Below are 72,089 nucleotides of genomic sequence, written 5' to 3' on the forward strand. Positions count from 1 at the left end.
TTCAGTGCTAAGGACAGTGGATTAGCTATTCTTAGCTGAGCAAAAAGACTGCTTGCATATAACATTGCAGTGCTTTTTTGTGGTGGAAGAGTAATTAAATGATAATAGAGTACAACTGCTATGGGCAAATTTCCTTACATATTAGTTTCTGAAATGCAAATTATGGTTGTAATTGAAAACAGCATAACCAGTCAAATACTGCAACTGTTGTCCTTCTTACATTGATTCAGCTTACACCTCCCCTCACCCCAAAAAACAGATTTTGCTTCTTCCCTTGTTACTTATGCTGCATGAATTCCTGGCACTAAGAGTAATGACTGGCTTGTAATGCCAGTTAGAGATGAGAGGCTACAAAGTCAAGTGGAGTCCTGTGAACATGAATCTCATGACACCCTGACAGCACTTAGAAGTCCTGTCTCTCCTGAATCCTGACAGGAAGATTAATGATTAAAAGTTCAGTCATGGCATTCATCTGTTTCAAAGACCTTCTGCATGCACACAAACACGCACATTTAACTTGAACCCAGAAATGTCAAATTGTGTTTTTCTGTTTCAGCTTTCCAATTTGTTTCCTAGCAAAGTTCTGTAAACAGCACAATTTTTTACTCATTATGTATTAAGACAAATTGTGGGAAATAGAAATTTTATTCACAGTCTTTTTCCCTTTAACTTCAGTTTCTGTTTTACGTAGCTTTTTTTTATGTCTAATAGTGAAACAATTTTGGTAACGGACAAAATTTTTGGTATATTCACATGTATATGAAATGCTTTAAAAAAAACCCATGAAGAGACCACATTAAAAACTGTCGAATTTCTTACCTTTGGAATTCATTTAGTATGTCATATAAACATTAATAAAGTATTAATGGATTTAAATAAAAACAGTAGTTTTCTAAATCAGTAAGAGAAGAATAGAGAAGTGGGTTTTTTCTTGCTGATTTGCTTTTATCTCTGTATTTTTTCTACCTACTTTTCTTTTTCTGTTTTACCCCAAGATCACAATTACTGAATACTGGTAAAATAAAACCTTGGGATTAAAAAAGGATCCAGGATCCCACAGGTGAACAAATGATAATGAAAGCACATTGCTCTATCTGGAAGATAGTCTCTTAAAATCACATTGCTGGTTTTCTTGTAAAACCTCCCTCATACGAGAAAGACATACGTGATTCTGATTATCAGTTTTATACTCAAGTGATATGAATGATCTTACTTTTAGCCACTGTAGTCTTTGAGAATTCATTAAAACTAATTGAAGTAACCAGTAGTTTCTAAGCTGATATCAGGAAAGTACTTTGCATATGTAAAATGTACACACTTCATCTGTAATTAGGTCAGCACTCAGAGATCTGCCTCTTCCTCTATCAAGTATATTCTGGAAATGTTTTTTTAAGTAAACGACAAGTATTCACTTAAAAAAAAAAAAAAAAAAAAAAAAAAAAAGAAAAAAACCCAAACCAAACCAACAACAAAACATAAAACCAAGAGAATTGGTGAAGTGAAGGAAGAAATAAAGCATTTCAGTACTTTCGGAAGTAGTGTGGAATCGGAAGTCTGAACTTGAAAGTTTGATTTCTCTCTAGACTCTTGCAGAAATCTGAGGCATACTTCAAGGCCACTGAGAAATCCTCAGGAACTGAGGGAAATCTCAAGAGCCAAATTGATCTCAGCACCATCTTTACATCCTAAATTGCATGATTCCCACAGAAAACTGCTAATAGGGAACATCACTCAGCACAGTATGCATATTACCAGGAATATGCACCAGTATTAATGGTTTGTATTACATATGTATGCTACCCATAGCTGTAATTAATTTCATTGATTATTCTTTTTATATTAAGGTTTTTCTAGCCATCACCAGATGGTGTTCTGTGTCCCTGTGATTTTATCTACATATAGATGATATACAAATGATGATAAACAAAAGATTACTGCAACAATTCAGAAAAAAATAAATAACAAAGGAGTTCTGCCAAAGACCTTGCTCTTGTTCAAAAAATTACTAATAAAGAATGATTGTTTTCTTTTCTTCTCTGAATACTTTTCTTACCCAAAAGTGCTCTGAGGGTAGGAGAAAACCCCAGATGCTTGAACCTGTCTTGATTTTAGCTGGAAGAGAGTTGATTTTCTTCCTAGTAGCTAGTACAGTTTTGGCTTTGGTCTGAGAATGATGCTGATAGCAAACTGATGTTTTACTTGCTGATAGGTAGTGCTTACCCTAAGTCAAGGACTTCTCAGATTCCCACACTCTGCCAGTGAGGAGGGGCACAAGAAGCTGGGAGGGAGAACAGCAAGGACAGCTGACCTTGTTAGCCAAAGGAATATTCCATACTATAGAGTGTCATGCTCAGTATGCAAACTGAGGGGAGTTGGCAGGAAGGGTCCAGTTGCTGCTTGGAGACAGGCTGGGCACTGGTTAGTGGGTGGGGAGTAGTTGTATTGTGCGGTGCTTGTGTTTCCTGAATTTTGTTTCTTCTCTTTTTTTTTTTTTTTTGTTCCTTATTATTGTTGTTGTTGCTGCTGCTGCTGCTGTTGTTATTACTATTATTATATTTTACTTCATTTCCATTACTAAACTGCTCTTATCTCAACCCACAGGTTTTACCTATTGCTGATTCTCCTCTCCATCCAATTAGGGTGTGTAAGTGAGTAAGTGGCTGCATGGTATTTAATTGCCAGCTGGGGCTAAACCATGACAAAAACTTACTTCTTAAAAAAAAACAAACCAAACAACAACAGAGATACTTATGCAGATGTCTGGTTTTTGTCTCTCTCCTCTCCCTCTACCCTTCACCCCCAGCCTTATCTTGTCTTTTCTTTAAAGATTTCAGGCATTTGACTATTACTTTGTTAGCAGTTTTTCAAGTTTGTCTTTTGTCAGTATGCCAATGAATTAAACAATATGCTTTACAGAAATCCTACTTTATACATTTTTCTCTGCCTATCAGCAAAGGGAAGGAAACTATCCTTTCCGACAGTCATAGATTTAGGTCTTCTTATGGCTTCAGCTAGTAGCTCTGTGTCTTTCATCCTGAAAAGACAGTCAATAATTCTAAGTATGTATGAAGAGATACTGGAGTAGAAATCAATTGCCAATATAGTCTTACATATATCTTTTTGAAGTTCTTCCAGGACTGTAGTGGACAGCTAGTATTTTACTTCTTCCTCTCAACAGGCAGAAGTAGAATCAGCCCTGCAAGTTCTAGTAAGTTTGCTAGGGAGATGTATACCCAGCATTTGTTATGCCTTACTGTTATCCTAAGTGCATAACTAACAGGGTTTGCCCTCTGTTTCTAGTCACTTTTCTACACTGTAAACACCTCCTAGGTAGGGAACCATGAGAAGCAAAATGCTTAGCACACAGGGATCTCTTTGTAATTATTAGCTCAGCCTGCAACCTTGAATACATGAGAAAAAATTGGTCTTCACTGTGAGCTGTTGTCTAAGGAAGTCATATTCTGAGTACTATGTTATTATTCATTAACAGAAAAATCTTATATGCATACCGTTTAATGAACTATATGATCCTTTTTGCTCTCTGATTTTGTCCATGGTCTCACTGTTAGCCCAAAATACGACACCATCCAGACTTTCTGAGATTTTTAGCCTCTGGTGGGTTGCCCACCAAGCCACTTTTACTGCCAATTAACAAAATAGTAGGTTAATGAGGGATAAAAACAAAACTAAAAATACCTTCTTCCCACCTTCTTCCCATGCTCAACTTAATTCTTGATTTTTACTTCCCCCCTGCCAAGTGGAACAGGGGCACAGGGAATGGAGGTTACGTTCATTTCATTACACTTGATCCTTGCTGCTCCTTTCTCAAAACCATCCCCTAATGGGATCCCTCCCACAGGATAAAGTCCTTTTAAAACTGCTCAAATGTGGGTTCTTCCCACAGGATGAAGTTCCCCAAAACCTGCTCCATTGTAGGTCCTTTCCATGGGGAACCATCATTCAGGAACTGACTGCTCCATCATGGGTGCCACACAGGACATGATTCCTATCAGAAAACTTGCTTCTGCATGGGCTCCTCTCCATAGGCTGCAGCTCCTGCCAAGAAACCTGCTCTGTCATGGAATCTCTATGGGCTGCAGCTTCCTTCATAGCATATCTACCTGCTCTAGTGTGGGGTCCCCCACGAGGTGCAGTGTGAATGTCTATTCTGATGTGGTCCTCTGTGGGTTTCAAGGGGACAGACTGTATCACCATGGCCTTCTCCAAAGGCTGCAAATGAATCTCTGTTATGGCACCTTTAACACCTCTTCTTCCTTCTACTACACTGACCTGGGTTTCTGCAAGGCTGTTTCTTTCATTTTCCTCACTTCTCTTTCCCACTTGTTCTGCAGCATTTTTTACCTTTTCTTAAATATGTCATCACAGAGATACCACAATATTTGCTGATGACCAAAGCAACGTCAGCTTTGGTCAGCAGTAGGTCTGTCTGGGGAAACTGACTCTATCTGACATAGTGACAACTCCTGGTCTCTCTTCACAGAAAAAAACCCTGCAGCCCCACCACTAACAAAACCGTGTTACATAAACCTAATACAGTCCCATGTCCAACAGGGGTTTGGTACTGCTGTTTTGCAATACTAGAGCTACATAACAATACTTTTAATCCTTTTAAGAATGATCTATTTTAATCATCTATCAGTAAGTTAAATAATAATAAAAAAAACCCAGCAACACCTTAGCCTGAAGTCAATAAACTTTGGTGGTGGTGGTGATTTGGGGGTTTTGAATTTTAGTTGGGTTTGGGGTTTTTTTGTAATATCTACTTAAGTTCCAAGTTGAGAACATGTTTTGACATTAGCAAGTCATAGAGTTCATAGTGATTTTCTGGTCTTCTCTCTTTCCTGCAGCCTTGACTAAATGAACTAAAATATCACTTTCCACCTTGGTCTCTTGGTTGCAAGTTTTCAGCTATTCTGTACTAGAAATACTTCACATCTGGATCTTCATTATCTTTGTTAAAGATCATTTTTACCTCGCATTCTTGGCTGTTCAGGCATCTTTAGCCATGTACAAACAGAGTCTACTAGCAGAATACACACAGAATACAGTATAATTCTATCTGACCTGAAAGATATATAGACCTCGGCAAGCTGTGAAGCTAAGCATCAAGATGCCCCATCTTGACAAGGCACCTTAGACACCTGCTGGTGAAGCAGCATCAGTCCATGCAGTAGATTCAGCCACTGCTACCCCTAGGATCTACCCTTTCATCACGTTACAGAGCTGTCAGCTACCCACCACCTGCTCCATTGTCATGGACACTGGTAAACTGAACAAACAGTGCCTGAATGAAATATTTTGGTTTGCTTGTTATTTTGTTTGTTTGTTTCTGCTAAAGATTTTATATCTTTCCATGCTAGTGATTTTTCCCCTTGAATCCCCAATCTACTAATGATCCTCGGTGTCTCCCTGCAGTTTTACCTTTTTTAATATTTCTGTATATCTTCCGATGCCTATTTCTCATAAATGCAATTTTCTAAGCTGTCTAAGCCAAGGTTACACAGTTGTGTGTTTCAAATCTCAGCCTTGGGCCCTTAGTAAGCAGGGAAGGCAGCAGAAAGGTTTTGAGCATGTACTAGCACATCTTATTCTGCTAGCATCCAAGACTCCTTAGCATGTCCTTGCGGAGCTACACAACCCAACCACCCCTGGTACTGGTAAAAGGTTAACCCATGCATCTCCAATTTGTAGCAGGCAAGTAGAGAAATTGAAACACAACAGAATGGAAAAATATTAAAAAAAACTCTGGGTTTTTTTTACAATTAAAAAAAACCCTGGATTTTTTAGATAACATAAAGAAATATTTATTTTTAGTATGTAAAGCAATTTATTAAGCAATTTACTCTGTGATTAGAAGTACACATCTCTATGGTAACTAATTGCTACCCCCTACTTGATTGATAAGTGGTTTACTATCATAGATATTTTTTAGTTTTACTTTTAACCAATATTCTGAAACATAATTATTGCATACAGACCTCTAATCACTTATTATGAATTTGTAGAGATACAATTTGAAAACAAGCCCTTAAGAGTTTTTCCTTATTAAAATAATTTATTTTATTTTATTAAAATGCAGTTAATATAACAAATCTGAAAAAACATTTTTTCTGGATTTGTACTGTTGATTTCAGTAATAATAAAACTAATTGCCTGCAATTCAGTAAAGTATAATTACACCCAGCTTGATTTAAAAAAAGATATGGATATTTCAGAATTAGATAGCAAGAAGAATTGTATGATTAATTCAGAAGAAATTATGATTAATAAGACCATTTTGTAAACTTAGTTTGAACAAATATTCTGAGTTAAGGTCACATTGTGTGGGATTCATCTTATCTCACTTTAGCTGCCTAAAAAATAGTAATTTAACATGATATTTATGAGTATCTGCATCCTGATGAAGAGAACCACCAGCACAATAGACAACGGAAAGTACTGCTTGGATCTCTTCTTCAGCCAGAACTGGACAGTAATTCTGACAGTATTGTCCTGTTGCCATTTGAAAACACTTAGGCTATAAAAGTATTCTGTCAATACCTGACAGCAGATATTAAATTTTCTTAAAGAACTGAAAAAGAATCACTTGGCTGATCTATACTGAGATCTATATTTATATTCATCAGTTCTGTATTTGATAAGTTCATACTATCACAATTACAATTCGGTTTAAGAATCATCAGTTAGAACCTAAATTTGAATCTCATAACTGATATTGTTGATAATAATCTAGACTTGAAAGAAGCAGTTATTTTAAAAGGAGCCATTGCTTTGATGTAAATCTGCTCTAGATGGGATATACAGTATAATTTGCCATATAAATTGTAAAACTCAATTGTTTAAGCACATTTTAATACACTTATTTTTGCTATTGATTTAAAGAAATAATGAGTTTAATTCTTTTCAAATTCTAAAGGAAAACAGTTGAAAAATGCAACTGAAAAAGGCGGTTTTAATTTTATTTTCTTAATGAAGTAGAATGCCACTAGAATTGTTTTAAAGACAATTAATTTTAAAATATGAAATCCATAGATTTTTCACTGAATTATTTTCTAAGGATGTTAAAAAGATGGCAGAGGATATGTAAATATGCTAAGACAATGGAAGCATAAGAAATGTAATATTAGGGGCAGGTAAAGTAGAAACAACATACAGAAAAAATGGGCCAGCTGCAGTATTTTGTCTGGACGTTTTTACTTTAGACATATATCATAGAATGATAGAAAGGTTAGGGTTGATCATCTTGTTCCAACCTCCTTGCCATGGACAGGGACACCTTCCACTACAACAGGCTTCTCAAAAGCCCATCTGACCTGGCACTGAACACTTCCAGAGATAAGGCATCCACAGATTCTCTGGGCCACCTGAGCCACTGCCTCACCACCCTCATAGTAAAGAACTTCTTCCTTATATCTAATCTCAATCTCCCCTCTATGAGTTTAAAGCCATTACCCCTTGTCCTATCAATGCATGATCTTGTATAAAAGCCCCTCTCCAGATTTCTTGTAGGCCCCCTTTAGGTACTGGAAGGCTGCTATAAAGTCTTCCCAGAGCCTTCTCTTCTCCAGGCTGAACAACCCCAGCTCTCAGCTTATCTTCATAGGAGAGGTGCTCCAGTCCTCTCATCATCTTTGTGGGCCTCCTCTGGACCTATTCCAATAGGTTCATATCCTTGTTATGCTGGGGGCCTAGAGATGGATGTGGTAATCCAGATGGGGTCTCCTGAAAGTGGGGTAGATGGTGAATAACCTCTCTTGACCTATTACTCATGCTTCTTTTGATACAGCCCAAGATGTGATTGGCTCACTACTAAGTCACGTTGAGCTTCTTGTCAACCAACACCTCGAAGACTTTCTCCACAGGGCTGCTATCAATACCTTCTCCATCTGACCTGTAGTGCTTGGGATTGCCCTGACACATGTGCAGGATCTTGCACTTGGCCTTGTTGAATTTCATGAGGTTTGCATGGGCCTACCTCTTGAGACTGTCAAGGTCCCTGTGGATGGCATCCTTCTCTCCAGTGTGTCGTTGGCACCATACAGTTTGGTGTCATCAGCTTGCTGATGGTGAACTCAATCCCACTGTTCACGTCACTGACAAAGGTTTTAAACAGTGCTGGTCCCAATACTGACCCCTGAGAGATGCCACTTGTCACTGGTTTCCACCCAGACATTGATCCATTGACTGCAACTCCTTGAGTGTGACCATCCAGACAATACCTTATTCACGAAGTGGTCCATCCATCAAACCCTTGTCTCTCCAGTTTGAAGACAAGGATGTCATGTGGGACAGCGTTGAACACTTCACACAAGTTCAGGTAGATATATGTCTTTATTTTTTCTTAACTATCAGGATCTATAAAGATGTAAGACTTAAATTGCCCACTCATGCCCACAATACATTTCAAATTCAGTTAATCTAGTTTTGAATATTTTTTTATGCTTTGAGTCATTAAAAAAAAATTGCAGTTGAAAGAAAAACATATTTTGTTTCAAATGTTGATAAGAACATCTGGAATGGTGATTTGCTCTTCTTGTAGGAAAAATATAATTCTCTGGTTTTGTAGTTACATATACCTGATCGTAAATTCATTCTGTCTGAAATTTTCCTAGTTTTCTTTGCCTAGATGTTCAGCTGTTTAGAAAGTCTAAGCAAAAGTAGGTCTTTAAATTTTGAATGCAGGGACAATGAAGAAAATAGGTTATTACCATTACAGAGAAGGAGGGGGAGGAAAGAAGCCTGTAACCTTTTTATGAACAGCCCTAGAGCTGAAGTGGATGAGAACTGCAAGCTGAAATTTGGCATGGAAATAGCTCTCATTTAAAAGAAGTACCTTCGCTTTCAGAGAAAATTGGTTTTGACTTTACCAAGCTATGAACTTTTAAGTACAGAATACAAATACTGTCTAAAGTAATGAGGCTTTAAACATTCTCTCTTCTTTTGTTTTCCTCAGTTCTTAAAATTTTCCTTCCACATGAACTTTAAAGGTATACAATATCTTTAAAGTAAATAGTGAAGTATCATGTATTGCTGCAGGTTGGTAGTGTCTTCTGTTTATTTCATAATTATGAAACTGTTGAAACCACTTTTGACCTTTTTGGTTGTTTTGTTGGTTGTTTTGTTATAGCTCTTATAAATTACACTCTTTTCACTGTCTTCACCCTCATTGAGGAATCACTGTTCTTTATTTGAAACGTTTTTTTAGTTCAAAAACTTGTCAGTTCTATATCATATATATCTAATTTACAGGAGTGTCAACATTCACAAAATTGAAACTTGTATCAGTATCTCATACTCCTGACTGCAAGCCATCTTTCCACAAGAGGCTTTTATTTCTCTCACATAATCTTAGATTGGATTCCAATTATCCTTCTAAATCAATATACCCATTGCAGCAAACTCTAGCAGCCTTGGTTAACTCTAGTCATTAAGAATAAAGCACTCCTGTTAAGTGATTTCATAACTGATAATAGTCTTGCCATGTTAGAGTGAGATAGTCTGGATTCAAATTGCAGTTTCAGATGGTTGAAAAAATGAACTTTCCTGTTCATTATTTGTTCTATCAATCAGGACTCCTTTATCTGAATCAGGTAGGAGAAGATAGCGCTTACTTTAAGGTTCCCATGCATGAGAAACTTCATATTTAAAGTGTCAATGCCATTCCACCTTGAGAATCCAACATTGTTTCATATTGACTGGACCTATCATTTTACTCCTAAATAGATTTATCACTTCTCAAGAACTTTGAGAAATTTTCTCTCCATTGATTATTTCATTTGAAAGCTTTCAGCATAGTTTTTTGTGAATACATTATTTTAGTTGCTGCATCCACTAAGTTATCCATATTTTACAGATTTCATAAAGTATTTGCTCCTTTTCTTATAATGTGTATTTTCATTGAGTAAACACATACTTTAACTGATTTTAATTGTTCAGGATAATATGCAGGAATATTCAAGTGAAGACATTCAAACAAATAGAAACTAAATTAGGCGGATTATATCACAGTCCAGAAGTTAGAATCATAATTTCTGTCAGTACATGAGATTTTCTTAATTAAATCTTTAATATTAAGTTAAAATGTCACTTTCATTTTTATCTTAAAAAACCTTTAAAAATTTAAATCCACTTCCATGGCAAAATGTAGGTGTCAGGATATTTTTGCAAAGGATCAAATGCCAGTACAGTCTGAGGCTGAACTTCAAGAGTCTTTCAGATAAGCAGATAACTTTGGACCATTTAAATTTTCTCCCAGTTTCCTTGCTAAGGTGCTTGTTCAAGATGTGTTTATTCAACTGCAAGACAATTAGTGTAGCTAATAACTGGTTAGAGAGCTTTTCTCTTAAAGGTATATGTACAGATAGTCAAAAATAAATGGTAGTTAGACATCCGTTCTGTCACCTGTTTAGACCAGTAGGATGTAAATTTGGTTTTCCTCAATTCAGTATATAATACTGAGGCACAGAAAAGTCTGCAGTTCCACTCCTGCTTGCATCCTCACCTGATTAAAACAACAAACAGGTTATGTTTTTTTAAGGATGTGCAAGTCCTTACCAGTCCAACAGGAAAGCAATGAACAGCACAAGGAGACTAATAAATATTTGTTTTCCCTTGATATGAAGCATCAAGTTTCATACAAGTTTTGTAACAACATTGATTACTTTTTTAAACTAATGTTATTTGACATAAGAATCTGACAAATATCTTCTCAGCAAGGAGAATTGCCATTGCAACTTCACTGCCTGCTTCTCTCAACACATACTTTTTATTATTCTCTTCGACTGTACAAATATGTTAAGACCTATATCTGCAAAAGCATGTAGGTACTTAGTTCACTTTGCAGGGTAAGAGAGACACCTAAATACCTAATACCTTAAGGATCTGATCCAATGTTTGTTTCTTTTCCCTTACTCCTACACTGCATTTCATGCTGTGATTCTTATCTACACGGTAAAATGCAGACACAACTGGTACAAAAATTAAGTTAGATTTTTACATTCTAAATTTATATAATAGCTTCTATTCTGACATAAATAAATGTAGTTTAGTGATTTAAGGAAGTTGGTTATAAAACACAATACCTTTTATAACACTATCATAGTTAGAAACAAATTTACTGTATTAGAGAAATTAACTAACATATTTTGGCTCTAAAAAATAAACTTGTTAAGTTATAATATTGCTGTGCACTCTCATTATTCATTACTTTCATATAATTTAAATACCTAAATATTTAAATACACATCTAGTAGTATATACACTCTAGTACTTACTCATTTTAGGAGAAGTGAATTAAAGGTTGTTGTCACTACATTTAATAGATAAGAGGGACAGAGTGTTTTTATTTCTATCTGTGGTATATGAGGAGTTAAAACATACTCCCCCATGATAAAACGTTGTGATTTTTCTATTCTATAAGAAACACCATCCTTAAAAAAAAAAAAGTTTGCCAGGCATAAATACTTTCAATCTCTGTTGCTGATGTATTTCATGCTACATTAAAGCACTCACTGACATAAAAACCGAATTAAAAAGAAAAATGAGAAGAATCAAATGTAATTATCCTAGACAGTAACATTTTTTTGCGAACAGCAAAATAAGTATGCTAGACAAAATGGAATAGCTCAGTCTTGTGGCATTCACAAATGTCCATATATCTTTATATATAGTTTAGAATACAATCATATAAGATGGTATTCAGGACAAGCAAATGTTTTGTATCTCTTGGGGACACCAGAGTATAGAGGGGTCTTTGGTCTCTCCCAGAGAAGTTACAAAATCTGCCTCTTCCTGTGGGTGGAATTCTTTTGTTCATTTATCCAAGTCCTCTGCTGTCTTGTGCAGTTATATCAGCTGAGCTTTTAGTACAAGCATCGTTAATATAAGAAGAGAGGCAAGGTATTCTGAAAGAAATACAAGAAAAAGAGGCATAGAAAGAAGAGAATGTATGATGTCTGAAAGACAGGAAAAAAAGGATGAGAGAGAGCTATCCTTTGAAGTATAAATTTGTGACATGATCAAAAACTCCCTGTAGGCAATGGAAAGATTCCTATTGACTTCACTGGCCTTTGAATTCACCATAGATGGAAGGAAAACAACAAACCTTCCTTCCTTTTCCATCAGCTCCTTCGTTATGTTCTTTTATGTTCCACATTAAAGAAAGAAGATGGAGAGTCAGGAATGAAGTTAGAAATCCTTGCTTTTATTTAAAAAAATGAATAAAAATTTAAAACTGTGAATTTAATGGGGTTAAATATTCCAGGTACTATTTCAGCTGTCTAAATATTAATAATTTACTAGATTTTTTTTCTGGAAAAAAGTAAATAACTTTTACACATATCTAAGTCTGTACAGCTTTTTATACCACAGCTTTTCAAAACAATAAAACACTTAAAGTTTTTTTACTCTGTATTGGCTCATTTTACCTTCTCTGGCAATTCTAGTAAGATAGAAGTACACTAATTGACTTTAATGTCCTAGTGAAACTAAATGTTTTAGCTTAATTTTAATGGCGAAGAGTGTAAGTCTCAGATAACCACCCTCACTTATTTCTCAGACCCCTTGTTCAAATAATTTGAGAAATTTTCCGAACGAGGCCTTTTAAAGATAACTAACAGCCATAATGTCATTGTATTCTTTTTAAATCTGTAGTGTCTCGTTATCTTTTAAAGTTTTAAAGACACTTTTAGTCCAAACAGCATTTCTGTAGAAATAACAAAGGTTTTGAAGACTGCAAAGTAACTTGGTGCCACAACTGAACCATCAGAAAATTTTGGTCATATTAGCTCAGATGCAGATAAGACTTATGGGCAGCGTATTCCCATTCCCTTCTACTCACAGTCTTAAAAGTCTATCTGAGCACTAAAATCATGACCACAATTGGGCTTCTGAAACATAAGACCTAAAGTCCAAGTATTAATGTTTGAAGAATTGATCTTGTAGTTGTTCTCTTCTTTATCTTTTCAATTCCTTTTTTTTTTTTTTTTTTTTTTCTTTTTCCTTAAACTTGCTTTGCTGGTTGGTTGGTTTGTTTTAGCAGACTTTAACAGTATGAAAGCTCTGTCCAGGCTAATACAATTTCATTACCACAAAACAACTATGGGTGGCAGTATTCGAAATTATCCAAATTAATCTCACCTGTGTATATCACATTATATCATTGACTAGATATGACAGCTGGTTAAAGGTTTGTCTGTGTGTTTCTCAAGGCATTTTGTAAAAAGTGCATGTATGTAGTTGCAGGGAGAAGTCAGAAACTGGTTCAACAGAATGAAAATCCTAGTCCTGAGCTTGTACCCTGGTGGGTACCAGGTAATTAACATGAAAAAAGAAGCTTTAAGTATCTCAGTCATGAGAAAAAAAGTTTCACTCAGATCTCTTTTTCGGTTTGTTTTTTTTTTTTTTTTTCCTAGAACAGGGAGTGCAAGGCAAAGTAAAACAAATGTAGAGTCAATCAGAAAACCAAAAACCAGCCTGTTAGTGTGACTGGTGGTTTACTCTTGCTGTGTCAAATTCATCACTTGTTTCTTTTTTCTGTGTGCCTCTTGATGGCAGTTGCACTTCTAGATGTGCAAGACCCCTATTTCCATCTTAGTTTTTCATTTTTTTCACCTTATTTTTGCAAACTTCATCCATAGTTTCTGATTCATGACTCTGCTCTTTGCCCTTACCCTAGTTCTCCTTGCTCCTTGCCCTGGTTGCTACATTCTTATTCCTTGTTCCGGGAATGGGAACAGTTATTCCAACAATATTGTCTTTTGCTTTAGTTCAGTAAGCTTTTAAAAACAGGATCTTGCAACTTTTCCCATACATTTTGCATAACTGCTGGCTTGACACAATCGTTGGTCACTATCTCACCTCATGTGTGACACTTGGCTTACACCCCGTCTCTTAATTCCAGTCTGGCTATAATAGCTTGGAAGAGTGGACTACTTTCTATCTATTTACAAGTTCAGGACTGTTGCATCCCAACTAGAAGGAAGTGCAGCAGGAGGGCCAGGAGACCTCCTTGGATGAATAAGGAGCTGCTCAGGAAAATTCAAAGGAAAAAAGAGGCTTATAGAAGGTGGAAGCAGGGACAGGCGGCCTGGGAAGAATACAGGGATGTTGTCCGGGAAGCTAGGGACCAGGTTAGGAAAGCTAAGGCCCAGTTAGAATTAAACTTGTCTATGGATGTTAAGGATTCTATATATATATATTATATATATATTATATATGTATATATATTCATATATATATATTATATATATAATATATATAATATATATATAATATATATAATATATATAATATATATAATATTATTATACTATATTATAATATATATTATAATATAATATATAATATTATATACAATATATAATATTATATTAATATTATAAATTAATTATTAATTTATTATTAATTAATCATTTTTATATTTAATATTTAATTATATATCATTAATTATTATTAATATTATTAATTATTTAATTAATTATTAATATAATATTATATTATTATATTATTATATTATATTATATATAATATATATATTATATATATAATATATATATTATATATATTCATATATATGGATGAAGGGATTCTATAGTTACATTGCGAATAAAAGACAGACTAGGGACAATGTAGGCCCCCTCCAGAAGATATCAGGAGAACTGACTACCCGGGATTTGGAGAAGGCTGAGATTCTTAATGACTTCTTTGCCTCAGTCTTCACTGGTAAAGGCTCCGACTGCACCACCCAAGACTTGGAAGGCAGACACAGGGACTGTAAGAATGAAGACCCTAGGCCCACTATAGGAGAGGATCTGGTTCGAGACCATCTTAAAAACCTAAACATACACAAGTCCATGGGACCTGATGAAATTCATCTGCAGGTCCTGAAGGAGCTGGCAAATGAAGTTGCTAAGCCACTGTCCATCATATTTGAAAAATATGACAGTCAGGTGAAGTTCCCAATGACTGGAAAAAGGGAAATATAACCCCCATTTTCAAGAAGGGGAAAATGGATGACCCAGGGAATTACAGACCAGTCAGTCTCACCTCTGTGCCTGGCAAACTCTTGGAGCAGATTCTCCTGGAAGGCATGCTAAAGCACATGAAAATCAAGGAGGTGGTTGGCGACAGCCAGCATGGCTTCACTAAGGGGAAATCCTGCCTGACCAATTTGGTGGCCTTCTATGATGGGGCTACGAAACTGATGGACAGGGGCAGAGCAGTTGACATCATCTACCTGGACTTGTGCAAAGCCTTCGACATCCATCAATTTGATGGGTGGACCACTCGGTGGATAAAGAACTGGCTGGATGGCGGCACGCAAAGAGTTGTGGTCAATGGCTCGATGTCCGGCTGGAGACAGGTAATGAGTGGTGTCCCTCAGGGATTGGTGTTGGGACCGGTCTTGTTCAACGTCTTTGTCAATGACATGGAGAGTGGGATTGAGTGCGCCCTCAGCAAGTTTGCCGATGACACCAAGCTGTGTGGTTCAGTTGATACAGTGGAGGGAAGGGATGCCATCCAGAGGGACTTTGACACACTTGTGAGATGGGCTGATGCCAACCTTACGAAGTGTCGTGGTTTAAGCCCAAGCTGTAAATCAGAACCACGCAGTCTACTGCCCCCCCCACACACACCTTTCTTCCCTCCGCTTCTGGAGGGACGGGGAGGAGGATCAAAAGAATGCAGCTCCCACGGGTTGAGATAAAGACAGTCCAGCAACTAAGGTATAACACAAATCACCACTGTCACCACCAACAATAACAACGACAAGAGAAATAACAAGGGAAGAGAATACGATACCGCCCGCCGGAAAAGATAGCCCGACCGAAAAGCGGACGTGCCATTCTGGGTAGCTTCCAGTTACATCCCCTGGCATGACGTGCTGTGGTATGGAATACCTCCTTGGCCAGTCTGGGTCAGGTGTCCTGTCCCTGCTTCCTCCCGGCCCCTCCTCCTCCCTGGCAGAGCATGAGACTCACAAAGTCCTTGGTCAGTCTAAACATCAGTGTTATCAGTTTTTTGTTCCCAGGCCAAAAGTCAAAAACACAGTGCTGCAACAGCTACTAAGAAGGAGAAAAAAATTGACTGCCACTGCTGAACCCAGGACAGTATCCACCTCTTGTTCCATACCATTCACGTCATGCTCAGATCCCACATTTTCCATATACCCTCACTCTCATCTCGGTGCACTGTTAGCTTAGTGCACGGACCAATTCCTATAAAGCTACTGAGTCCATTCGGTTCATGATGTTGGGCTCCATCTCTTGGAACAGTCTTTCAGGGCAGAAGAAGCTGTGTGCAGTGTTGGATCGTTGCCTGCTGATGCTGATCATTCCTTTACTGTAGAACTCGTCCGGTTCTATCAAAGTTCGTTCTCTGTTGGGATGATGGTCGGAGGGAAGTCAGGGCCAGTCGCTGGTGCCCTGCAGACTTCTAGTTGATGGGCTATAGCAGGCAACAGCATACAATTGAGTTCATTGTCTGTTTTCCCCTAAAATCAAATCCCCTTGAGGTACGCATTGGACTTCCCCATCTTCCCGCATTACCCAACAAGTATATCCAGGTCCCTGAGCAAAAGCAATCCCACGAGTGGGTTTGCCTTTACCTGAAGCAGGAATAACCCAGACTGTCTTCCCCAGCAAATTCTTCATGTGCACCACAGGAACTTTGTCCCCCTCTACAATATGTAAAATTCTGACTGTGCTGGGCCAGCCCTGTTGGCAGATCCTCTGGTGTTGACCAACCAGGTGGCCTTTGGTAAGTGTGTATCCCAATGCTTGAAAGTTCCCCCACCCATTGCTCTCAGTGTAGTTTTTAACAGCCCGTTGTACCGTTCGATTTTCCCAGAGGCTGGTGCATGGTAGGGGATGTGATATACCCACTCAATGCCATGCTCTTTGGCCCAAGTGTCTATAAGGTTATTCCGGAAATGAGTCCCATTGTCTGATTCAATTCTTTCTGGGGTGCCACGTCGCCACAAAATCTGGTTCTCAAGGCCCAGGATAGTGTTCCGGGCAGTGGCATGGGGCACAGCGTATGTTTCCAGCCATCCGGTGGTTGCTTCCACCATGGTAAGCACATGGCGCTTGCCGTGGCGGGTTGGTGGGAGTCAATTTGCCAGGCCTCCCCGTATTTATACTTCAGCCATCGTCCTCCATACCAAAGAGGCTTTAACCGTTCGGCTTGTTTAATTGCAGCACATGTTTCACACTTGTGAATAACCCGGGCAATAGTGTCCATTGTTTAGTCCACCCCTCGATCACGGGCCCATCTGTACGTTGCATCTCTGCCCTGATGACCTGAAGTGTCATGGGCCCACCGGGCCAAAAATAATTCACCTTTATGTTGCCAATCTAAGTCTATCTGAGCCCCTTCAATCTTAGCAGCTTTGTCCACTTGTTGGTTGTTCTGGTGTTCCTCAGTGGCCCGACTCTTGGGTACATGGGCGTCTACATGGCGTACCTTCACCACCAGGTTCTGCACCCGGGAAGCGATATCTTGCCACAGTGCAGCAGCCCAGATGGGTTTACCTCTGCGTTGCCAGTTGCTCTGCTTCCATTGCTGCAACCACCCCCACAGGGCATTTGCCACCATCCATGAGTCAGTATAGAGATAAAGTACTGGCCACTTTTCTCGTTCAGCAATGTCCAGGGCCAGCTGGATGGCTTTCACCTCGGCAAACTGACTCGATTCACCCTCTCCTTCAGCAGTTTCTGCAACTTGTCGTTGAGGATTCCATACAGCTGCCTTCCATCTCCGATGTTTTCCCACAATACGGCAGGACCCATCAGTAAACAAGGCATACTGCTTTTCACTTTCTGATAGTTTATTATATGGTGGGGCCTCTTCAGCACGCATCACCTCCTCCTCTGGTGACATTCCAAAATCTTTGCCCTCTGGCCAGTCCATGATGACTTCTAGAATGCCTGGACGACTGGGATTTCCTATTCGAGCTCGTTATGTAATTAGTGCAGCCCATTTACTCCATGTCGCATCGGTTGCATGATGTGTAGAGGAGACCCTGCCTTTGAACATCCAGCCCAGAACGGGCAACCTGGGTGCCAGGAGGAGCTGTGCTTCAGTGCCAATCACCTCCGAAGCAGCTCGAACCCCTTCATAGGCTGCCAGTATCTCGTTCTCAGCTGGGGTATAGCTGGCCTCAGATCCTTTGTATCCCCGACTCCAAAAGCCGAGGGGTCGACCTTGAGTCTCCCCTGGAGCTTTCTGCCAGAGGCTCCAGGTAGGACCATTCTCCCCAGCTGCGGTGTACAGTACATTTTTTACATCTGGCCCATTCTGGACTGGTCCAAGGGCTACTGCATGAACTATTTCACGTTTAATTTGCTCAAAGGCTTGTTGTTGCTCAGGGCCCCATTTAAAATCGTTCTTCTTCCGGGTTACATGATAGAGAGGGCTTACAATCGAACTGTAATTTGGGATGTGCATTCTCCAGAACCCCACAGCACCCAAGAAAGCTTGTGTTTCTTTCTTATTAGTTGGTGGAGACATTGCTATTATTTTGTTGATCACATCTGTAGGGATCTGGTGACGTCCATCTTGCCATTTTATTCCCAAAAATTGAATCTCCTGTGCAGGTCCCTTGACCTTACTCCGTTTTATGGCAAAACCAGCTTTCAGCAGGATTTGGATTATTTCCCTCCCTTTCTCAAAGACTTCTTCCGCTGTATCACCCCACACAATAATGTCATCAATGTACTGCAGGTGTTCTGGAGCTTGCCCCTGTTCCAGTGCATTCTGGATCAGTCCATGGCAGATGGTAGGGCTGTGTTTCCACCCCTGGGGCAGTCGGTTCCAAGTGTACTGGACGCCCCTCCAAGTAAAAGCAAACTGTGGCCTGCACTCTGCTGCCAAAGGAATTGAGAAGAATGCATTGGCAATATCAATCGTGGCATACCACTTGGCTGCCTTTGACTCCAGTTCATACTGAAGGTCTAGCATGTCCGGTACGGCAGCACTCAATGGTGGTGTGACTTCATTCAGGCCACAATAGTCTACTGTTAGTCTCCACTCTCCGTTAGACTTTCGCACTGGCCATATGGGGCTATTAAAGGGTGAGCGGGTCCTGCTGATCACTCCCTGACTCTCCAGACTACGGATCAGTTTATGGATGGGAATCAGGGAGTCTCAGTTGGTGCGATACTGCCGCCGGTGCACTGTTGTGGTTGCGATTGGCACTTGTTGTTCTTCGACCTTCAGCAACCCCACAACAGAGGGATCCTCTGAGAGACCAGGCAAGGTGGACAGCTGCTCATTTTCCTCAGTCTCCAAAGCAGCAATACCAAAAGCCCATCGGTACCCTTTTGGGTCTTTGAAGTACCCTCTCCTGAGGTAATCTATGCCGAGGATGCATGGAGCCTCTGGACCAGTCACAATGGGGTGCTTTTGCCATTTCCTTCCAGTCAGGCTGATCTCAGCCTCCAGTACAGTCAACTCTTGGGATCCTCCTGTCACTCCAGAGATATAGATGGGTTCCACCCCTTGACAGCTTGACGGCATCAGGGTACACTGTGCACCGGTATCTACGAGAGCTTTATACTTCTGCGGGACTGATGTGCCAGGCCATCTGACCCACACAGTCCAGTAAATCCGATTGTCCCCTACCTCCACCTGGCTGGAGGCAGGGTCCCTCTAACAGTCATCACAACGTTGGACACCTAAGTCGTGTTGAAAGGGATTATTCTTCGTTATCACAGGAGCTGGAGTAAAATCAGCTCTTCCGCTCCATCTGGGAACCTGCTCACCAGAGACTGAAGCCGCAGCTCTCATGGGATGATTAGTCTTGACCCTTGTTCCTATTTTCAATTCATGCACCCGTTCTCCAAAGCTGAAGTAGGTTTTCCATCCCACTTCGTCATGTCTTCTCCATGATCCCGCAGGTAAAACCATAGGGTGGCCCGTGGTGTTTGTCTTCTATATCTTCTGTCTCGAACAATAGGACGTCTTTTGTTAACAGCTGAGACGTATGTTGGTACACGTGAGGAGCTGGATAAATCAGATAGATCGTCCCTCAATTGTTTGACATCCTGGGACAGTTTTTCCACAGCTGAGATGATGGAAGGGGTGAGATTGTCTTCGAACTCTCGGAGTTTGTGAATCATTTCATCCACTGTTGGTGTTAGTATGTCACCCCAGGTTACCGTTGCCAATGAATGGGCATATGATGACGGTGCATTCCGTGTAAGTTTTCGCCACATGGGTCGTGTACATTCGACTTCATCTGGGTCTATGAGTATATCTCCGTTATTCGGTTTGGTGTGATAGATCATCTCTACGATGGCTGATTCCCTCAGAGACTGGATGCCTTTGTCTAAAGTAGTCCGCTTGGCCGAACGACTCGTAACATCATCCTTGTATGGAAACCTTTCTTTCACAGCTGCCAAGAGCCGCCTCCAAAGACTGAGGGACTTTTTCTCTCTTGCAATTGCTTTGTCAATTCCCCCTTCTCTAGCAAGTGATCCCAGCTGCTTGGCTTCCATACCTCCTAGTTCGTGACCATCGGCCCCATTGTCCCAGCATCAGAGCAACCAGGTGATGATGTGCTCCCCTGGTTGACGGGTAAAATCTTTTCGCATATTCCGTAGCTCGGTTGAGGTCCGAGGTCGAGAAGTCACCTCTTCTTCTTCGTCATGTGATGATGACTCCTGATCAGATGGTGGCCCGGGTGGTGAATACATTGTTTCTTCATCTTGCTTCACCCTTCTTGCCTCTTTTTTGCTTTTTCTCTTGCGTATGGGGGCAATCGATATTGGTACGAATTGGTCCTCTGGTTTAGCTGCAGTCATTATCACTGTGCTTTGAGTAGCAACTGTACTTGTCGCGGGGGGTGGTGTAGCTGCTGTGGTTGGAGCTGGGGTAGCTTCGCTGTCTGTTGCAGTTGAAGTTTGAGTAGTGGCTGTACTTGTCGCTGGGGGTGGTGTAGCTGCTGTGGTTGGGGCTGGGGTAGCTTCGCTGTCTGTTGCAGTTGAAGTTTGAGTAGTGGCTGTACTTGTCGCTGGGGTAGCTGCACTGTCTGTTGCAGTTGAAGTTTGAGTAGTGGCTGTACTTGTCGCTAGGGGTGGTGTAGCTGCTGTGCTCGGAGCTGGAGTAGCTGCGCTGTCTGTTGCTTCGCCCTCAGATCCAGGGACATTTCTTTCCTTTTGAAGGTGCTGGATAGTGTTGAACAAGGCCCGGTAAGCATAGGCCAAGCCCCAGCACGTTGACATGATTTGTCCCTCTCTGGTATGACCAGCACGACAGCACACCTCATTTAAGTGTTTTACTAATTCTTCTGGATTTTGCACTTGTTCGGTGGTGAAGTTCCAAAACACTGGAGGGGCCCACTGACCTAGATACTTGCCCATACTATCCCACACACCCTGCCACTCATGGCTGTCCAGCCTCGGGGAAAATCTCTCGGTCCCCCTATTTTGTCGTCTAACCCCAGACAAGGCCCAAACCCGACTCTGCTTAACTCTTGAGATCAGACGTAATGGTTGTGGACAAAACACACTCTGTATGCGTGCCAACATGGTGACCCCCATCACAATCAGCAAACAGGTCTCAACAATATTAAAAGGCCACTCAAAAATTTCAAAACTCTCAAACGATGCTGTAAACGGTCTGGAAGGAGCACTGGGAGGGTAAAAGAATGTCTCCTTCATAGGTTGACCACCCAGGAAGGAGAAAAAAGATGTATAGTTGCTAAGCATTTGTATTATATACCTCCCAAAGTATAAAGGTGGTGACCACACTGGGAACATAAGCCAGACCAGTTTCATGATCAATTTTTCTATTGTATTACAAGTCATTACCATAAAATACAATGAGACAATAACCTTAGCCCAAGCCTCACACTTGAAAAACACTAACACAGCAAATACCGGCTCTAAGTAACCTACGGCATATTGAGACTGTGAGATCAAAACCAACAACTTTGAGAGCCAATAAATCAGCATTGTGACAATGACTATCAATCCAAAACACTGAATGCTTATCACAAATACGATTAGACACACTCCGGTCAGATCTGTCGTTATCTCAACCCTTCGTGCCCCACGTTGGGCGTCAAAATAGAACTGTCGTGGTTTAAGCCCAAGCTGTAAATCAGAACCACGCAGTCTACTGCCCCCCCCACACACACCTTTCTTCCCTCCGCTTCTGGAGGGACGAGGAGGAGGATCAAAAGAATGCAGCTCCCACGGGTTGAGATAAAGACAGTCCAGCAACTAAGGTATAACACAAATCACCACTGTCGCCACCAACAATAACAACGACAAGAGAAATAACAAGGGAAGAGAATACGATACCGCCCGCCGGAAAAGACAGCCCAACCGAAAAGCGGACGTGCCCTTCCGGGTAGCTTCCAGTTACATCCCCTGGCATGACGTGCTGTGGTATGGAATACCTCCTTGGCCAGTCTGGGTCAGGTGTCCTGTCCCCGCTTCCTCCCGGCCCCTCCTCGTCCCTGGCAGAGCATGAGACTCACAAAGTCCTTGGTCAGTCTAAACATCAGTGTTATCAGTTTTTTGTTCCCAGGCCAAAAGTCAAAAACACAGTGCTGCAACAGCTACTAAGAAGGAGAAAAAAACTGACTGCCACTGCTGAACCCAGGACATGAAGTTTAACCATGCCAAGTGCAAGGTCCTACACCTGGGTCAGAGCAATCCCAGGCACAGCTACAGGTTGGGCGGAGAAGAGATTCAGAGCAGCCCTGTGGAGAAGGACTTGGGGCTGTTCGTAGATGAGAAAATGAACATGAGCCGGCAGTGTGCGCTTGCAGCCCAGAAAGCCAACTGTATCCTGAGCTGCATCAAGAGGAGTGTGACCAGCAGGTCAAAGGAGGTGACCCTGCCCCTCTACTCTGCTCTCGTGAGACCTCACTTGGAGTACTGTGTGCAGTTCTGGTGTTCTCAACATAAAAAGGAGATGGAACTGTTGGAACAAGTCCAGAGGAGGGCCACGAGGATGATGAGGGGACTGGAGCACCTCCTGTATGAAGACAGGCTGAGAAAGTTGGGGCTGTTCAGCCTGGAGAAGAGAAGGCTGCGTGGAGACCTCATAGCAGCCTTCCAGTATCTGAAGGGGGTCTATAAGGATGCTGGGGATGGACTCTTCATCAGGGACTGGAGTGACAGGACATGGGGTAATGGGTTAAAACTTAAACAGGAGAAGTTTAGATTGGATATAAGGAAGAAGTTCTTTACTGTGAGGATGGTGAGGCACTGGAATGGGTTGCCCAGGGAGGTTGTGAGTGCTCCATCCTTGGCGGTGTTCAAGGCCAGGTTGGATGAGGCCTTGGGTGACATGGTTTAGTGTGGGGTGTCCCTGCCCGTGACAGGGGGGTTGGAACTAGATGATCTTAAGGTCCTTTCCAACCCTAACTATTCTATGATTCTATGATTTCTGCTTAACAGAGGGCTTCTCTTTTTGCCAGAAGTAATGTTATTAGAAACCTGTAAGGGTAAGAAAAACAAGATGACAAGGAGATGAACTGTTGTAGCTTGGTACTAGAGGTATTTGAGTTATATATAGGCCATGTCCTGAGGAAATGACCTACTAATATAGAGGAGATAACATCATAAATGCTAACGACTGAATAAGTTGCTCACAGAATAATGTTTACATATATTTACTGATTTATTTTTGAGCTATTTACTGATTTAGTTGAGGATTTGAATAAGACAATATAAAATTAATATGTAATTACAAAGATAATAAACTTATATGGCACACAATTATAAAACCAGGCTTTGTAATTTCAAGTTAATATCATGGTGGTTTTTTCTCTTTTTTTCTCAGGATATTTATAATCTACTCTTGAGTGGTAAGAAACTGCCTCAGACACACACAGTTCGGTAAATTGCTGTGAGTGAAGAGTACCTTCTTAGGATATAGGATACTCTCTATATCAGTGTTCAAACTACATTAGAAAGTCAGTTTTATTCTTGATACTGACCCTTTTCTTATCATAAATCAAGAATGTCACAGATTAGAAAAAGTGTTTTATAAGGACCTTTTAGGGGGTTTTATTTTGGTTTTGTTTTTTTGGTTTGCCTTTTTTGTTGGATTTTTTTTGTTTGTTTAGTTTATTTACTTAAATGAGTACTCTGTACTATTTTTATATTAGAAAATTTATTTTTAATTTAATAATATAGTTGTTAAGCATAATTAATGATAATATGAACAGATCCTATAATTTGATAGCTCATTGCTATACTTCTCTTGTTTTATTTTGTTTTAGATTTTTTCACTTTGGGATTTATAGCTTTATTCAGACTGTATTGATACTGTATGCAATAAGAAGGAAAAAAAAACCCATGGAGAATTAGATATATGGTTACTTAATAGTAAGCAAAAATATTTTTCTATTAATTTAAATAATTAAGGGCATTTCTAATATATACATTGAGAATATGTTGATTAATTTTAATTGATTTAATTTATAATTTATATGTACACACTTATATATATACACATCTCCTCAAAGATGGAAAATTTTGCCCTCTGCAGTAGAACATGAAATTGTCTAATTCAGACAAGCTATGTTTATATGGTAATGAATCATGTTCAAGCAAAGACCAAGTACTTGCTTAACATTTACCCTTTGTTGTATACATATAAAGGTCACTGTACAGTAGATATTTTTTCCTATAAGTCTGAGTTCTAGTCAGATATTTTAATAACAGTATTTACTCAAATATAAAAATATTTGTCATTAGAATAAATGTGGAACAGTTCCACTGATTACAATGCATAATAAATATAGTACTTCTCATGTTTTCAACATCTTATTTATCTCATATATGGTTATAAGATATCCATGTTTAACATGGGTTGTGTAGTGTGTAAGGAAATCTGTTTTCATTTATATGATTAAGTATGCCTTCGTGTACTTACTCAACATAGCTTCATATTAAACTGTAATGAAAGGGTAGCCAAGAAAATACATAAGAATATTAAAAATATTTCCCACATAAAAAAAGCACAGCAGCAAAAAGCCAGACAAAAACCTGATCTTCATTACTAAGAAGAACTGTGTTGGCATGGAATTAGCTGGTGTTTCTAACCATTTGTTATTGGCAAAGCCAAGGAATTGAAAATTATCCCTTCCCATTTGATAAATGCAACTAACCATTAAACAAAACCAGCTACAACATTATTGAGAGAAAGACTAAAATACATTAAACTTTGTCTACTCTCCCTCAGGTGTATATACTAAAAGTATTATATTTATTAACTGCAATCACACTCTGTGAAGCCACCATATTTTCCCTTTGATGATACTGGATGTCATTCATTTCAGAAGGACAGCTCTTTGATGAGGGACAGGCAAGAACGATTCATCTTGTGACAGCGCTTCCAGCTTGTCCTCTATGAGACCACCAAATAATGTTCTTTCTTTTTCTACTTGGATTTCAATAAACTTATTCTGATACACTCCAGTATAAGATATAAAGTTAACAAGGTCATCAAAACACATGATTGTGCTTCTGCATTCAGCATTGGTGTGGCCTCATCTTGAGCACTGTGTGAAATTTTGGGTCTCACAATTTGAGAAGGTTGTGAGGGTCCTTGGATGTGTCCAGGGGAGGGCAACAAAGCTGGAAGGAATGTCCTATGAGAAGCTGCTAAGGACTCCGAGATTTTCTAGTTTGGAGAGGAGGCAGCTGAGGGGTGACCTTATTGCTCTCTACAGCTTCCTGAGGAGGGGAATTTGAGGGGGAGGTGTTGATCATTCTCCCTGGGGTCTGGTGACCAGACACATGGGCATGGCTTAAAGCTGCACCAGGGGAAGATTAGGCTGAGAATTAGGAAGCATTTCTTTACTGAGAGAGTTGTCAAATACTGGAACAGGCTTCCTAGAGAAGTGGTCAATGCCCCAAGCCTATCAATGTTTAAGAGGCATTTGGACAATACTCTTAATAATCTACTTTAACTTTTGGTCATCCCTGGATTGTCAGGCAGTTGGACTAGGTGATTGTTGTAGGTCCCTTCCAATGGAAACATTATTCTATTCTATTCTATTCTATTCTATTCTATTCTATTCTATTCTATTCTATTCTATCCTGTCCTGTTCTGTTCCATTCCGTTCCGTTCCGTTCCGTTCTGTTCGGCTTTGTTCTGCTTTGTTTTGCTTTGCTCTGTTCTTTTCCATTCCATCCTGTCCTGTGTTGTCCTGTTCTGTCCTTTTTCATCCGTTCATATTCACTGTTCAGTTGGAGCTCTTGACAGACTTCAATGTTGACTTTCTAGACTTATACAATGTTATAATCTATGTATTCTGAATGGACAATTCTATCAGCAAATTATTTGTCAGGCTATTTCTAGCATTTATTTATTCAACTTGTTTTATCTTAGTTGATCTTAAAGAGTAATTCTATCTTGCAAAAACACTGTGTCTAAAACCTTCCCATCCTTCTCTTTCTAAACCACTAAAAGCTTGCATGGAACTTGCCTAGGTAAATCTTATCCAGGAAACGGGGAAAATCAAGTATGTTTCTTCCTTATTATTTTCTTGTTCCCATGAGGTTTTTTATCTTTTATTCCATAGCTTTTCTGCTCTAGTAGCTAAAATGTATGGTATGAAGGAACAAAAAAGTGTCAGAATTACAGTTTACTTGGAAAAACATAACAGTTCAGTTTAATGAAATTTAATTGCTTCAGTAACAAATTTTCCAGGGAGGCTTACCCAGAGACTGACACCCACACACTAAAGGCTGCATAACAGAATCCACTAGAAATACTAATAGATTCAACTACAGCAAAAAAAGTAAAAAACAGAAAGCAATTTCTGTGCTCATCTTTTGAAAAGACCACTTTCAAATGCTCTAATATTTAACAATATATTTCAGGTGTTTTCTCACAAAAATATTACTTCATTTCTTACTCAACCCTTTTCTGTGCTTTTTCTCCTAGTAAAGTATGGGTTACAGAACACTTGACTTTCTGCAAATAAGCAATGTCATGGAATCAGGTTTTATAGTTCTATTTTTTTTAGCTAGCATAATCTGTGGAAAAAATAATTCCTTTCATTGCATTGTACTAACACCATCTAATCTCAGAAATTATGCATTTATATGCATTTATATGTATTTAGTAGTATAACCATTCTGTGATACATCAGTGGCAGAAACACATGCTGTAGAGAATATAATCTTTGCAAATACATCACTGGCAGTGCAAATGAGAGATTTAGACACAGTGCAAAAGCTCCTGGGGTTTGTGATGCCACAGCTAATTTCTATTCCCATTTTGTTTTACTTTTCACAGCAACTTTCTTTTCTACCCTTTTCACTGCTTTCCCTAATTTGACCAAGTTGCATACAAAATTTAATCTGCATGCTAGTTTTAGACATTGTGTTACTAGAAGACAGTCCTTTTCTAATGGACAGAATATTATGTGATACTTAATTAAATGTTGCCTTATCAAGGCACCCATATAACTGAATTGTTTCTTTTAGAGAGTTTTGTGAATGAAAATTTTTACAGGTAGAAAACCAGACTTGAATATGCATTGTTAAAAACAAATAAACACACATGACATGTTTACATTTGTAATATATATTCACTTGACATCTTCAAGAGTGAATGCTGAGGTTTAAATGTTTGCTGATTTCTTTTATGCAAAAATTATTTATTGCCAATTTGCTTTCTTTTGTGAAATAAATGCAGCTGGACTGATACTTGGTTGCTTTCTTTAACTACTCTTCGACTTTTAACACTGCCTGTTTAGTTATTAGCTATTTAGTTTTCTTCCCTTTGCATGCAGTATAAATGAGCTCCTTCAGAAAGCAACTTATTCTAAAACATGTTTCTGATCAGTGCAACAAGGGTCCTTGTCAGTGTCTGTCTAATTTATAGGTAACTGATATTAAATGAAATTAAACATCCTCAAGCGTTATGTGTTCAAAAACATACATGGTTTAAATGTTCTTATAATGTTTCTACTGTAATGTCACTTGCCCAGCCTAAATATGAACAAGCTCAAGTATTATTCAGCGTGACTTTAAAGCTGCAAAAAATTTATGTGGGTTTTTTTTTTTTTATTGGTAACATTTATGACTGGCAACTTAATACGAAAATGTTCTATTCTTAATTTACACCAGTAAAAAAATTATTGTGATGTACTTTCACAAGAAGTTCAAATTTGCTTTGCTATGAAATTTTATCACATTATTTAATGCAGGCATGCCTGAATAGATAGTGTTGTTACTCTTCCTACACATTATTGCTAATGATTAGGGCTAAATAGTGATATTTATCATGTTTCCTCTTTGCAATACCATATTTCTGTCAGAACTCCAAAACCGACATCCTGAGAAGTTCTCAAATTTCAATATGTAATCAATTGCACTTTACTGTATGGTGCTTAATACACTCATTTTGTGCCCAGAACAGCAACTAATATTTATATTGAAGTGAACAAAACATAAGTTGCAGACTTTGTGAAACTGCAGAATTTAACATATCCTGCTAAGAACTGATCTGAAGCTTTAGAAGACACTTTAGAGGCTGTGGATCATGATGACAATTAGACTATCAGAGTCATGAAAAAAAAAAGTAACAGAAGGTTTTGAAATAGTTCTATACCTAAAGAACCAAGGATGATTGAATATAAAATGATAAACAATCACTGGGAAAGCTTGTCATGAAAAATATATCTTTCAATCCTAAAAAGGGTGTCCTAGAAAAAATGTCTGTTCCTATCATGGATTATCATACAACGGATTTATCCAAAAAACACTGGGAGACATAAAAATCATTGTGAAGTGACATAGCTCTAAATAGCTACAAAGCTATTAGAAGATACTGTGTATGGTGGCCTAGGACTCTATGCTATATCAAGCTATCACGCCAATTGGGTTAGATGCTATCAAATTGACAATTAATAGAATTACAGTCTGTGAATAGAGGAAAAATGCCTTTCATCAGATACCAGCTATTAGAACCCAGTGCTATTATCTTCCCTGCAGAAAACTTTAAGGTCTAAGTAATTACTGGGGAAAATAAATAAATAAATAAACTGCAGGCTTCTTATCTTGTTGTAAAACCTGGACATTTACAAGAAGGAAGAAACAAAGACAACCTAATATATCTTCATTTTGAAAAAGACTATAATCAGGAAGCAAAAATGATTGCTAGATCTAGTCTACAAAAATGTATGATTACAGTGAAACCCATCTAGTGTGTTTTTACTGGCCAAGGCATGTGGTTATGATGAAAGAAAAAAGATCAAAAAGAATCTCTTGAATACAATTTTATAACGGTTCCATTTATTGCTGACCTAACTGAAGGAGAAAATGAAGCATGATAGCTTCCAGGACTTCTAGCAAAATCTTAATATGAATTGCCAGCATCAAGAAATTATGTCTGTCACAGAAAGAGGCATGTAGAATTGCCAATGACCTCTGCATTTATGGAAACACCCTCAAGCAAACACAGCATATAGTAATTTTCAGTGAGGAAGCCTGGATCGAATGCAGTGTTTGTTATAGACCTATATTGTAGCCAAACTGTGAAAGTATAACACTTAGCCCATAAGGTAAAGCTTAGACAAAATGGAATGTCATGGAAATGGACCAATATTAATTTTAAATCTTTTTATTGTTTAGAAAAGGAGTATTCCAGCTAGACTAGTTGCAGAAAAAAAACCCCAAATATACAGAAAATAAAACTTACGCTTGTCTGCCTGGTGTGCTGTAGGGCAGCACACTTCTGGAGAGGACATTGCCTGGCTTGTGCTGTTCCTGGCCTTGCGTTCCAACTCACCTTTAGGGAACAGCATCACTCTTGCTGTCATTTGTCACGCTCTTTTAATGAATTCAGTGTTCATCCAGTGCAGCACCCCAGCCACATCTCTCTAATCCCACTGAGACCATAGCTTTCCACCATTCATGAATCTCTAATTCCTCTTCTGTTTCCCATGTTGATGCATTTGTATAGTGACACTTGAAAAGGACCCCAGTTGTTCTGCTTTCACATAAGGAGTGTGAAGGCCACTTTAATATGCCCGCATACCTTCCTTTCTCTTTAGTCACCATCCCTTATCGAGGATCATTAAAATACATGCTGTTAAGATCAGGAACCTTGCTATCAAAGATAGCCTCTTCTCAATTTGTTACATGAACTTGCATTTTTCCAATAGTCCTTATTTCTCAAGGAGTATCTCCTGGTTATAAAAGCTAAAGACCTGACTCCAGCACAAGCTTTACAGCCAGGTGTTGGCTGCAGAATGTGCCTTCATGAATGCTTTCCATTTCATCAGCAGTTCAGGAAAATGTCACCAAGGTTCCTATTCCTTTCACCTTTACCTTACACCCAGAGTCCTGTTCACTTGCTGCTGTGTCAAAATTTTAGAAATACAACATTTCTACATTTTTCAGACTTAAGGTCCTCTTTCAGAGTGTGGAGTTCTTCTATCACCTTCCAAAAGTCACTGTTTCCACTAGACACAATTAGAATTCCAATTTCTAATAGAATTTGCAGCTATGTGGGTCTTCATCTGAATAAACAGGGCTATATTTATATTGCTAAACTTTCTTCTCTCTGCCAGTTGAAAAAGATAACATACTCTAGCAGAAAGGACATACATGAAGCTGAACTATATGACACATGATATAAGCAATCTGATCTTAAATAATAATCCCAAATCATTAAACAATGTTACAGCTACAACTGAAAGGAGTTACATTTGTACTAAGGTATTTTACTATATTAAAAATTACTCTATTTTGTTGTATCTGATTTTTTTTTTTTTTCAAAAAAAGACCTTAAAAGGTTCCTAACTTGTAGTACAAATGAGCTTTATGTACTACCCTGTGATGTTGTGACCAATTCATTTTGTCTTCACCGTGAACCACAACACAGACTACCAGTTGCCAGAAAGCTCCTTCCTACCTAGGGATAAATGGAGGTACAAGAAATGAACAAAAAAAAAAAAAAAAGAAAAATTCAGTACAGGGAAGCAACACTATAAAAATGCATCTATTATATTCAACACTTCATATGCCTGTTGTGTGCACAAGTTTTACATGGTAATTAACGCAAGAATTATTAACATTTCACTGCCTTTTCTTGATTCAGAGTAAAGAACAAACAGATTAGTTTTATGTAAAGAAGGTAAAGAGAATTTGAATGTTTGATTTATAATCTCCAAGATAAAGTACATTTTCAGATTTATGCAATCTGTAATCTGCAGGACTGTAGACAAACTGCAATGAAAAAATAAAACAAATCTACTGAGGCTTCACACTGAGCATATCTGATTTTTAGATTTTTAGATTGAGCATGATGCTACAATGTTTACATTTAAATAGAAGCAGGTATGTCACAGGTATTTCTTTCCTTTATTAAATTTTAAAATGTGCTTTTGAATACAGAACAAAATAAAGAAAAAAAAACCAAACCAAAAAACAAAAAACCCTCCAAACCCCCACCCTTAAATTTCACAAAAACTAATGTATCTCTGATCTAGACATTAAATAATTAATAGAATTCCATAACTGTATATAATAAGAAATGTTCTAAAGACAAATTTTTAACATATTGCAATTTTCTGCTGGACTTTTCAGTGAACAGTGTTAGATTAGATGATTTCTCAGAGTTTCTTATGGCTTTTTTCTGTCTTAATTACATTTCAGTTCTGTGCTGTATTTTGCATATATATATGAATTTACACCCTGAATCCAGGAATTAGAAAAACTTTAAATTTAAAAATATGCGTGAATATATTTATATTCCAGATTACAAATAACTACTTATATCAAAAAGAAAGTACAAGCTCTTATATCCTATTTATAAGAGGTCTGATTCAATAAAGACAAAAGACTTGATTCTTTCTTAAAACTGGAACCTTGTACTGACTGAAAATTTTCACCTTGATCATCCAATGCTTAAGTTACTTAGTATTTACACTCATAAATAACAGTATCTTCACATGAAAAATAATTATTATTAGCAATCTTTTTGTTTCTCCTTCTATCAAATTTAGTAGGAATTCAGCAAAATATAAGCAAGAAATTAAAATTCAAATAATAGCCATAATTCAGTTATTAACCGCAAAGAAGATATCGCAATGTTGTCTAATTACAACAAAACATTTACACACTACCACTAGACACATTTTATTGAGTTTGGTTCAGCAACATGATCACTATGTATTTGCTATCTTATAAGAAAAGACTAATAGAGAGAGACAAAAGAGCAACCAAGAATTACTGCAACCCTGTACACTTTGTCAGTCACTTCTTTCAATTATGGTTTCACTTTGGACTATAACTACTGTCTAAACTAGATGGACCAAGGCTTGTAGTAACATGTTGGTATAGTACTTCAGAAAATCTAGTCTCTTTTATTCAAAAGTTACTTGAGTTCTGAACTTCAAGAAAGATGTGATACAAGTGATCACCAAATTAATAAACAAACAGCAGCGTGAAATTAACTTCTGTTAATTGTACATTTATATTATTTACCTTTATATTATATACCTTTCATTTAAAACAAAGGCAGTTCAAGCTACAATCTAGATCAATTAGTCCCACAAAGTCATAATCATTTATTAGCATGAATGTGTCTGTTAAAGTACAGTATATATGAATATGCCTAAGAGCAGTGTGACTTCTAAACTTCTGATGTTTTCCATGAAATACATTTAAGCACTGCATTGTGACTGCACAGTCATATCTCACTTGCAGTATTGCAGTCCATATTTAGATGAAGTTATATTGCTGAAAGATATTCTTCTTTAAGGCTACTTTCAGAGCCTGTTAATATCATTACCTATTTTTTATTTTATTTCTTCAGCAAGTAAAGGCCTAGGTCACAGCAAGTTTTACTCTTAATTTTCAGAATTCTGTAGATGTTTTGTATACAGTTAGTACCATAGAGGAAGCACATCTGAAATCTGTCAAAATAATACACCAATATGAACATGTATTATATACCAAGTTGCAATTCCATTTATACTGCCCTGAAGAACTTTTCCATTAGGGGACTTTATGGAAAATAGAAGGGGGAAGTGGAAGTCTTTAAAGAGCCTATGAAGAGACTTTACACCCACTAGAAAAGTTAATTAAGCCACAAAACAGAATTTAACAAAAGACAAAATACAACTTGAAAACAAAATAAAGCCAACAAACCAACCAAATAAGCAAATAAACTAAACTCCCAAAACACAAGCAGCTGAGGAAGAAATAAGAAACTAGATAGTATGCCCAAGGAAGGGGAAAAGAAGTTTATGTTTTCTTACAGAAAAGACTTCACTCGCTTTAAGTAGATCATAGCCATGATGTAGATTCAGGTAAAGATAAGACGAATCTCAGTTATGTATCCTCTAACATGAAGAGTCAAAAATAAACCTAGAATTTTGCCTTAAAACTTTCATCATATGAGCATTTCTTTACAGAACATCAAAAAGCTGTACCAGAGAATGTTCAGTCCTCAAAAGAAAAAAAAACCAAAAAAACCCAAACCTGATGTTTTAAGTGTTAAATTTTAATTATCACAAGGCTTACTTTTTAATTATTACAGTTTCTTTTTTTCTTGTTATGCATATGATTACCTATGTTATTGAGTAATTGGTCTTTAAAATGGATTATGATTTTAAGTTATTGGCAAGGTGCCAGGCAATGAAACAGATATTTTCCTTCCTTCTAAAGAGAATTAAGCAAGTGTGTGTTGACAGACTGTGAAGACCTTAACAATTATGCAACAGATTTAACTCCCAGACTGAACTGCACTGACTTGTTGGTTCAGACTGTGAATCCACAACTAATATATAAAATAAAAATTTACCAAAGGCACCTTTTTCAAAGTTCAGTCTGACATCAGTCACCAGAAGTTGTCACATACTTTTTCTGTGAGTTACATCCTAAGGGTACAAGGCACACTTGATCATTCTACACAACCTGGAATTTTATTTTGTTTGCAGTGATTTTCCATACAGCTTTTGAGACTTAAGATTCCCTGATTTTTCTTCACTTTTATCGTTTGGTTAAACAGACAGATCTGTTTAAAGGCTGCACATAATGTAATCATGTTTCAGTCAAGAATACTATATCTGAAAGCTAATTTTCCAGTTACAGTTAGGAAAAGATCTAATGTTCAAATCTATCCACTAAAGTGGAGGCTGCCATATCAAAGTAATAATTAACATTATATTTTCCTGTTTTGACAAAAATACATTATTGCACTTCGGTATAGCTGATTCTACAAAATAAATTTCTCAGCAGAATAGAAACTGATGGACTTTTAATCCTGTTTGTAGTGTGCAGTTTGCAAAACTTTCCCAGGAGATCCCAAACATTACTGGTTAATGGCAGAGAGTGTACTAACTCTGAGCTGATTGCATTCTGGTTTTTTTACCAATTAGAGAAACCAATTACAGCTTCAAACTGTGTCAACACAGTTTGACCTAATTTGATCCTGGTTAATCATTTACATGTACAAATTCTGCTTATAGAACAAATTGAATTTGAGTTAATGAATATACAATATAAACTCCTGACCACATATAGCTATAAAAATGTAATAAAATATATTACTTAGAAAGCTTTTATTGAATTGTAATGGAGTCCCTTGGAAAGCAAGCATGCTTGGAGAAGCACACAGCTTACTACGGTAGCTAGAATCCTGTAATCTGCTGAGAGTCTTCTGTACTCAACTGTTTTAAAAGAGATAATAAAGAGCCACATAAGCCCTTCCTTTTCTTATCTGAAAAGATCTAGGACTATAGATTCAAAAATAGTATTTAAAAAGCTTACTGTAGTACTTGAAAGAACTAGGAAGTGTATGGGTACACATCTGCCAACTGTGTGAGCTATTTTGCAACTTCTTAATTTTCACGTTTTAAGAGCATTATGTTGTGAATGGCCTAATAACATTATTAAATTCTCAACAGCTGGAGACATTCACAAAGATTTTATGTTTGGAGAAATATATAAAAAATCAAAAGTCCACATAATTTTGTTTCTCTTGGGTATCAAATTTAGATACCAACACCCACACAGAACAAAACAGAAAAAAAAAAGGAAAAAAAAAAAAAAAAAAGAAAAAATATCAATTCCATCAGCAATGGAATCACAAAGTAGGAACAGAAGATGGAAGCTATGAAATTAGGATTGTGGAGTGTGGAAGGGAGGGGAATCTGTGCTTTTTAAGAAAACAGAAAGGCAGACAGTGGATAAAATACACCTTGCTGAAAGCTTATAAGAGGTGGACATTTCTGGAGGTAAGACTGTGATAAAGTACAGTGATCATAAAAACAGAGGAAAAACGAACCAGTAAAAAAACATAGAACTAATATAAAAAAAATTATAATACCTTGATGTCAGATGAAGGTCATTCCTCAGGTTATCTCAGAAGGGGCTAAATAACAGTTGGAGAGAACAGTCTTCTCCGTATGGTGGAATGTGACTTAAGTTAGAAGGAATCTAGCTACTTCATTAATAAGGTGATTTAAGTTACCTCATTTATCAACCTGAAAGTCCTAGATATGAATATTGTCAATTTCATTTTAGTGGAAAGCATCTTTTTAATGAAGACTGAATGAAAACTGTCAATGTTTATCATTAACCCCTCATTCATAATACCTTAATTTATTTTTCCATTAATCCTATTATGTTTATTATGGATTTCTGCAGACCTCAAAGTATTTTGCCACAAAAGAATAGGCATTAAAAGTAGCTATAACTTCTACCAAAATTAGATGGTTCAGACTATGATGAGCAGTAAATATTTGTCAATATTTGTCAGTCAGCAATATTGAGTAAATAAATAGTATGACATACTAGATCTCCATGAATAAACTCTTACACAGCTGCTACAGTTGTAAGGGGAAGAAGAATGATTTTGCTAAATACCGTTGTGCACACTTTAATTTTATAATAACTTATTTTGAAGGTAGATAATGAACTGAACATTCTGTTATACTACAAATACTTGGAATAAATGTGCTATAAAGCAGCAAACAGCAAGATAAAATCTCAGTCCACTTTTCAAAGAATTATTTAAGCCTGCAAATTTATGCTTTACTGATGAATCAGTTAATAGACAAGGCACAGTACTTCTGCATGGCATAGGCAATGTACAGTGGCTTGTAGCTTAATTGCCACATATATTTCATGAATTCTTGATGTTCAGCCTTTGCTAATCAGCATTTTCTGCATTTCATTGTTCTAATAGAAATTTATCCCTTTCCCAACACTTTTTTTTTTTAATGCTTGTGACATTCTAACAGGGATATTGATGTGAGATCCAACCCCCAACCCCCCCCCAGAAAAAAAAAAAAAAAATCTCAGTCTCTTTTCTAAGGCTTGATCTAAACTCCATTGCATTTCATGGAAATCTCCTATGAGCTTTAAAGAATTTGGTTTTATTCCAGTATCAAGTAGAATCTTAGTTACATGACTAACACAAGTACTCTCTGAACCATTTGTGTTTCATCATCCTGCTCACATACTCAGGGGAGAGAGTGACTTGCCATATTCACCATATAGTAGCAAAACTATTTTTCTGAACTGACTCTAGAGGTTGAGAAGCCGAGACATTTGACCAATGAATCTCTTGTGTCGTAGTACCAGTGCTATTTCCTTCTGAAGATCACGTGAACGTTTCCACTTCTTTCAAGGACTTTGCAATGAGCTCTACCTTTCTTTATCCTGCAGTTCCACCGACCATGTTGTGTTTTTATTGCCACCAGTGAGAAAAAGATCATGAACTCATTTGTCACAACCATAACAGATAATAAGCAAAGGCAAGTTATTAAAGGATGGATCTGATTGTGTTTTATTTTAGTCCTCTTAAGTTCAAAAGAACAAAATGAGATATTTTTGCATGAAAATTTGTGGTGTACATGTGTCTAATAATGCGATTTGTAGCCTGTCCAAATACAATAAAAAGCGGCAAGCAGGGCACCTTCATACTCATATAGAGTTTTGTGCTGGTTCTGGCTGAGGTAAGATTAATATTTTTCATAATAGCTGGTATAAAGCTATGTTTTGGAATTATGCTGCACAGTGTTGATAATAAAGGGATGTTTTCATTACTGCTGATTAGTGTTTACACAGAGTTAAGGCCTTTTCTGCTTCTCATACCACTCCACCAGCGAGTAGGCTGGGGGTGCACAAGGCTTTGGAAGGAGACACAGCCAGGACAGCTGATCCCAACTGACAAAACAGATGCTCCATACCACCTATGTTAATCACATAAAGCTGGGAGAAGAAGATGGAAGGGGGGCATGTTTGGTGTTGGTGGAGTTTGTTTTCCAAAGAATCCATTAAGCATGATGGAGTCTTGCTTTCCTGGAGATGGTGGAACACCTGTCTGCTGATGGAAAGTGGTGAACGAATTCCTTCTTTTATTTTGCTTGCATATACAGCTTTCACTTTGCCTGTTAAGCTGTCTTTATCTCAACCCATGAGTTTTCTCAATTCTACTCTTCCTATTGTCTCCCACATCCCACCCTTGGGGGGGAAGTGAGCAAGCAGCTATGAGGGGCTTAGTTACCAGCTGGGGTTAAACTGCGACAGTTTAAAAGTTTAAAAGGATGCTGTAAGAAAAAGCAGTGTAACAAGGTGACTCCTAGAAAGCAGCAACCTGATGTAGTGGAAGGTGTCCCTGCCCACGACAGGGGGGTTGGAGCTACATGATCTATAAGGTCCCTTTCAACCTAAACCGTTCTATGATTTTATGATGATTCTATGAAGTCACATTGAAAACACAAATGCAAATGAATACAGCAGAAATTAAACTTTGTTTACAATTTAGCACTTACAGAAATCAGCAGGAAACAGTCTGCATCTGTACAAGTGAGACAGCTTCTAAGCTGGATCTGTGTCACCTGCTTTCTGGGAATTACTGAATCTGGCAGTTATTTCTCCAGGATCCTGCCAGGGGCCTGATTTCCCGATTCAAGGGAGCACAAGCTTGCTTCAGGGAGGAGCAAGCTGTGGCTGCTCTCAGATATTGTATTCTACGTTGAAAATATTTTGGGTCATTTTCTGAGCATAAATGCAGCTTTAGCATCCCAGACTGCATAGACAGGCCTTAAATGAGTAGATGAATTTTGTCTATAATGAAACTTTCAGGAGATCCCAGATACCTAGTTAGGACTAATGAGATAAATTTTACAGATTTCTTTAAATAGAAAAAGACAATATCCTTGTATTTTTTATTATTATATAATTTTCATTACTGATAGTTGGAAGAGTTTTGCTACAAAGTGAAGACTGAAATTATCTAACTTGATTTATCTAACTATCCTGTGCCAGCTACAGGATTGTAATATGAGTTTTGGTCTCCATACAAATGATGGTATTTGTGTATGTAAGTTTAACTTACAGTTAATTGGACAGCATGTCTGTATTTTCTATGCTTAGTCTATGCTACAGTGCTTGGATCATATTATCATATGAGTTACTGAAACTGTATAAAAACAGAATGAGTGAAATCACTGCAAAATATCCCACAACATATAGAGTGAGAAGGTTTCCTGTAGTGTCCTATGTGTTATTACTCTGAGTGTCAGCAACCTTTACTTTACCAGTAATAGTGACATTAGTTTAACTCTAAAGGATCCCGTAAAATGAATAGGTGATTTCAGTATACGAATTGAAGTAATAATACAGACCTAGTATCCAGCAAAGCCAAATGCTCAGTTACAATGCTTTACATCTATTTTTGAAACAGGCAAGTAAGAATTCATGGTTAGAATTATAGGCATCTTGATTTATTTGGCTTAGTTTCCTCTAAGTATCTCTAGACAGTAAACCTCAGTTTTCAGAATATAAAACAGTTAAGAGTAACAGCTTGTAAGTATTAAAGATTTTGTACTGCTTTCTGTCTCCTAGAGAGAATGCTGAGCCTAGTTTCTATGCCAACATATGATTGAATTGCATACGGTAGATGAGATGATTTATTAACTGATATATTTTCTGAAAGATGGGTCATGTAAATTTGTGTCTCAATATATTGTAGGATAAAGATCTATCTAGTTGTCGTGGTTTAAGCCCAGGCCGCAAATCAGAACCACGCAGTCTACTTCCCCTGCCCACACACCTTTCTTCCCTCCGCTCCTGGAGGGACGGGGAGGAGAATCAAAAGAATGTAACTCCCACGGGTTGAGATAAGAACAGTTTAATAACTAAGGTATAACACAAATCACTACTGCTACCACCAATACTAATAATGATAAAGGAAATAACAAGGGAAGAGAATACAACCCATCACCGACCGGTACCTCGCCCCCACCCCGCAGCGTTCCAGCCCTTCCGGGCGACTCTGTTCTACATCCTGGGCATGACGTGCTGTGGTATGGAATACCTCTTTGGCTAGTTTGGGTCAGGTGTCCTGTCCCTGCTTCCTCCCAGCTTCTCCTCCTCCCTGGCAGAGCATGAGACTCACAAAGTCCTTGGTCAGTCTAAACATTGGTGTTATCAGCTCTGTTCCCAGGCCGAAAGTCAAAAACACAGCGCTGCAACAGCTACTAAGGAGGAAAAATGACTGCTACTGCTGAACCCAGGACATATGGCTCCTGCTCTTGGTAGCCTTCTCTTGGTAGCCACTAACCCAGGTTTTGCCAGACTTTTCCCACCGTAGCCGGTGTCTTGTGGCCTTGTTCTGCCAGTTCCATTCATCCGATGGCCAACTGCAAAAACAATACCTTAATACTTTTTAAGAGGGTGCCGAGTGTGGCAACTGAGGCACAGACTCCAGTTGTGGTGCAACCGAAATCCTTTATTGAGCGAGCTTACAGGCTTTTTATAGAGCCCTGCCTAGCGGTTAGTAATTGTTAGCATGGGTTAGTTTCTCTTTGGTACTTTCCGCACCATCGCACGCTTTTCCCAGCTGATGACATTACCGATCACGCGCCTTTTCAACCAATCACATTATTGTCCCCGTGCCTTTGCTTGCACAACTTATTTGTACCCAGATGTATAAGCACATTTTTCTGTTACCACTTTCTGGCACATTACGACTTTCCGTTTTCCTTGCACACACATTCTTTTGTCCCCTCAGTCCACATTGGAGAGTTTCATTAGCTCCTGGGAAAGTCCGGGGTACAACATTGCATCTTTGTCTTCAGTAACGTCTTTGTTGCAATATCTACAGTTCTCGGAGATTATCTGGGTGTTTCAACTTTGATTCCTCTTGACTCCTATGGTTTGCAGCTGATGAGGGTCAGGATGTTCGTGCTGTTGTTGAGGTCTGCAGGCGCAGCTTCTTGTGCAGCATTTCCCACAGCCGAGGGTGCTGGAAGCGCACACCAGCACCTATAGCATGCTGTCCATTGCCGACAGGGTCTGCAAGGGAAGAGGGTCTCGAGGCAGCCCTGGCAGCCTAGAGGAGCAGCGCAGCCGTGGCCCTGCTCTGACCAGGAAGGGGCCTGGGGACAGGGAACTCCCTGTGGCTCACAGCCCCTGATGAAGAGTCAGGGACTTGGACGCCCTTGTAGGCCCCCTCAGACGCTAAAAGGCTGCTACGAGGTCTCCACGCAGCCTTCTCTTCTCCGCCTCCAATTGTCTCAGCCTGTCTTTGCATGGGGGGTGCTCCAGCCAACCTGTGGCTGCGCCTGGGATTGCCGTGACCCAGGTGTAGGAGCTTGCACTTTGCTTTCTTGAGCTTCACCAGGTTTTCATAAGTCTCTGCTGGGGGCCGAGCGCCGCCTCCTCCATGCCCTCGGCAGCAATGAGCGCAGCCACTGTAGGCTAAGCCTTGAACTCGTCCTTCTTTCTTCCAGCATGAGGATGGTCTGAGTCGCCAAGGAGGAGACCGGGGGCTGGCGTCTTTTCTTGGGCCTTCAAGGACTGTGGGCACAAAGCAGGAGAGGTGAGGTGACAGCCCTGTGGCCCCTCCAGGCAGGGCACGTTACACCCCACGATGCCCAGGGCCGGGAGGGAGCCAGGGGGCAGGTGGCCCAGCTGGAGGCTGCGGGGCAGGAACACCCCCCTCCACAAACACGCTCTCCCCATAGACGCGCTGGGAGCAGAGCCCCCCTGGCCTGGGGCAGTTCTGTGCCAGAGTCCTTCCTCCTCCCCACCGCCCTCACTCACCCTGTTTGATGTACTCCGTCGTCCTGCACTCACCCACGTACTGTCCAATGAGCCCTGGGGGGAACGCAGTATGTTGGGGAACCTGCTGCCTGTCGGGCACCCCAGCACCCTGCCCGCCTGGCCACACAGCTCCCCCGGGAGGGCTGACCCTGGGGTATTGTGTCGAGGAGGGGATGAGCCTCCTGCCAGCCCAGCGTGTGCAGGCAGGAGTGGTTGAGAGGGGGCCAAGGGATGCTCTGCAGGTCCTGCGCTGGGATGCAGGGACCCTGTCAGAGGGAGGGACGCGGGGCTTATGGCTCACCGATGAACCTGACAGCGTCCTGCCTCAGGATCTCCTGTGGGCTCTGCAGGTAGACCTCACTCTGGTGCAGGAAGTCTTTTGTCTTCCTCCTCTTCCTCTCCAGCTGGAGAGAGAAGGGTGCAGGGTTGGCACAGAGCTGCCCGCGTGTTGGGCTGTCCCCGCATCCAGGGCCACCCTTCTTCCCCCCAGCAGGACATTTCCAGCTCTCCACCGTCTGGCGTTTGGGTTCAGAGGGAGCACAGGCTTCGCCACCGATGCTGGGGTGCCACTCTGCTGGCAGGGTCCCCTTTGGGACCCTGGGGGTGAGGACAGCCTGGAACAGAGCCTGCTCCAGGAAGGTGCATACAGCTTGCGGGACACAGCCCTGCATCCTCCCCGCTGGGCATGGGGCAGGGCTCTCCCGGTGTGGATCCCAGCAGCGCTGGGGCTCTGCTCACCAGGCACTCGCTGATCTCCCATGGTTTCCCCGCCAGGGCCAGCTCTCTCAGTTCCTGCCACTTCAAGAAGCAGCCAGTGAAGCAGAGGGCATCCTGGGCGGCCTGGGAAGAAGAAGAGATGCCACCATCATCCCTGGAGGCACAGCACCCTGTGTCCTCCCTCTTAGCAGGGCTCGGAGCCTGTCCTGGGACTGCAACCTTTTGCTCTCGGTGGCCTCAGGCTGCTGTGGAGCAGTAGCCTTGTCTCAGGGGCTGCAGGGCCCCATGCCCTATGGCAGGGACTGTGCGGAGGGAGCTGGGTGGGAAAGGGACCCACCACCCTCTTCATCCGGGAGGCAGGAGGAGAAAGGCAGCAGTGGGCAAGGGGAGGCTCTGGTTGGTCCTAGGGCCTCAGCAAGCTAGACCTCATGGTGACACACGTTTGAAGGCTCCAGTGTCTCCAGTGCCCTGCCCAAAGGACCGATCTGGCTGGCAATCTCACCTTGGCCACGTTCTCTTTCTGGTCGTGCAGGTGAAAGACCAGTGGCAGCAGGTTCTCCCACACCTCCTTCTTCATCTTCTTCTTTTCGGCACCCGTCACAAGCCCCATCACATATTGGAATAAGCAGATGGAGAGCTGCCTCACGGTGTCTGACTCCTGTGGGAGAAGGACCTCAGCCCCAAGCCCATGGCGAGCAGGGGGCTGGCGTGGAAATGGATGTTCCCAAAAGAGCCTGCTCCAAAAGGGAGCGAGCTGCAACATGCAGAACGTCTGCCCAGCGAGGCTGGGGGACGCAGCAGGAGACCCCGGGCGGGCTCGGGGATACTGCCAGGGCAGGCTGGGGCTCAGCAGCCCTGCTGCCATCCTGCCACCAGCAACTCCTGCAGCAGGGAGGCCAAGCCAGGCTTAGTCCATGTGGAGAGGGGACGGGGGACAGCACAGAGCCGCTGAGGGCAGCGGTGGAGCCCGGGGGCAGCGGGGCAGAGCATCCCCCTGCAGAGCACAGGGCTCAGTGTGAATGGAGATGCCTGATGTGCGGGACACAGGGCTCTCCGCCAGCCTTACATTGTCAAAGAGCAGCCGGAGCTTGGGAGCGATGGCAAGGGCACTGGGGCTCAGGGTCTTCTCCTCCAGCAGTTGGAGCAAGTTGCTGAGCACAAGGATGGCCACGGTCACGGCTTCGCTATCAGTACCCTCCAGGCACGCCACAATGTTTGGCATCAGGGTGAGGATCTTCCTTGCCTGTGTGAGACATGCCACCTAGTTTTTGTAACGCAGTGACCGATGGCAGGAGTAAAAAGCCTCTCTGCAAACACCGGCCTCCCCGCCGGCTCCTCAGCAGGCAGCAGAGGTTATGAGGGCGAGCATGAGCCCAGCAGACTGGGCTCGCTGGCATGGCCCGGGGAAGAGCAGGGCACAGAGGGGAAGGACAGACAGCACGGGCCCCTCACCATCCCCTTGGCTGCCCCTTCTCCACCAGAGCCCCTGCGCACCATGTCGGGCCTCTCGGAGAGCCCGTAGAGAGTCTTGAGCACCAGTCTGGGCATCCCCACGCACTGACTCTGCAGGTACATGGGGAAGATGTCCACAGCACAGTCCACAGTATCACCAATGTCGGTGCACTTCAGCACCTGAAACACACAGGAGAAGCTGGTGAGGTGCGATGCTGGCTCCAACCATTAGCTCAAGGCAAGGACGCTGGGGCAAGAGCAAGCTCAGATGGAGGTGGCAGGGACTGCAGAGAGCCCCCATGACCCACAGCGCACTGCACTGCTTGGTTGCCTGCTTCTCCACGGTACCAACCAAAGCCCAGCCGCCACCTCAGCTCCCCCCGCAGCACAGTGCTGGGCAGGAGGCAGCCCAGCACCAGCGGGAGCCTGGGGCACTGGCGTCGGGCTCACCTCAGTGAACATGACCATGGCGACCATCTCCCATGCGGGGTGCTCCACGCTAAGATGATCCAGCAGACGGTAAAAGAGGATGGAGCGCAGCTGTCTCGAGGTGTTCATCATCTGCCTGGCAGGGGGAAGGAGGCACTGTCAGGCCTGAGCCAGGCAGGCTCATCTCCCTGGGGTCTGCAGCAGTCTGGACGTCCCCAGTCTGCAGCACGTCCCCTGAGCAGCGGGGACCCCCTGGCCATCAGCCCCAAGGGAGCGGGTGCTGTGGGGTGCGCGGTCCCCGAGGAGCGGGGAGAAGGGGCCCTCACCTGGTCACAGTGCGCACTCCCTGGAGGTGGTGTTGGACATGGAGCAGGCTGTCCCAGCCACCCTGCTCCTCGATGGCCAGGTCCTCGCTCTCAAAGCCCGTGTTGCGGAGCAACGCTCTCATGGACTGCACCGCTGACCTGCACAAGGAGAGATGCTCAGCTGCCACTGGGACCCCTGGCTTGGTTCCGGGTGGCCAGCAGGGATGAGAGGACAGGGGTGGAGCACCTGATGGGAGTGAGCTGATCCTGCTGGTTGTCCTTGCTGAGGATGAGCACTTCCTTGTTCGTCAGGTCCACGGAGAATGACACTTGGAACATCAGTGCCAGGAAAAGCTCAGGGAAAAACCCGGCCACCTCCCCCGGGCAGAGGGACTGCCCCAGGATCTCGTCTATCATCCTGGTTGCCTGCAGAAGACACCCAGAGACTGAGACGTCCTCTCATCCCTGAGGAGGTCAGCGCTTGGGGTGGGCAGGGAAGAGGAGGGGGAGCCCCGCACAGCTGAGAGCAGCCGCGGGGGACAGCAAGGCCTCGTTGAGCAACTCACAGCCAGGGACAGGATGCGCGGGTTGTCCAAGGTGGCGATGGAGATCTTGTGCAGAGGCTGGTTCATCGCCGCGCTGAGCAGCTGCCTCAGCACCTTCCCCGCAGCCCTGGGCTCGGAGAGCATCGCCTTCCACATGGCCATGGCGACACTGCAGGGACACGGGGCTCTGTCAGCCGGGACGCCCTGGAGGGTGGCTGGGCTGAAGGCCCTCAGCAGGGTCTTGGGGCCCCCGTCCCAGTGGCAGAGGAGCCCCAAAGGCTGCTGGGCCCCATACCTGCCACACGTTGGGGAGCACTGCAGCACGCTGGCCACCACCTCTCTGGGGTTTTTGCATGTCAGCACCACCAGGGCCCTCTTCAGGCTCTTGAGGGCTATTTCTGTGCTGATGGAGGGCAGGTTTCTGTAGATGGTCCACGTGATGTTCAGCACCTGCAAGGGACACATGGGTGGCAGTGGGGAGTGATGTCAGCAGGGTGAGCGTGGCTGTTTCCCCAGCACCACCTGGGCGCTGCTTCCGTTCCCAGTGTGACATGCCAGCTTGAGATAGTGTCCGTGCGGGCCAGGCACAGAGCTGGGACAAGAACAGTCCCCGGAGGCTTGGTGCATCAGCCGTGCCACCACAGGCTGCTCACCTGCCCTGGCGTGAAGTCAGTGTGTGACACAAGGATGTTCACCATGTGGGCAGCCATTCTGCTGCTGTAGGCCCCAGGGCTCGTCAAGGTCTTCATGGCCGTGAGGATGATATCTGTGCGCTCAGAGGGCTGGAGGTACTTGGCGAACATCTGCGGGATGAAAGAGGGGAGGTTTGCCACCTAGAGCATCCTGGCTGCGCAGCGAGAGCGGGACACAGAGCCAGGCCGTGCTGGGAGGAGACCAGGGGTGGGGCTCAGGGTCCTGCGGGGAACCCGAGCTCGCTGGGGCCTTTGCCTGGCCCCTGCTCAGGAGCAGCATGAGCCCCGTCACCCCCAGGAGTGAAGGTGTCCCTTCACTCATGCTGAGCCCCGGCCAGGAGCCAAAGGCACTTCTTACCAAGAACATCTGCCTCGTGTGTCTGGTTTTCAACAGCCGCCAGGTGTGTGTCTGTTGCCAGCTCTTCTGGAGCTGCCGCTGCCTTCTCTTCTGCAGACAAGGGTACCTGCCTGGGGAACAGCAAAACCAGGGTGCTCAGAGAGAGGGTGCAGAGCTGGAGGTGCAGCTGAGAGCGCTGGGCTGAAAAGTCACTGGCAAAGAGAGGCCTGGAGCCACACAGGGCCAGAAAGCCCAGGGAAGGCCCAGGCCTAGTGCAAGCGTGGGCGAGGGGAAATGGCTCTTTGGGCTGCGGGCAGGCAAGTTGGATCTGGCTTTCTCTTGCCAAGAAGAGTGGCCCCTGGCTGCCCATGCCCGGGGGAAGCCAGCCCCACACGGCTTCTCTTACTTATGTGCTGCAGGGTGAAGCAGTACATCTGAAAGAGAGCTTCTGCAGCCTCATGGCGGGTCCCCTTGTTCTTGCAGGTGCAGCAGAGGGTGAGCTGGCCCACCAGGTTCCCCATCACCACAGTCATCCAGCACGGATGTTGGAGCTCTGGGGTGTGCACAGAGCAGGAGCAGAACTGGGGGAAGTTGGGCACAAGGTCACCTGGGCACAAGGAGAGCCTCAGGCACTCCCAGAGCAGCCAGGCAGCAGCCCAAAGCAGGGCAGGGATGCTGGCCGCAGGCCGCTGCCTGTGCCCTGGGAAAGAGCACGGAGAGGGCAGGGCAGAGCCCCTGCTCCTGAGCTCCTGCAGAGCGGGTGCTGCTGGGGCTCATGGGCACGGGGCTGGGGCACTGGGGCTGCCCAGACCAGGAGCTCAGTACCTGTGGCAGGGGGTAGGCGCCGAAGAAGCTGGCCAGCCGGGCAATCCGTGCCACTGCCCTCTCCTGCACCACGGCCACCCCGGAACTGAAGAAGGGCACCAGGAGCTGGGAGGAGAAAAGCTGTCGGTGTGCCGGAAGGTGGGGTGGCACAGCACAGCACAGCACCTCGGCAGTGCCTGACACGGGGCACGTGTCCTTCTTGCCCCTCGCAGCCATGGGCTGTGGCCAGGCGGGTCCCCGCATCCCACTGCTGCTGCTGCCCTGGGGCTGTGCACTCTCCGCCCCTCAGAAAAGGTCCCTCCCTCCACCCCCTGCCCCTGAGGACCCCGAGGCTTTGGGGTGACCCCTCCCGGGGGACCTGTGGTGAGGCTCTGGGATACGGCCCGCGAAGCCGCAGGGGGAGAGCGCCAGGGCTGGGCTCCCCTTTGCAGACAGGCGGCTGCGTCTGGAAGCTTGTGCAGTACGGGCAGTGGGCGAGGACCAGGGTGCGCTGGGGCAGGAGAAGGGGCTCTGGCAGCAGCCAGGAGGCAGGGGCTGGGGCGGGGGGGGTGCACCCCTCAAGCCAGAGGTCACTGCCCAAGGGGACCCTGTGCCAAGGCCAGACCTTGAAGATGTTCTGCAGCTCCTGGATGCCGAGGGTGCTGGCACTGCACACTAGCACCTGTAACATGCTGTCCATCGCAGACAGGGTCTGCAAGGGAACAGGGTTTCAAGGGCAGCCCTGGCAGCCTGGGGGAGCAGTGCAGCCGTGGCGCTGCTCTGACCAGGAAGGGGCCTCGGGACAGGCAACTCCCTGTGGCTCACCCCATGGCCTACCTTGCAGTAGAGCCAGGCCTCGGGGCTCTGGCTGTCCTGCGGAGGCAGGTGGAAGATGCTGCAGAAGCAGGCTTCCAGAAGGCCATTCTTCTCCCGCAGAAGCAGCCCCGCTCTGCTGCAGGGATATGCAAGAGCTCTTTGGAGGAGGCAAGGAGGAGGCAGACCCAGGGGTTGGAGACCTGGGCTGATCCCCGTGTTACAGGGGCCATCTGGACCTCTCCTGACCCTGGTATTGGCCTTTAGGGGGAAATCCCTGTGCCACCCCCTGCACCGCTGCCTGCCCCTCTCTCAGTCCCAGGTCTGTGGGTGCCCCAGGAACAGGGCTGGCAGGGCGCTGGGTGCTGGGGACGCCAAGCTGGGGCTGGGCAGGTACCTCATGGCAGCGATGGTCAGCATGACTTGCTGCCGCACCGTGGTGTCCAGGCGGTCTACGGGCTCCTCCTGCAGCAGCACCTGTTGGGCACAGCAGTGTGGATGGGTCAGGACAGGGCAGCTCCTTCATCCAGCAATAGCCTGTGGGGCTGTCAGAGCCCATCCTGGCACCCCCAACCGTTAGCAGTGGTGCCAGCCGCATAGCAGGAATGGATGCGCCCATCACAGAGCACGGGCTGGCCAAGGGACCTGCAGACTTGTTCCCAGCCCCAGCTCAGCTGCAGCCGGGCCATGCAGGCGGCTCTGAAGCATCGCCAAGGATGCAGCCCCAGAGTGGGGCGCGCTCCGCTGGTGCTCCCTGCCTGGCTGAGCCCTCTCCTGTCCCAGGGCTGTGCCGCTGCCCCTGCCTCAGCCTGACCGGCCATCCCCTCACCTCAAGGGTCTCTGCCACCTCATGCTGGAAGAACAGCAGCATGCCCCACAGGAAGGAGTGCATGCTGGTGGTGGTGCAGATGGTGCAGATGGACTCCAGAAACTTCAGCTTCTGGTCTTCTTGCTGCCAGCCGGAGAGGTTACAGATGGACAGACATTGTCAGGCAGGACAGACAGATGGCGGGTCCATAAGAGCCCCCAGCACCTGAGTATGGGACGGGGGCAGAAAGACTGTGCAGGAGGCACAGGCGCAGCTGCATGGAAGTGGCCGTGGATACCTTTGGTTTGCTCCTGATGGACGCTACGACGATGTCCAGGCTGTTGTTTTCCTCGCTGGACACGTCCGCAGTAGAGGTGCATGAAGCTGGCCACGAGAGAGCAGGCAGGGCTGGAGGGCAGGCAGTGGGGAGTACAGGAACCCTCTGCCCAGCTTCAGGGATGTCCCCAGCCCTGGCTCTAGGCTGGGACACGGGTGCCCCCTGTGCACGCCAGGAGCGAGGGCGCGATGCGGGAGAGCAGCAGGGGAGGGAGCCTCAGCGTGCCCCACGGAGGGACACCCGGCAGCAGCGGGAAGAGGGAGTTCCTGGCCCAGGGATGCTGTGGTGGGGCTGTTCCCCGGGCTCTGCACTGCAGGACCGATGCCTGGCTGGGAACTGCAAGCGTGGGACAGGACAGGACAGGGCATGGCAGGGCAGGGTGGGCAGCCCCTGCCCACAGCACCCACACACTCACCTCTACGCATCTCATTGCACTTCAGCCCAGAGTTGGGAGCCCGGCCAGCTTCGTCGTCCGCCAGCCTGGGTTGTCTGGGGGATCTTGCATCCATCCTGAGGGAGGGAGGGAGGCAAGGGGTGAAGGGGACCCCCCACCACCAGAGCTGCCCTGCCAGGAGTGGCGGGGCAGAGCGTTTGGGGGCTCCTTGCTCCCACCGTGTCCCTGAGACACTCTGCAGGCAGGGCTGGGTGACAGAGTGCCCCGATGTCACCCCTGCTCAACCTCCCCATCCCCCCTCTCCACAGCACCCCTCCTGTGACTCCAGAGCCCCACGGAGCCCTCCTTGCCCCAGGGTGGTGGGACTGACTCTGCCTCCCTCCTTCTCCCGGCATGGGGTTGGGGTTCATCTGAGCCGGAGCACCCCCTTGTCACAACCCAACTGTCCCCTCGCTCCTGGGGACTGGGGCTACCCCCACCTGTGGCTGGGCCGGGGCGCAGCCCGGGGCCCTCAGGCACTCAAAGGCTCTTCTTCTCTCTTCCACAGGAGGCCCTGGACACGGCCCGGGGTCTCCCCTCGCATGAAGGCTGCTGAGCACGCAGGGGTGCCGGGTGCACACCTTGCACTCAGCCACAGCTGCAGCCGCACTGACCTGGGGATGCTGGGGTCCCCCTAATATAGCCGGTCCCCCGGTTACGGTTGCCAGGGCCATCAACAATGGGTCAATTATGAGTCAGTGACGGCCCCTGCCAGGGATCCCTACCCACCTCACCCCCGGAAACACAGCCCGGTTGGCAGAGGCCCGGGCAGCAGGAGCGGGCCGGAGCAGGAGGGAGCGGGAAGGCGCGGCAAGGAGCAGGTTGGAGTGGGCAGCCGCCCGCTGCGGGCCCGGGGAAGGCCAGCGCTGCCTCCTCTGCCACCATGACCCGGCGCGGGTCAGCAGTACACGCCATGGCAGTCAGCTTGTCCCCAAAATCCGGGAAATAAACTCTTTAACTGGAATGACAGGTTAGAAACCCCGCGTTACTTTGTTAGGGTAGCGGGCGCATGGGGAGTCACTCTGCCTAACACACACACACCGAGAAGGCACAGTTTACAGCTTAGGCATCATCATTACATACCTACTCATTATAATGTGTGAAATGCCCACCCAATTCTTGTTACCGATGCATGTGGTAATTTGGGCAGATAAGGCCGTGGCGCAGGCGCTGTGCGTTTGAGGAGCGGTCTCTGGGGGTTGCGGTGCTCGTCTGGGGAGAAATCCCCTGACTCATTTTACACTTTTATGGAAATCCCTTAGTTAAGGACGCTGCAATGTGTGTTTAGTCTTTCCAGTTAAATACACGTTCTTGTTTGCTCTAATTTAGCACCCTGAGAGGCTCCTCGAGATGTTTTCTTTTGCAGCCATGTACCTGTTTCTCAGGCTTAGCAACAGGAGGAACCTACACTGGGGTGAGAGAAGACATCTGCTTCTCTTATTGCAGCCTGCCTTACCCTGAGAACTGTAGCTTCTATAGGCAGTGAAACATCAGGTTAAGCATCCTTGTCGCCCTGTCTGTGTCTAAGTCTCTGTATTCAGTGAAATCCCAATTCCATGTGGTGCCAGGGGGATGCACTCTGGTTTGGGTGCTGTGGCGAGGAGCTGCTGACAGTAGGCCATGTCCACTAGGGTGGCCGCCGCTCTTCCCACTGAGCAGCCTGGGGAAACTGAGGCACACGTGTCTGGATGGCCAGCCGGGCGAGTGTGGCAGGGCCCCCTGCTGTGCGCTGTCGGTGGGGTGGTCAACCAGGTGCTCCTGTCGGTGTGCCGGAAGGTGGGGTGGCACAGCACAGCACAGCACCTCGGCAGTGCCTGACACGGGGCACGTGTCCTTCTTGCCCCTCGCAGCCATGGGCCTTGAAGATGTTCTGCAGCTGCAGGGTGTCAGAAACTTGAAATCTGCAGCTGCAGGGTGTCAGAAACTTGAAAACTGCTCCTGTAAAGGCTCAGGTTAGACGCAACAGCAAAGCAGCTATTTTAGTAAGCGTTTTTGCAAAAGCTGCTGTCCTAGTAAGGAGGCACACCCTGGTAACAAGGCTTCTTCCTTTCATTTCCCATCTCCGCCTGCAGAGCCCCTCCCTTATTTCCCTTTGGCTGGGTACTCAGCGTATCTGAAGTGCCTAAGTGAGCTGCATGAAGTCAGGCCACGGTTACAGAGCACACTATGTAACTTGAGAGCCCGCTGGCCCCACGTGCCAACCTCCTTCTATGGTATGGCTCCTGTACCTGGTAGCCCCTAACCCAGGTTTTGCCAGACTTTTCCCACCGTAGCCGGTGTCTTGTGGCCTTGTTCTGCCAGTTCCATTCATCCGATGGCCAACTGCAAAAACAATACCTTAATACTTTTTAAGAGGGTGCCGAGTGTGGCAACTGAGGCACAGACTCCAGTTGTGGTGCAACTGAAATCCTTCACTGAGCGAGCTTACAGGCTTTTTATAGAGCCCTGCCTAGCGGTTAGTAATTGTTAGCATGGGTTAGTTTCTTTTCGATACTTTCCGCACCATCGCACACTTTTCCCAGCTGATGACATTACCGATCACGCGCCTTTTCAACCAATCACATTATTGTCCCCGCGCCTTTGCTTGCACAACTTATTTGTACCCAGATGTATAAGCACATTTTTCTGGTACCACTTTCTGGCACATTACGACTTTCCGTTTTCTTTGCACACACATTCTTTTGTCCCCTCAGTCCACATTGGAGAGTTTCATTAGCTCCTGGGAAAGTCCGGGGTACAACATTGCATCTTTGTCTTCAGTAACGTCTTTGTTGCAATATCTACAGTTCTCGGAGATTATCTGGGTGTTTCAACTTTGATTCCTCTTGACTCCTATGGTTTGCAGCTGATGAGGGTCAGGATGTTCGTGCTGTCGTTGAGGTCTGCCAGCGCAGCTTCTTGTGCAGCATTTCCCACAGCCGAGGGTGCTGGAAGCGCACACCAGCACCTATAGCATGCTGTCCATTGCCGACAGGGTCTGCAAGGGAAGAGGGTCTCGAGGGCAGCCCTGGCAGCCTAGAGGAGCAGCGCAGCCGTGGCCCTGCTCTGACCAGGAAGGGGCCTGGGGACAGGGAACTCCCTGTGGCTCACAGCCCCTGATGAAGAGTCAGGGACTTGGACGCCCTTGTAGGCCCCCTCAGACGCTAAAAGGCTGCTACGAGGTCTCCACGCAGCCTTCTCTTCTCCGCCTCCAATTGTCTCAGCCTGTCTTTGCATGGGGGGTGCTCCAGCCAACCTGTGGCTGTGCCTAGGATTGCCGTGACCCAGGTGTAGGAGCTTGCGCTTTGCTTTCTTGAGCTTCACCAGGTTTTCACAAGTCTCTGCTGGGGGCCGAGCGCCGCCTGCTCCATGCCCTCGGCAGCAATGAGCGCAGCCACTGTAGGCTAAGCCTTGAACTCGTCCTTCTTTCTTCCAGCATGAGGATGGTCTGAGTCGCCAAGGAGGAGACCAGGGGGCTGGCGTCTTTTCTTGGGCCTTCAAGGACTGTGGGCACAAAGCAGGAGAGGTGAGGTGACAGCCCTGTGGCCCCTCCAGGCAGGGCACGTTACACCCCACGATGCCCAGGGCCGGGAGGGAGCCAGGGGGCAGGTGGCCCAGCTGGAGGCTGCGGGGCAGGAACACCCCCCTCCACAAACACGCTCTCCCCATAGACGCGCTGGGAGCAGAGCCCCCCTGGCCTGGGGCAGTTCTGTGCCAGAGTCCTTCCTCCTCCCCACCGCCCTCACTCACCCTGTTTGATGTACTCCGTCGTCCTGCGCTCACCCACGTACTGTCCAATGAGCCCTGGGGGGAACGCAGTATGTTGGGGAACCTGCTGCCTGTCGGGCACCCCAGCACCCTGCCCGCCTGGCCACACAGCTCCCCCGGGAGGGCTGACCCTGGGGTATTGTGTCGAGGAGGGGATGAGCCTCCTGCCAGCCCAGCGTGTGCAGGCAGGAGTGGTTGAGAGGGGGCCAAGGGATGCTCTGCAGGCCCTGCGCTGGGATGCAGGGACCCTGTCAGAGGGAGGGACGCGGGGCTTATGGCTCACCGATGAACCTGACAGCGTCCTGCCTCAGGATCTCCTGTGGGCTCTGCAGGTAGACCTCACTCTGGTACAGGAAGTCTTTTGTCTTCCTCCTCTTCCTCTCCAGCTGGAGAGAGAAGGGTGCAGGGTTGGCACAGAGCTGCCCGCGTGTTGGGCTGTCCCCGCATCCAGGGCCACCCTTCTTCCCCCCAGCAGGACATTTCCAGCTCTCCACCGTCTGGCGTTTGGGTTCAGAGGGAGCACAGGCTTCGCCACCGATGCTGGGGTGCCACTCTGCTGGCAGGGTCCCCTTTGGGACCCTGGGGGTGAGGACAGCCTGGAACAGAGCCTGCTCCAGGAAGGTGCATACAGCTTGCGGGACACAGCCCTGCATCCTCCCTGCTGGGCATGGGGCAGGGCTCTCCCGGTGCGGATCCCAGCAGCGCTGGGGCTCTGCTCACCAGGCACTCGCTGATCTCCCATGGTTTCCCCGCCAGGGCCAGCTCTCTCAGTTCCTGCCACTTCAAGAAGCAGCCAGCGAAGCAGAGGGCATCCTGGGCGGCCTGGGAAGAAGAAGAGATGCTACCATCATCCCTGGAGGCACAGCACCCTGTGTCCTCCCTCTTAGCAGGGCTCGGAGCCTGTCCTGGGACTGCAACCTTTTGCTCTCGGTGGCCTCAGGCTGCTGTGGAGCAGTAGCCTTGTCTCAGGGGCTGCAGGGCCCCATTTCCTATGGCAGGGACTGTGCGGAGGGAGCTGGGTGGGAAAGGGACCCACCACCCTCTTCATCCGGGAGGCAGGAGGAGAAAGGCAGCAGTGGGCGAGGGGAGGCTCTGGCTGGTCCTAGGGCCTCAGCAAGCTAGACCTCATGGTGACACACGTTTGAAGGCTCCAGTGTCGCCAGTGCCCTGCCCAAAGGACCGATCTGGCTGGGAATCTCACCTTGGCCACGTTCTCTTTCTGGTCGTGCAGGTGAAAGACCAGTGGCAGCAGGTTCTCCCACACCTCCTTCTTCATCTTCTTCTTTTCGGCACCCGTCACAAGCCCCATCACATATTGGAATAAGCAGATGGAGAGCTGCCTCACGGTGTCTGACTCCTGTGGGAGAAGGACCTCAGCCCCAAGCCCATGGCGAGCAGGGGGCTGGCGTGGAAATGGATGTTCCCAAAAGAGCCTGCTCCAAAAGGGAGCGAGCTGCAGCATGCAGGAGGGGATGATATTCCTGTCGGCCCTGTGTGTGCAGGCAGGATTGGTTGAAGGTCAAATTTTACTTTATCCAAAATAGTTGTCAGAAATGTTACTTGCAATTTTGTGAAAACATTGTTTTATATTTCACAATTAGTAGGTCATAACACATTATCAGACATTTTGGAGAGGTGTCCTGGGTTCAGCAGTGGCAGTCAGTTTTTTGTTTTTTTTTTCCTTCTTAGTAGCTGTTGCAGTACTGTGTTTTTGACTTTTGGCTTGGGAACAAAAAAAACTGATAACACCGATGTTTAGACTGACCAAGGATTTTGTGAGTAAAGTACGGCCGGGCCGGGGCTGGCGGCAGTTGCGGGAAGATGGGTGAGTCTCATGCTCTGCCAGGGAGGAGGAGGGGCCGGGAGGAAGCGGGGACAGGACACCTGACCCAGACTGGCCAAGGAGGTGTTCCATACCACAGCACGTCATGCCAGGGGATGGAACTGGGAGCTACCCGGAAGGGCACGTCCCCTGGTCGGGCGGGCTGTCTTTTCCGGCGGGCGGTATCGTATTCTCTTCCCTTGTTATTTCTCTTGTCGTTGTTATTGTTGGTGGCGGCAGTGGTGATTTGTGTTATACCTTAGTTATTAAACTGTTCTTATCTCAACCCGTGGGAGCTGCATTCTTTTGATTCTCCTCCCCGTCCCTCCAGAAGCGGAGGGAAGAAAGGTGGGGGGGGGAGGGGGAGGCAGTAGACTGCGTGGTTCTGATTTACAGCTTGGGCTTAAACCACGACAAGAGGGAACCAGGAGAATTTAAATCCTAATTTTAAAAGAGCTGAATTGAATTGTGTGTTACCATATCCAAGGAAATAAAGATTCGTGATAGTTGCATTAAAGGGCAATTTAATTCAAAATTAATATGCAGGGTGTTGTGGGTTTTCCTCTCCAATAATAAAATTCTTATTTTTGTAGAATAAGAAAGAAGCTAGAGAATATGAATCACAGAATCAGAAAGGCATAGAACATCTGGTTGGAAGGCACTCCAAGAATCATCTGTCCCAACCTTGCTTGACAAAAGCACAATATAGACAAGATGGTCCAGCTGGATGTCCAGTGTTGGGGAAGACGAAATAATGTCTGAATCTAAATATGTTTTACTTGACATGGAGAAAGCATCAGCCACAAATCCTGCATCTGTATTCTCAAAAACAACTCCTAAAAAATTACCTGTATCCACTGATTTTAGAGATACTAACTCATTAGATTAAATTCAGCGACTGACCTGATTAGAAGGATTTGCATGTTTATATGTAATACTTCCACATCCAGTAAACTCATTCCACTTTTATCACCATGAAGTAAAAGAAAAATGAAAATATATGCCCTAATTTTTACCTGCCTTCTACCAAATTCTGAGGTAAAAGTTTAAAGAGAAATGTTTCTTATAATTGTAGGTTGACGCACTGCGAAGACTGCAAAATATCCACAAAGAAAACACATATAGTAGGGTCAAAGTTTCTTTAATTACATGAATTAAATTCTGCTATGCCTTATGGACATACCTTATATTATGTTAGTTTTGACAGGTATGTAATAGGCAGGTGTATAACTGGTGTGTAACTATTGTATATAACACTTTTATACACTTTTTTTAATTATTATTTTTGCAATCTTTTGGAGAAAAAAAAAAAAGCAATACAGAAATCTCATATCGGACTTCAAACCTGGGCTGATCAGATGAAGTTTTTACTTATCACTGTCCTGAGGTCAATAGACAGTCTTTTTTTTTTTTTTTTCCTTTGCACATGGTATGTTGTTAAACTAAATTATATATTGATAATCAGAGTAGATATACTGGTGAACACCAGAGTGGTTTAAATTACCAAAAATGCCTCCTGCTCTGACTGCTACCAATCCAGGGTCTGCAGTCATAAGACTAGAGATCCACACTCCCTTTCCCCTTTTCCTTGCAAATTCCATTATTTTCTTTAAGTGCTCTGTATCTTACTACACCAATTGCTTTTCTAATAGATGTTCAAAAACAGGAAAAAAAAAATCTATAAATGTTTACCAGAATTGAAAACCTGAGCAGATTTTTCCCTTCAGGTGTAGACAAGGCTGTCTGATATCAAGGCAGAGCTAGTTTTGAATTTTCAGTTGTCCCTCTCCTTCTTCCTTCCTCTGTACCAACATAAAATTCTTGATATGTGTCGAGATCAAAAAGCATTGATTTTATCTGTTTTAGTAAGAGGCCAGCAGCCTCAGGATTGCTCCTGGAAATGCAGAAAGAAAAAAATCTAGCTTTGCAGATCCAGGGTTTCCGAAGAACAAATACTCTCTTTCTTTCATGAGTGATCGCAGAGGGATAGAATCTGTTTCAAAACAGTACAGACAGCAATGTTTATATTTAGAAAACCCAGGAACATTTTCCTACCCAAATGTCAGGAAGCAAACAATGAGAAAATGAAACAATCAATAACATAGCAAAAAATCCAAATAGTAACCCACATCTCTTAACACCAGGAAGTGTTCAACATAAAAAAAAAAATAATCTAAAATATTAAAAATAATCTAGAATTTATTCCTTTTCCAAAGTTTATTTTTACAGTTTCATTGCTATATGTTGACTGATTTTATAATTTTTTTAAAAATATTATTCCATAAACTCAGAATCTCAGCATCTATACAAGCATCCACCAAATAGCTTATATTGTTTTGTATGTCAGTAGAACATAATGATGACATTCTCAGTATCACTTGCATCATTGAAATAACTCCTTGAGAAGCTGATGATTGTATTTGGATTTAATGGAGATATAGTATCAGATACTGTAAAAAAGACTGATTTTCCAGATGTTATTGGCATTTGTACATGGGGTCTTCTTAGTGCTTCTTTGAATCCTGCTTTTATCTCTAGCTTTGACTATCTTTTAAAATTTACCTGACTTACCTTTTAATTTACGAACAGAAGGACAACAATAATCTCATCACTTTTTTTTTTAATTATTATTCCTCTAGTGAGAGCCAAGACCATGCTCACCTGCAGAATGTTAATTCAGTTTTAGAGACTATGGGACTCGTTTTTCTAACTACAGAAATTTCTTGGCTGAAAATGGCCAAGAATGTTCAGTGGCTTAATATTGTTTTAGTCATGTGTATCAACTTAATTTTCTGAAATAATTACTACAATCAAGATCCATTTTCCTTAACTGTAAACTGCAAATTTTTCCATTGTCATCTGAACTAGAAGAAGAACAAGACCTAAGATTTTCTGCAGACTTTGTTATGGAGCTGCATCTAGAGAATGGAGAAGTTTAGTGGACATTGTAGAGAGCTCTGCTCTGAGAGGTGAAAATTTATGGTCGACTGGTATCTTATGTAGTCCCTTTCTTTCTTTATAGCTATTGCAAGTATTTTTCCTATGTTCCCAGTATTCAAAGCATAAACCACATAACTAATGTCTTCTGGTTTTCTTTCTTTGGTTTTCAAAGACACACTGCTCTGTATTGGTGTTGGGAGGTAAGGTGAGGTGAGAGTGAGTAGGGCTCTTTCTGGATTTCAATAAGAAAGGCCCAACAATAATTGACAATAAAATAACTGCTTTAATAAGTCAGAATAAGAGAAGGAATACAGTTAGTAAGCAGACCTTATGTCCCTGTGGGCACCTGCATTTGTGCAGCATCAGGCACAGCCTGTTTGGATTTTTCCCAGCTCGCTGTGCAGTGCAGAGTACATCCTGACCATGGACAGTAACTTTTGCTTTTGTAGCTTCAAGGTACTGTCTAATTCTGTCACAAGAAAGCAACTATATTCCTAAAGGATGTTCTCACAGGAACTTATTGTTGCAGTTAGATGATGTGCAATGGTCTCTAGATCTGGATTGCTACCTTCTACCGCTTGACCAACATACAGTTTACCTTTGTCAAAGGTATGTTATAGACCACATTAATAGCATACAGGCTCCTCAAGCCCTAAATATGAGCACCATTAAAGTAGAAATAGCCTGTTCAAGGTCACCAGCTCCTTGAGTACCATATCTCCTACAGTGTCCTAACCACACTACCAATTCTCAAGATATTTTTCTGTTTGAGTAGGATATTAATGTAGTGGTTATCAATTATTGAATCTAATATTGAATTTTCACAAGCCATAGTACATAGTAATTACTGATTTTATAAATTAAGCATGTGGTCCTACTTCTTAACTAGAAAATGAAGCTTGTAAAATTACATCTACTCAGTAAAGGAAGTGTTCATAATAAATTACATTATTCTTTCCTTTTGGAGTCACTCACTCAAGTGTTCTTTAAAGCAGTGCTTGCATCTGGAGATGTGCTGCAGTTCAGATTAAATACTGAGACAGATTAATATTTGCTGGAAAGGAAGGGTGAGGTAGCGTTTAGTATGCTACAGAATGCGAGGTTTGTTCTTACATGCTGTGACAGTGATGGTGTATTTGCACAGGCTTTACTCCTGCTTGTCCTTCCATTCAGTTTGGAACTTTTTCTACCTCCCGAAAGATAGAACTTTGCTGCTGGGGAATGGTGAGGGTTTCCTGAGACTGTCTACAAAGACAAAAATATAATTTGGTCAACTTGCAAATTACATTCTGCAGAAACTGTGCTTCTGCTTTTAATCAGTTTTGCTACAATGAAGCAGTAAAAGCAAAAACTTAAAATGAAACCTCTATGTCTTCTGATAGAGAAGACAGCCATATTAAAATGGAATTTCAGTACAGAAGTGTGTACTGATCTGTCCTGAAATTAATGAGAATATGAAGAATGTTATGTAAACTTTCTGCAAAATACAAGAAACATTTGTCTGTTATACGTATGCCCCTCTCAAATATTTTAAGTCCAAGTCTTCTGTGCACATATACTCAAAACCATTTGAATATAGACATCTGTATTTTTTGTGTGACTTCCTAAATATTTTTTTTCAAAATAATTTGGATGCATTGTTATATACATAACATTAGAGGGCCAAAAAAACCTGTATGTCCATAATAAGATTACAAATGTTGAACTGATGAATGACTGATCTTGTAAAAAAACCTGTGTTACTTATCTGGATCATAAATGAGTATATGAGCTCCATTAGAAAATTTTGGAAAATTCCTCATAAGTAGGAAAGGATGTGAAATGAAGGTTGACTGTTCAAAATGGAAGTAATAAGTTAATAGAAAAAATATTTTTGTATATCACTTGAAAAAATAAGGACTTGACCTGATTTATCAAATAATAGCAACAAGATCAAAGTAACTGTACCAGAACCCCAGAATTCTTTGAAGAAATAAGTAAAAATTTGATACAGTCTTAGGTATTCATAGCTTTGCTTATCTCTAGCAGAACAGAATCAACATCGTGTATTACCACATTTACTAGTAATAAAGTCAGGCCTTTGATGACATAGTATTATAAACGTGTTTGGGCTTTGAAGATGTGGAGTAGGCCATAATACCTATTCATCTTCAGTGTAGGGATGCTTGCCTACTTTCTTTGTGAATCAATGGGTAAATAGACCAAAAAATGTGTTTTCAGTCCAACAGAGCTAACAATGGTCCTCATACGGTGTACTGAGACCCATGTGCTGGAGAAAACTGAACTTTGAAAAGCCATCTGCATGTCATTATATTATTCTATACAAAATTTGTCCAGTCTTCAGAGAAAAAAAACCCAACCTTGAAATATTGATTTTTATTTTCTCTAAATCATGGGCTTAGAAGACTTCATAATCCTATAATATCTACTGTAAGAAGAATCCAGCTGAATGGAAGTATAAGATCTGAAAATTAAAGCTGTGAGGAATTAGTATAGATGATGCATGGTCATGCACACACAAAAAAATTGTTGGAAAATAATAATAAATCTGCAGTGCATATTTCTATAAGTTGTTTTAAAGAATTGACAAGAACAACGTTATTTAAACATTATTAATGGGTTCAGGGCCACACTGTACACAAGGCTCATTTTTAATTTACTTTCTTTGATTAAAATGTGTAAATAAAATTGTCGTTGTAAAGACAGATTAGACTCTATACACTTATTTTACAAATATGAAACAGAATTCCAATAAGAATCATAGCAAAATCCAAGAAACTTATATATAAAATAGACTCTAAATTATTCATTATACTATGAATAGCTTTGTGAGTCTGGATGAGGTGCCTATCTTTATTTTTTCCTTTTAAAGAGAAGTTATGATGAATAATGCCTTTCCTTGGAAGGTACTATAAAGTCTGCAGGAGAAACAGCTTCATGGTTTGATCTAAAGCCCAGAAAGTTCAGTAAGAAGCCTTTTACTCACTTCAGTGCATTTTGGGTAAAGCCACCTATGTAAAAATGAGTAATACCAAGCAGCCAACATTTTTATGTGAATGTATTTTATTTTGGGTGATGTTACCAAATTTATTCTCAAAATATATTCCATGATATTATTCTACCCTGGCTCCCTTCAAATTATAACATTTCAGATTTTAGATTCTGAATTAAATGCCAGATATAGCTGGCCACAGTAGAAGAAAAAACAAAGTTGATACACGTCTATCGTAAAAGAATATTTGAAATATCAGCTCAATTTGAATGTACCAAGCTGGTACTGTTGCTAAAAACATAATCTAAAAAGCCCAAAAAAACCCAAAAACTTTTTTCTTTTTTAATGGTGCAAAATCTATTTCAAAAGGAAAAGAATAGAATATTTTGCACTGTTGTATTTCAGCATACAGTGATAAGTTAACTTTTCTAAAGTGTAGGACACATTGGTAATGCAAAAAGAATTCTGTTAGATCCCAAAGTATCAAGACCTCATTTTTCTGCATCACTGTGATCAGAATTATCACAATAGCCTTCTCTGGGTTATAGCAGTCTAGCTGAAAGCTTCACATGAAAGAACAAAGACAGCTGGTTCACTATCTATTTTACTGAAAAAAATACCAAACCCAACCATGTTGGATTGACCCTGGCTGGATGTCAGGTGCCCACCAAAGCTGCTCTATCACTCCCCTCCTCAGCTGGACAAAGGCGGGAAAATATAACTAAAGGCTTTTGGATTAAGATAAGGACAGGAGGGATCACTCACCCATTGCCATCGTGGGCAAAACAGACTTGACTTGGGGAACTTAGTTTAATTTATTACCAATCAAATCAGAGTAGGATAATGAGAAATAAGAACAACTATTAAAAAAACTTGCCCCAGCCTTTCCTTTCTTCCTGGGCTAAACTTTACTCCTGGGGTCTCTGCCTGATACCCCTGAACAGCTCAGAAGGGAAGGGAATGTGGGGGGTGATCAGTTCATCACGTCTCTGCCACTTCTTCCTCCTCAGGGGAGGACTCCTTACACTCTTCCTCTGCTACAGTGTAGGGTCCCTCTCACAGGAGACCTCCATGAACTTCATGGGAAGTCCCCCAAGAATTTCTCCAGTGTTAGTCCTTCCCAAGGGCTGCAGTTGTTCATGAACTGCTCCAGCATGGGGTTTTTTAGTTGGTCAGTGAACAAAGTGATCAAATAAAAAAAAACCCCAAAACCTAAAAGAAAAACCCCAAAACCCAAACTAGAAAGTTCTGACATGTTTTTACCTTGCAAGTTGTTTCTTCTGATGGGCAATCCAGGCAACAGAGTTTAATTGCTGATTTTTAGAAATATTTTAAACCAACAATTTCTGGTTTTAGAAACGTTTGCTGAATAAGCATGATATAAAACACTTACTGGAAAAAATTAACTTCCTAGATTAAATGACATGATTTTACTTCTGTTTCTCTTTAAACTTTAACAAAGGAAGCTAGAGTTCTAGCACAGCAGATCAAATGAAGGTGGTATGGGTGATATGAATTTCCCCTACCCATCTTCAAAATAGATATGGAGTTCTAATCTGCTTTTTCTTTTTTAGTTAAATATCCATTTATAGTTTATTATCAGTGTGAATTTTCAATTGATATAAGCAATCATGGTTTTAGCTACTGTAAAAGAAACTTTGTGAGACACTACATAAAATACTTGAGTTATATGAATGAAGCATTCTGTTCTGTAATGGAAAACTATTATTTAAAATCTGTACCTATTCCAGGTACATTTCAATAAAATGAAAATAGGTCACTGAATGTGGAAATTAACATTTGATGGCAATCACTTTGAATAAAAGCAGCAGAAAGAACCTAAGAAAAGATATGTGGTATCTGCAGCTGGGGGTCTGCATCGATTCTAAACTGCAGTATCCAGACAATTTCCAAAAGCATTCCTATGTGTGGCCAAACAGCTAAAGGCATCACTTGCATGTTTAAAAAGCTTATCTGACTATCTGATCGAACAGAACAAATGCAGAAAAACCCACTGGGCATAATATCACGCTAAACATAGCTAAAAGAAGGAAACTTTTCACCTCCTGAAGTGTCTTCGCATTAAGGTCACATGATTCTAAGACACTGAGGCAGAAATATGCTGATGATTTTAAGGCAAAAAAAAAAAAAAAAAGAAACTAAATAAAAAAAATGTACTGGGATAAGATGAATAAGAATTATGCTGTGGTGCGGTGCTGGAGTTACCTCAGACCCATAAGATATTGCAGTGAGAAATTCCAAGGGAAAGTAAAGTTTTCATACTACTTCAGTTACTAATAGCACCTTTGCTTTATAGCAGATATAATTTATAAAACATATTAGGTTTTTCCACTATATTTATATAGCAACAAAACCAGTGAAAAAAACAAATAAGTTTGATTAGGGTAAGGAGGAAGCGAAAAAAAAGAAATAACTCCTTAGTATGTCTGGATCGTTTCCACACTATTGCCATATGGCATATTCAGTTACTGTGCAGCAAAGCTGCAATAATTTGTGATTGTTTTAGGCAGATCTGGCAGCTGTTTACTAAAGACAACAGCAACTAACCCTTCAGTGAACCCAGTACCATAAGCTCAGCATGCATCATTGTCAAATAGCCCCACATGTCACAAGGGTGGAGAGTAGATCAAGTGTGTTACAATGATCACAGTCACTCTTTTTCCAGATGGCCATAGCTGAAGAATGATTGGAGCTACCTTTCTGCTTTCTTGGAAATGAAGAAAGCACAGTAAATGCTATATAAGTGTAACCCTGAATACACAAAAGAGGAAAGAAGAAGTTTTTAAGTTGCCAAATGCAATGAAATCACCAAAATGGCTGCTAGGTCTGTAAGTGTGCACTGCACCTGAAGAAACTCTAATACAAGAATAAATAAGTAAACAGCTGTAACTCATCAGCAGTTTTGAATAACAGAGAAGGTCTGAAGTATTTGTGAGTACTTCAAAAAGATTCGTTTTGCCTGTTCTGTCACAGTTCAAGCCTAAATCTAGACTGTCCTAGTCTTGTATTCTTCCTGGTGCTAGAAGTAACACTCATCTGACCCAACAAATGAAGCAATTTGTATAAGCGGCAGTGTGTGCTTGCAGCCCAGAAAGCCAACCGTATGCTGGGCTGCATCAAAAGGAGCATGACCAGCAGGGCAAAGGAGGTGATCCTGCCCCTCTACACTGCTCTCGTGAGACCTCACTTGGAGTATTGTGTGCAGTTCTGGTGTCCTCAACATAAAAAGGACATGGAGCTGTTGGAACAAGTCCAGAGGAGGGCCACGAGGATGATCAGGGGACTGGAGCACCTCCCGTATGAAGACAGGCTGAGAAAGTTGGGGCTGTTCAGCCTGGAGAAGAGAAGGCTCCGTGGAGACCTCATAGCAGCCTTCCAGTATCTGAAGGGGGCCTACAAGGATGCTGGAGATGAGCTCTTCATCAGAGACTGTAGCAATAAAACAAGAGGTAATGGGTTCAAACTTAAACAGAGGAAGTTTAGGTTAGATATAAGGAAGAAATTCTTTACTGTGAGGGTGGTGAGACCCTGGAACAGGTTGCCAAAAAAATTGGTAAATGCTCCATCCGTGGCGGTGTTTGAGGTCAGGTTGGACAGAGCCTTGGGTGACATGGTTTAGTGTGAGGCATCCGTGCCCACTGCAGGGGGATTGGGAGCAGATGATCTTTTGGTCCTTTCCAACCCAACCCATCCTATGTTTGTATAATTCTATAATTCACAATTATCTAATTTCTGGGATTATAAAATAACAAAATCCTTCTAGTGCATTTCTTTGTCAGTCTCCTTAAAATTGTATAATACAACCAGGGTTCCCAGATTTGAAAGCATAACTGGGGCCAGGTTAAAAAAAAATATAAATAAAAGGGTCTTGTGCTTGATATTTGTGCTTCTCATATTCAAACTTTCATTGAAACTTCCATGTAGGACATAGAAAGAGCAACATTTTAGGTAATGTTTATGTTTTGTTTACTCTCACGATCTTTATGTGAATAAGGAATTTGAATTTCCAGCAAGTATTGATACCTACCACATCATATAAAGATGCTTTTAATGAAGACTATTTCAACTATTAGTTTAGTGCCTACCAACACAATATTAAAGGACAGAGTTAAGATTCCTAGGATGTGGGCTTCCATTTTGAAAATGTCATAACATACATAAACTATGACTTAGTGTAGCTGAGCATCCCATATAGAAGAAATCTGATGCATACAGTGTAAAGATTTCCTGCACAAAGTCTGTTCCCATACTGCTTCCCATTCTTGCAGAAGACTACGAATCAAAGTAATTGAATGGAATGCCATTTTGCTAGATCAGTGGTTTTTGACCTTTTTCAATTTTCAGACTCATAAAATATTTCATCTATGGAAGCAGACCTTTGAATAGCAAATTTTATGTCAGTCAGCAATAAACTTATTTTTCTTAGACACCTTTCACATTTCTCTTGGCTTTAGCTGATTAACCTTGCAATCCAGAAAGTAAATACTTAAAACCACTGTGGTTGATGTTCTACAGAAGCTGAAGAATAATCTACACTAACAAAGACATTGTAAATTCTACATTAAGTTGAGCAAGGTGATAAAGACGTGGAGAGCAGAAAATCGGAAAGTCATACAGCAATAACAAGAGGTCTGCCTGAGTCAGTGCATTCAGCTTCAGGACAGAAGCTATGATGAAGATCCTGTTTTGTTGACGAAGAATGACTTTCAAGGTGGATTTCAAGTATATCAATGGTGTGGCTTTGCAGATATTTATGGGAAATCCTCCCAGCTAGAGAAAGTAACAGTAATATATTAAAATCTGTTTAATTTATGTCTACACTATAAACACACTGTATTACAATGTAATTGCCCCGTAGAAGCATATCTTCTAGTAGCAATAATAGTTCTAGCACTTTTTATTGAATGTTTGGCATTTAAACACTAAATCAATTTCCATTACAAATATTTGCTTTCTAGCTGTTACCAGGAAGTTCAGCACAGTGCACCTTTTGAACTAAATCAAGCTAACCCTCTCATTTCACTTAGTGTCTTCCACAAGATTACTTAAGAATTAGGCTTTTGATGAGGAATTTAACAACTTAGGGACTCTATCTCTTAATAAAAATCCTTGTTTTACTTTTAGCTAAAAAAAAGCTCTATCTGAGCTTCAGATTAAACTATATAAAAGCAATACATTTGATTGTTCGTTAGCATGTTAAGTATATTCTTTGATATCAGGCTTCAACCACGGCTTTGTCTTGAATATCACAGCTTCTATAACCAGATATTTGTGTGAGGTTAGTAATTACCAGGTAATAGGATGACAAAAGGTTCTGCTAGTGTGCATAGTGGCAAAAGACAGGCTTTAATACAGGTATTTTGCAGCTGTTCTATAGTTTCCTTAAGTGCAAGAGCTCCTCCCAGAATGAACCAAGACTCTGAAATTACCTGCCCTGCCAATCCTGCTTATCTTTAATGGGGCTCAAGAGGTAATAATAGCAGCATCTTGATGTTCAGTTTCTTATTCTTATGTATGACAGCTTGCCTCGGTATTCATCGGCCATACAGTATAGATTCAGGAGGGAGCTACAGCTAGTGTCTTTATAAAAGACAACCTCCTTAACTACAACGAAATCAGGAAAAAAGTCCTCCATTTTTGACAGTAACTTATTTCCAAGTCCTTATGCCTAACAATGAAGCTTGTTTTGTCGTTTGGATTTCTCTATTTTTCTGTCCAAACATTGATTTTTATTAGATTTTTTTCTCCTAGATTAAAGGCCCTACCTGATCCCAACTTTTCTCATTGAAAAGCACATGAATCATAATTTAGTGGGAATTTTCACTCTTGTAACACTCTTGTACAACATTATAAATGCTCTTAAGTCCACTGACTTACTTAAGCCTAGGTGCAGTGTCTTTTATCAATAAGTTCTTAATTACTAGATCTGTAACACAAAGCCATAGAAATACACTGGAAGCCAGTGTAATTTTGTACAGAAATAATATATTCAGTAACTTATGTTCAGGTGTGCTATTTTATGCGACACTTCTTGCTCTGTAATTACCTGGACTGATATATGTGCACTTCCATAGGCTTTTATTTTTTCTCTTAGTGCTTCCATTGCAAAGCCTATTTAATTTTTTTTATTATTTACTTATTTAAACCTTAAAAAGTTAAATTTTACTTAAATTATCTGTTTAAAGTCTATAAATTCTGTGTACATTTCAGTAGTTTAAGAAACAATAGAATCAATTTAAATTTTTGTTTTGTGCTCTGGGATTTTTCAAATTGTTTGAGAAACTAACAAATCTCTTCTCTGGTATGTCTGAAGATACATATTATTTTCAGTATTTTCCTGTTGTCACAGAGAGAAAAGTCTTGGGTTTGTTTTTGTTTGTTTGGGTTTTTTTTAATTTCCTTATGAGCTTGCCAGGAAGTATTCAAGCTAATAAGCCTAGGCAAACCCATGAATAACTTTACAAGAGATAACCGGCACACTGGAGCAAATCACCTAGTTTAATCCGGAATTAAATGTTAATTCGTGCTGCCTTCACTGATGTGTCTGGGAAAATTAATTAATCAAACTCTGTTTAACTTGTTGGAATGAACTGCCTACATAGGATTTAAATCGATTATAAATTTTAAAATAGAATCTCATTATCAGAGTGAATCTTGCCAGAATGTTTATCATAGTATCATAGTATCATAGAATCATAGAATGGTTTGGGTTGGAAGGGACCTTAAAATTAACCTAGTCCCAAGCCCCCTGCCGTGGGCAGGGACACCTTCCACTAGACCAGGTTGCTCAAAGCCCTGTCCAGCGCAGTCTTGAACATTTGTAGGGATGAGGCATCCACAACTTCCCTGGGCAACCTTTGCCAGTGTCTAACCTCCTTCATTGTAAAGAATTTCTTCCTACTGTCTAATCTAAATTTTGTTTTGCATCCTAACACTGCTTTTATTCCAATCTAAAATCTCTACTATAAAATTTAACCCTATAGAATCATAGATCATTGTGACTGCAATTTCAGAAAATTATTTCCAATAAATAATTAGGAGTCAATATGCAAAAACAAATTCTAAGGAATGTATTGCCAGCAGTAACATGGAAGTAATAAAAATCCAAGGGCCTCCAAATAAAGAGCAAATAGGAAAATATTTTAAAAGTTTTCTTTTGTTTGTATTTCAATAATAATAATAATAATTTAAACCTATGTTCATTCATTCAAAACCTCTGTGTTTCAGCCATTCTTAATTTGCTTTGAAATACAAACAATGAAGTGATTTGATTATGAAATAAGCATTATGGAATAAGCATAGGGTTTATGTTTCAAGTTAATCTTCCATTTCCAATGCATTTTTACTTTTCCTCATTGATTTACATAACACAGAAGGATCATTTCCTAATGTTGTATTGACAATAAATAATATATTTTTGTATAATTATTTTCATCAGTATTAAAATACAACATAAATGACATAATGATGAAATCAAATGAAGCTAAGAATCAGAGACCAGAAAAAGAAATAAATAAAAGTCTTAGAGTGTCAAGTATACAGTGTTAAATATCTTTCTTTTAGTAGTTAATGAGAACTCTCATTGACCTTATTCAAGTCACTCCTCCCATTTAAAGTAACTTTCTCATTTAACAAATTGGGTTAATTCACAAGATTTAATATTGACTAAGATGTCTGTACTTATTGGCATATGAAAGAGCTTTCCACTGTTAAAGCTGATAATAGAACTGCTTTTATTCCTCCAATTTCAGATTTAGGACCCTTCAATTACTATTTTCAACTACATTTATTAGACTGACTTGTGGTATCTGTTTAAAATATTAATTTCATTTGAAAATGCATCTATCACTATTCTTAAACTGCTAAAATATTGAGTTAAATGTATAGTGCAAGACATGAAAACTGGTAACACAAAAGTATGGTCTTCATATGATAAGTTTTTCCTTTTTTTACCTAGTGTGTCAGAAATCCTCATAAGTGAACAGAAAACCAAAACAGTTTAGCACAAAAGCACCATCTACTGACTTGAATTCTGAAAAGATTAATTAAAAAACTGCTGGAAAAGTACAAACATGTATCTCTTTCCTACATTTTCCAGTCACCCACTATACTACTTCGTCAAATGGGGATAAATGTATCTAGGGACAAAGACAAATGCATATGTCCCTACACTGTCCTTAGTCCCAAATTCTTGCAGCCCAATGTTTTTAACATTTGCATTATAGTATCCAAGATGAATAAATTTACTAATTGAATAATACAGCACTGTGTGCACTTTTTTGTTTCGAAAGAAAAAAAAGATTGTGCAAAAATAGAATGAGGAATACTTTAAGCGAAATCAAGTATTTTTCAGAAAACACCACTGAATCATTTTTCTATGTTGTAAGAAAAGTCATAATTGTTGTGAGTCCTTCCTAGCATGGATGATAACACCATCCTGAGAATGGGCAAATAAGTCAAATTTGATGCCTCACTATTACTCTGGTTTTAGCTTGGATAGTTATTTTTCTTCCTAGTAGCAGGTGCAGTGCTGTGTTTTGGCTTTATTCTAAGAAAAATGGTGATAACACACCAGTGTTTTAGTTGTTGCTCAGTAGCACTTACCCTGATCAAGGACTTTTCAGTCTCTCATGGTCTGCCAGTGAGAAGGGACACAAGAAGCAAGGAGGAAGCAGAGACAGGACACCTTATCCAAAGTAGCCAAAGGGGTATTCCATACCACAGCACGTCATGCCCAGTATAGAAAATGGGGGGAGTTACCGTGGAAGGGACAGATTGCTGTGTGGGGTGGGCTGGGTATCGTTCAGCAGGTGGTGAGCAACTGTATTATGCATTACTTGTGTTTATTGGTTTTGCTGAGGTTTTTCCCTTTCCCCCTTTACTTTTACACTCTCTCTTCTTGCTATTCCCTTTATTAGTAGTAGTAGTGGTATTATATTGTACTTTGTTTTAGGTATTAAACTGTTCTTCTATCAACTTGTAGTTTTTACATTCTTTCAGTTCTCCTCTGTGTCTTGCCTGAGTGGCGGGGAAAGCAGCAGTGTGAGTGAGCAGCTGTATGGTACTGAGTTAACGTCTGGGTTTAAACCACAACAACTATAACAGCAAATGTTAAGCCCATCCTGATGCAAAATTTAGTACGTGAGCTGTTCATAACTACTGTCTGCTTTTAGCATCTAATTTAAAAGTGATTCTGGGCTCCTAAAATTAGAAGCTAATGTTCCTCATTTGGCTAATAGGGAAGAAAAAAAAAAAAAAGTTGTGTCCAGAGAATGAGCCTAATAATAAAGGTAAGTGCTTAAATTTAGACTGTAAAGTCTCCCTGCCATTGTGCAGCATTTTATTATTGAGTTCAAATTGTTTTCTTGAGTACAGTCATCTGCATAGCCTCAAAAACAAACTCTGCTTGCAGTTTAACACACCATAGGCAATCAGAAGTATACAGCAGTCAAAAGAATATAAATCTTTGGTTAATTCTTCTGTCATCTCTTCTTTTTAACCTGTTCCACAAGTACCTTAATGTTATTTGTTCTAGTACCTCAGAACATGTATCCTTGGTGTTATGATTACATGGCAATACTAGCCACCTTCAGCTGCAGTAATAAGGAATGCAAGAAAAGATGCATGTTCTGTCTGGTTTTTAAATCAGCTATCAGTACTGCACTTTATTTTCATAGGTATTTTGTTATTTCAACACAGGCTCCATGGATACTTTCTGTTACACAGGACATGGTGTCATTTATTTAAAGAACAATTAAGAAAGGAAATATATTGGAGACTAGATGTCTGAAGCAATTAGAGTATTTCTTTTGGCATCTAATACATTGGACAGTACTACATAATAAAATGGCCTGATGCTATTAAGTCTGAAGTTCCACTGTGTTGCTTTAATGAACAAAAAAAAAAAAAAAAAAAAAAAAAAAAAAAAAAAAACCAAACCAACCAATCAATCAAAAAAAAAAAAATTCTGAAATTTTTAATATTTAACCCAAAATTTCCTTTATAAGAGATTATGAAAATGAACTAAAAAAAATTGTATGCTGATCAATTTGCATTCTGCATTTGTTTTTGTTCCTTCTTAAGGGAAACAAAGAATTTTGAGTAAAAGAGTGATATTATTGTATAACTTGCTTAAAAATATTACGAAAACTTTTTGTTGGACTATAATTGTTACTGATTCACTGCTACTTGTTATTTCTGTGGGTATGAATGTTTTATATAAATAAGTTTGAAAGATTCATTTGATTGTCAATATAGAGAGACGTAAAGTTAGTGTATTATTGTTCTGAAATGGTCAGATAATATTTCTCTGTAAGATGTTTATCCAGCTTGTGAATAAACCATGGCTGAGATTACCCTTAAACTGCACCTGAGGGGTAAAGCACCTCACTGTGCTGCTTAGCCTCCTGGCAACCTGTCCAAATTAGACTTCAGTATTTATCACCTCACCATGCAATGTTGTGGGGTTTTTTTGCTTCAAACCACAGTGCAGAGCCTAGGACAGGAAACGGTGCCTACTCTCTCTTGTTCTGGATGAATGGGAGGCAGGGAGGGGGGAGAGCACCTGCCTCGGATTACATATATAACCACGACAAAATTTTTCTAAGCCATCTCCATTTGTCATTAAACAAATGCAGTTCTGTTTTCATGTGAAAACATGACAGATGTTTTGCTGTGACTTGGAGGTTGGTTCTCCTCTCTTTTTGTTTTTTGCCATTACTACTGAAAAGCCATAGGCTTTGGGTCATCCTAATAAAGCAGGACTTGGCTCAGGACTTGTCTGAACAGGTCTTGGCCCGATCTGATTCTAGGTTCTTTTAGTTCTGACACTAGTTTTCAGGTGACAGTATCTAAATTTAGTTTAGGTTCGTGCTATTTCATGGTTGTACTTACCTTTTGTAAGTAATAGATGACAAAAATCACAGTTATTCAGTGCAGAGTTCACTATCTATGACCCCTGAATATAAGTGTGGTGTAGAGAAGTACAGACACATGATGATAGCAGAAGATCCAAACTGTAGACCATGAATCAGAAAGGTCAATTACTGTTTGTTAAAGGAAGGCAATCTTGTGAGTCAGGAAAACCTGAGTTTAAAGATAGCAGAGCAGAAATATCAATATATTATGAAATTTGTAATTAGTGGAGAAAGCATATCCAAGCAGAGCATTGGAAAATGTATGGAAATAACCAATGCAACCCTAAGATTGAGGAGGAAGAAACTCCCACTATTAACCTCATAGGCCTTTTGTACTAAGACCACAGGATGCCAGCGATCAGGGGTAAAGAGTCAGTCAACCCATGCACTGCTAAGGAGAACTGTTCCCACTCAACTTGCTACCCAGATGGGCACTGGAAGCTTAACACCAGAGAAAAAGGTAGATCCTAGAGAATTTGTGTGTAACAATTTGAATGGCATTACTACTGAGACTTTTCAGTATCAATTAGCTAAATCGGATTATGATAAATTACTATATTAATTGGCGTGTAAAATTTCTGGGTGCTACAGTGGTGACAAATGTAATAAATCTATTTTAATAAGTATTAGGTAAACATGAGGAAAAAATGCAGTCAGAGAGTCAGTGAAATAGTAATGTCATGTGATCGTTATCATAGATTGCTGTAACTAACTAAAGGCAGACATAACTTCGTGTAATTCAGGAGCATTTACAATACCTAATGGCACTGTTCCTGAACATAAATGCTCAAAAAACAAAGGATAACAAAGTTCACATATCCAACCAATAGCAAATTTGATTAGAATTCAGTTTTAACAAGGTTTTCATTCTCTCTCCTGTCCTCTGAGAACTAGTTTTCCATTTCAGGTT

Source organism: Psittacula echo (assembly GCF_963264785.1).
Source record: "Psittacula echo genome assembly, chromosome: 3".
Taxonomy (NCBI): Eukaryota; Metazoa; Chordata; class Aves; order Psittaciformes; family Psittacidae; genus Psittacula; species Psittacula echo.